At 34.7% G+C, this 63,147-nt stretch overlaps 1 protein-coding gene across 1 annotated transcript; it reads right to left on the reverse strand.

Annotated features, from left to right (window-relative positions):
* Positions 1-37,862: 37,862 nt before the first annotated feature.
* LOC127870438 (tachykinin-like peptides receptor 99D) lies at positions 37,863-59,429 on the reverse strand. The gene is made up of 5 exons (XM_052413029.1): positions 58,987-59,429; positions 42,041-42,223; positions 41,263-41,413; positions 40,577-40,773; positions 37,863-38,470 (listed from the first exon to the last, which is right to left on the reverse strand). Exons 1-5 carry the CDS (start codon positions 59,385-59,387, stop codon positions 38,206-38,208), a joined length of 1,197 nt encoding a protein of 398 aa, XP_052268989.1. The 5' UTR covers positions 59,388-59,429; the 3' UTR covers positions 37,863-38,205.
* Between the last annotated feature and the right edge of the window lie 3,718 nt (positions 59,430-63,147).

The raw sequence follows: 63,147 nt of genomic DNA on the forward strand, positions 1-63,147 counted from the left end.
ACCGTCCAATGATGGTGAACAAATGTGCCAAATGATTTTAAAATCTGACAATGAACGACATAGTTATGGCCCGGACAAGCTTATTCCGCCAGCCCGCCAGCCAGCCAGCCAGCCCGCCAGCCCGCCCGCATTCGCCAATCTAATAACCAGTTTTTTCCTTCGGAAAACCTGGTTAATAAAGTTACAATGATATGCCAGGGATTGAAACTAACTTTTTGCTATTGTGGGCAACCATCTTTAGTATTTTGGTTGCCCAGATAAAGAATAACGAGCCCAGAAATATGAACATGTGAATATTATTATACATTTTTTTAATAAAATAATAGATAATTATATACATTTGCTGACAATACACATGTTCAATGCATGATGTATTATTATGAGCCTGAATTGAGTCATGTCCTATTCCTAAATAATGAATGTTATTTAACTAGTATTGATCCATGGTGATCAATTGTTTTTCAATTTTTATTGCACTGAATTGTTTTAAGATTTAAAAAAAAGAAGTTTACCAACTTTTGAAATTGAGTTGCCCAGGCCAAAATCTACTTGCCCCGGGCTCACGGGAAACCACATATTTCCATCCCTGTATGCTCTTCATTTTCTGATCTTCCATCCCATTCTCAAAATTAATTTTAAAGCACAATATTTTTTAATAACATTTGTATGAATTACTAACCATTATCACCCAAAACACAATTTTACAACGCTGTAATCGTGTCGTAGAGATTTAGTTTACTATTATCAGTGTTCTCTTTAAATACCGTCAGCCAGCGATTCTGCCGGTTACATTTACTCTTACATTTACATGACGGCTTCTTTTCCCAAATATATCAAGTAAATGTCATAAATGCTTTTGTTTTACTGCATAGTTGCCGGCCATATAACTGGTACTCAATTTTCTGGAAAACACTGAATTATGCATGACAAACACACAATACTTAAAATCTTAGATTCGTTTTTAAAATAAATTGACACTTCCAGCTTGTCGCCATTAAAATCCAAAGATTCAAATAATTTTCCACGAGGTACGTCAACAATTGCGTAATCAAATGAATGAAAAATAAAAGTAAAGAAAGCCGGTGTTTACATAAATTCCAGGTTGATAAACACAACAAGGTAAATGTACCTTGTAGTCGGTGAGATATAATAATAATACAGTTAGTAAGGCTCGTACCCTGGGTACGGTAAATATACTAAAACGTACCCAGAAATTTTAACACTAAATCGGTTGTTGTCGGGTATTTTGTAAAAATTAATTATGTTTACATTTATGTCAATTTTCTGTTCAATGGCATTTATATTATCAAAACTCATTGTTAAAATCAATGATGTGATTTAATTTTAAATCTTAAATTGTTTAAAGTCGCGTCATTGTATGACGTCGTCAAGTATAATATTTTCCGCGACATCGCACGCTCACTTTTTACCGTCATAGATTTTTTTAAAGAAACATTATTTGGTTTGCAAGGTCCGTTAAATGGGGAACACCATATTCGGTATTTATATTATGTTTTAACAATTAATTCATGCTGTGTAATAAATATTGTATAAGATATTTCGATATTGATTGAAAATGTTTCAAATTGTTATTTATGAAACATCTTATTCTAATGAGTGTATGCTATTATATTATACTTTGAAAAGCATATCTGTTGTACTATAATCTTATTATTCATTTTTTATTGTTAATTTCATTTATTGTAGAGAATAGTCAATGTTACATCTAGGCGCCAATGCTTGTCGTCAGTGTTAGTCGTAAATGCTTGTGATCATTGTCGTCAATGTTAGTCGTCAATCCTTATCGTCATTATACATGAAGGAAATAAAAGCAGAAACAGAGACATATTCTTGATTACTTGCTTATTCCTACGGCGTCCTCTCAACACTCAAACTAAAAAGCATGTTGATGCAGATTTTTTAAAAGAGAAGGTTGTTTAAGGTAAACAAAATTGTTTTACGTTATCGGTAGCATGTTTAACGACATCAGATTTTTGGCGGATATACAACTCGGATACAATCTAATATTTGCGGGTATGTTTAAGTTTATTTACCGTACCCGGGGAACATGTAAGTAAAGTTAAGAGTACCCAGGGTACATGTACCGGTAAGTAGTACCCGAGCCGAGAATGACCAATCGAGCCTTAGTAAGTGATTGATGGTGTATGGGATAACATGCACTGAGGGTGTATATTTTTCATGGACAAGTCAATTGAAGGTGTTAGAGATGCATTGATCCATAACATTAAAAAGGGTAATTAACCAAGGGCTTATTAAAATTAAAACGATGATATTACATTGTACCAGCTGTTTATTGTTGAGTACTGTAAGCTTGCAATATTTTAAATAATGTAAACAACTTACCTTGTATTAAGTTGGCACATTGTTGTCAGGTGTAGAAACTTTTTATACTTATTTCTGTTAAGTTGCACTGGCTGAACCAAAAGAATTATGTAGTCGTTTCTAAATAATCACGAAACAACCTACTAATGCATATATGCTTGCCAGTTGCTGAGTTTGTGCATTTTCATTCATTATACTATCGGCCTTGGCAAACAGCGTAGACTCAGATTAGACGCCGCATGATGTCTGCTATTTGGTACGCAGAAGATTTGCATATCCACGGGTGTTTTATGTCAAATGTTATGGTTTTTCAATAGATCGTATACTTATCTACAAAACAGCGAATTAGCGTTCACTTGACATCATTTTTAATTGTTATTTTGTTAATACTTTCTCGCGTTCTTTTCGCCTTTGGTCGACGCCGTCTGCTATTTCGAACGATGAAGATTTCCATATCCACTGGCGTTTTTTTATGTCAAATGTTAGTGTTTTCCAATGGATCGTATACTTATCTACAAAACAGATAAGTAGCGTTCACTTTACATTGTTTGAGATGATGTTTTCGTTCATTCTGACGAAGTCGACCATTTTGACGGGTGTGAAGAAATACCGAATTTCCCGTAATTACCAAAATCCCAAGAAATCCACGAGATCCCACGAAATCCCCATTAATATTGATTATTTATCGAAAAACTGCGTATTTTAATATAGACTGTTGCGAAATACACGGAAATCACTAATGAAACATTGTTTTTATCAAAGTTTGATTTCGGGGATTTCGGTAGGGAATTCGGTATATCCACACCGCATTTTGTAATTCCGGTTTTGTCAAACTTGCGAAACGTTTTCGTGATTTAATCAAAAACTATATTTTTCCCAGGTATAACGCCTACGCCAACAGGTAGATCGCATTCTTCTCCATATACATGTCAAATTTCAGCAAAATTTACCGACCAGTTTTCAAGCGCCTCAAATCGCAGTGATTTGCCTCAGCTTAACGAAACTTAGCCCCCTTTATCATTCGTTCGATTGAACGTCATCAATGATGACGTCCAATACATCACTCATTCCATACTAGAGTTGCGACACCTTAAGGGTTTCGCGGGATGGAATGAGTGGAGAGTTCAAATCAAATTGAAAATCGATTATTTCAAAATAAAAAATTGGTACGAAAAAATATGTGGGCAGTGGGTACGAAAAAAAAAAATTTGGGTAAGAAAACAAATTTGAGTACGAAAAAAAAAGGGTACGAACAAAATAAAGGTACGAAAAACTATTTGGGTACGAAAAAAATGGGTACAAATAAAAAATTAGGTACGAACAAATTTGTGTACGAAAAAAATTTGAGTACGAACAAATGGGTACGAAAAAAATTTGGGTACAAACAAATTTGTGTACGAAGAAATAATGGTTACGAACATAATATGGGCAGGAAAAAAAACTAATTTGGTTACGAAAACAAATTAGAGTACGAAAAAATAAAGGAAACAAAAAAAATTAGGGTACGAAAACTATTTGGGTACGAAAAAAATGGGTACAAATAAAAATTTGGGTACGAAAAAATCTGGGTACGAAACAAATTTGGGTACTAAAAAAATGGGTACGAATTTTTTTATTTGGGTACGAAAAAAATGGGTATGAAAAAAAAATTGGGTACGAACAAATTTGGGTACGAAAAAGATTGGTTCGAAAAAATAAATGGGTACGAACAAATTTGGGTACGAAAAACATTTGGGTACGAAAAAAATGGGTACAAAAAAAAAATTGGGTACGAAAACAATTGGGAACAAAAAACATTTGGGTACGAAAAAAATGGGTACGAAAAAAAAAATTGTTACGAAAAAAAATTTGGTACGAACAAAAATTTAGGTACGAAAAAAATGGGTACGAAAAAAATTGGGCAGGAAAAAAAAGGGGTACGAAAAAAATTGGGTACCAAAAAATTGGGTACGAAAAATTTGGGTACGAAAAACATTTGGGTACGAAAATAATGGGTACGAATTTTTTTTTAGGTACGAACAAATTTGGGTACGAAAAACATTTGGGTACGACAAAAATGATTACGAAAATCGAAAAATTGGGGTATGAAAATCTAATTTTAATTGTCTAGCCCGTGAATTGTCTCCTGGGGGTGAATTGTCTTGGGGTTGCTATTAAGGCTACATGTACTTCCGGCCAAGCCACGTGTTTATAGCGATTGCGCAATAAAAAACACCACTTTTTCGTGATTTAATCAAAAACTAGATTTTTCACAGTAATAACGAATACGCCAACAGGTAGATCGCGTTATATGTACAGTTAATGGAAAATTTCATAGGGCCATACATTGTAACTCTGTGAAAAATCATCTGACCAGAACCGGCTGATAATAAGCATGTCTCCTCTTGGTAGTGAAGCTTCCCATTAAGTTTAATTGAATTCCAGTCATTAGTTGCTGAGAAATAGCCCGGACAAAAATTGTGCACGGACGGACAGACGAAGCGGCGACTATATGCTCCCCCCTTAAAAAATTTGGGGAGAGCATAATAAAAAAGTTGTGGCAATTTAAAGGTGGTACGCAAACTTTAAAATAGATTTATCAATTATATTGTTACGTACCTCTGCTTTGAGGTATACCGTTTTAATGACTTGATTACTTATAGCTTTCAAATAGTTGTTAATATAGTGTTACGCTTGTTCCATCCGTTTTGAAATATGACACAAGTCCATAGTAAACATTTAAACAATAATTTATTCGTGCGAAGACAATAATCGCAATAAACTTCGTGCGAAGACAACAATCGCAATAAACAACCCGTTAGACAGCAACACAATGTAAGTGATTCCTAACCGCCAGCTTCCCGGTAATTATACTAGGGTAGTATTTACAAAGTTAATGGCGTGTGACGCACAAGTCAGTTCTGCGTTCTTTCAGTGTTTATGTGTAAATAATACAATAAAAGTGTAAAAATGCTTCCAAAATCAGTGTTACTTAATGTAAACAAACTTCAATTTACTGGATTATTACTATAAAACATGTGATAACGACTAAAAGGTATTTACTTCGAAAAATGAATGACTCTTAACAAAAATTACGTCTATCCTAGATCTTGACTAAAACTCAACTGCTTTTACTTATTGCTTAATCTCATGACCAAAATTGGTCAGTGGCCAAGATTCTGGTCAATGACCAAGATTCTGGGCAATGACCAAGATTCTGGTCATTAATGACCCGAATTCTGGGCACCAGTGACCAAAACTGGTCAGTCACGTGACTGACCAAAAATAATGACCCAGAAATTCGAACGTTTCATGACGTCGTTTACAAAAAGTCATAACAATAAGACATATTGGCGCCTTATTTAGAAAAACAATGAAAATTACAAAGAATTAGACATGGAATTACTTTGATGTGATACATCTTCTTGCGACAACAAAGTTGAACTCTCAAACTGTCAAAGTGACATTCAGGAAAGGGAATTTCCCAGAATTCAGTAAAACAAATGGCTACCAACATTACAAGGTGCCACTTGAAGCAAATAGGTAAATAGGTACATGTAAGCTGGCAGAAATTGTAAAATATTGAAATGTACTACTAAGAAACAAAATTCTATAACATGGATGGCTTACAACTAGATGAAAGTTCTGGTGATGTTTAGATTATATACATTCACTTGAGAAAATATGCCAATTGATTTATATAGTCACATAATGTCACCAGTACGAACAACTTCACAGTCCATGAGAAAAGGTAAGTGTTACTGTCACACCTGGGGTGTATCATTACCCCCCTCTTAATAAGGCAAAGCTCCTGCTGCCTTTTACTTATCATAATACACCACATACATATCAATAATTGCTCATCAGCGTACTTCATTGCATTAAAAATAAACAACAATAACAGATCCAAGTATTAAACTAATAACTTTGTGTATAACTGTTTACTGTACGGACTGATCATAGTGTATGGCAGTCTATTTAAATAACAGTTACTGTTTAGTGTTCACTGTTTGTATGATCTTCTTAAACACACATTTAACTTCAATAAATATTTAACAGTAAATAACATAACATGTTTAATTGCAAACGCACTTATTACTCAAAAGTTAATGTCAGTGCCCAGCGTCTTTGTATGATTGGTATTTCCCGCTTGACTTTGACCGTCTCTCTTTCGCCAATGTTTCTTGGATGCCGCCCAGCTGCTTCGAGATTTTTGAGACCTCCTCCACCAGCGTTGCCATGGACCTCTGTGTGGACAGACCAACCTCCACAAGTTTTGCCACGGACCTCTGTGTGGACAGACTAACTTTCAGCTGCTCGTCCATTGCGCTTGATAAGGACCTCAAAACGTTCGCCGCGTTACACTGGCAAGTGGGACTGGGACTACCGGTACACTGGGTTGATGCCATAATTCGCTGGACCTTATGCCGGCTGCCTGAAGATTCTGCAAATGGCACTGGTAGTGGCCTTTTCAGAGCGACAGGGGTCATCGGTCTTGAGTCCCCTAGGAAATCCAGAAATGGACTTTCTTTCTCATCCAGCACAGGTGTGGACAGCGATGCAACGTACCTCGTTAGTGATCCAAAACCAGCTGATGGACACAATGGCTGGAAGGAGTTTTCTGCTGCTACTTCTGATGACATCATTTGGGCGTTAGTTGACTGCGCACTCAAAGTAGTTTGCAGACACGATGCTGGCCCTTCAGCTACCCCCTGTTCATAATTCACTGCAAACCATGAATCCGGGATGGCAGATGTGTTCAGGGGCGCTGACAATTGGGGAGTTGCAGCGATGCCGCATGCCTTTGCTGCCGTGTTGATCTGGCTGGCAGACGTGCCCAGTGGCGCCGACAATTGGGAAGTTACAGCAATGCCGCAAGACTTTGCTGCCGTGAAGATCTGGCTGGCAGGTGTATCCAGTGGCGCTGACAATCGAGGAGTTACAGCAATGCCGCAAGCCTTTGCTGCCGTGTAGATCTGGCCAGACCTCTCAAAGGGGGGCAATTCCTGATGGTGGGATTTTGTTGACACTGGAATCGGCTTAACCAACCACAGAGGCACCATTGACCCGTCTTCTGTAAATACCGTTTCATTGTCATCTTCCTCCATGTCCTCCATCTGGAACCTGTTTCTGTCACACCATTGCGCACTCTCTTCAGGCGATAATGCTACCATATCCCCCTCAGTAACATGATATGGGTCTTAAGCCCTTCGCAAAACTTTGGTATAGTCAGGTTTCCCTGACCTCTTCTCCTCAGTCACATGCCTAGTATATTGAGTTAAGTGTTTCAGAAAGGCTTGCTGGTCCTGGCACCTAAAACAACACAGGGTGCAGAAAAACGGCGCCCTGTCCATGGGAACGTGTTCCTTCAAAATATGGCCCTCTATGCGGCTCCTGCGATCAACTTTAGTGCAGTACTTACAGCGATACGCTCTACGCTTAAAGTTGCCGACACGGTTCATTGTTTCGTTTAGCTTCGCTTGATAAATGTTTCCGAGCCACCTCATGCGCTCTTCTCATAGTTTCTCTAAGGTTTAAGACATACGTGCAAGTGTCTTCTTGCTCAGAGCTGTTTGGGTTCAAGTCTGGGAACATCATATCAGCGGGAAGTCGAACTTCACGCCCCAGAGTCATCATGTTTGGGGATAACCTTGTTGCCTCATGTGGGGTTGCACGATAGGCGCCTGCCAAACATCCCAGGTGTTGATCCCAGTCGCTTTGTTCCCCTTTTAAAAATGCCTTGATCATCTTAAGAAGAGTGCGGTTGTTCCGTTCCACTTGCCCATTACCTTTAGGATTTCTTGCACTCGACCTAGTCTTCTTTATTTCTAGAGTTCTACATAGCTCCTGAAATACTCTGCTCTCAAATGCCGCCCCCTGGTCCGAGTGAAGTGACAATGGAGCACCCCACCTGGCTATTACATCATTCATCAATCTCTGCGCGCATTCTTCCGCCGTTTGATTTGGAACAGCCAACACCTCTGTGTACTTAGTAAAGTGGTCGGTCAGTACCAAAATATATCTATTTTGTGCTCTTGTTACTGGGAGTGGTCCCATAAAGTCTAGCGCCACTCTTTCCCATGGCCCGCCTGATTTCAAATGGCCCAAAGGAGCTCTCAGTTTCTTGTTCGGCTTCTTGTCAGCTTCACAAGTATCACATCGTTGGATGTACAGTCTGACATCTTCCTTCATGCGGAACCAGTAATAGCTTCGTGTCAAATTGGCTTTGGTTTTCTTAACACCCAGATGACCCGCCATACTAGTGTCATGTACAGCCTTCAACGCTCTAGATCTAATGTTAGCTGGAAGTATTATCTGGGTTGCTTCACCTGTACCATCCTTCTTTAGTTTTGTCCTACATAGTACACCATCTATGATCTTGAGATGATCCCAAATCAACCAGTAATGTCTGGTTTCCGGGCTCAGCTCTGCCACATCAGCCCATGGTGGTTTGGAAGCGGACATCAGTCCTTCATAGATTGGCTTAATATTGATATCAACAGCTTGAAGATTAGCCACTTCGGTAGGAGACATTTCACATGCCCACGAAAGGTTGTTATTCTGTTCTTTAGTCACTCGTACGTTATCGCTTATGCTGGCCACCTTTACACCTTCAACCTGCTTACTATTCCCAGCAGCTTCATCAATATTGGTGTCAACACTCAAAGATTGCTCTACATAAGTATCATTTTGATGGACCTCTGATGGCTCTCTACTTTCTACTAAAGTACCATGCGGCTGAAATGCCATAAGTTCTGCCTTATGCTTACATCGGCTGCATGGTCCGCATTTTAGGGGTTCACTCATATCGACCTCGTGACATGTACAACCCCTTGGCGTTTCACAGCGCGACAGGGCATCACAATGCGGTTGAAGCTTTCCTGCGCGATACTCAATCTGAAAATCGAACGGTGACAGGATTTCGATCCATCGGGCGATTTTGCCGTTAGGCTCTTTCAAAGAGAAAAGCCAAGTAAGGGCTTGATGGTCGCTTCTGACGATGAAACGTCTTCCCAGAAGGTACTGCCTGAAGTATTGTGTGAAATAGACCACTGCGAGTAGCTCTCGCTCTGTCACACAATAGTTACGCTCAGCTTTGTTAAGGGACCTACTCGCGTAACTGATCACCTTTTCGCGACCTTGCTGCTCCTGTGCCAGAACGCCACCTATTCCGCACCCAGACGCATCGACATCCAAATAGAAAATACCACCACCGTTCAATGGATAACCCATCACTTCAGGGCTAACCAATGCCTTCTTAATGGCTTCAAAGGATTTCTGACATTGTTCAGTCCAAAGAAAAGGTGCCTCTTTTTTTGTCAGGTCAATCATTGGTCTGGCTATTTTAGCAAAGTCCCTTACAAACCTTCTGTAGTAAGAGCCTGTAGCCACGAATTGCTTTACTTGTTTTGCAGTTTGTGGAATAGGCCAATTTATTATCTTTTCAACATTACTCGTGTCCGATTTGATCCCCTCTTTTGACACTATATGTCCAAGGAAGACAACTTCTGTTTGCAGTATGCGGCACTTCTCAGGCTTGAACTTTAGACCTGCGTCTTGAATACGCGCCAGCACCTCATCAACGCGGACAATGTGGTCAACGAAATTTTCACCAAACACAATAATATCGTCAATGTAGACGAGACACGTCTGCCACTGGAGACCTTGAAGTGCTAATTCCATGGTACGCTGAAAAGTGCTAGCAGCATTGTTAAGACCAAATGCCATCCGTGTCATTTCAAACTGTCCGAACTTACACACGAAAGCGCTTTTCGGTACATCTTCCTTTTTCAGAGGTATCTGGAAGTAGCCGGACGTCAAATCAAAGCTACTAAAATACTTGGACCCAGCCACGGCATCCAAGCAGTCCAGGACTCGCGGAAGCGGAAACCCGTCTGGCTTAACCAAAGCATTGACGCGCCGATAGTCGACGCACGGCCTAACCGCGCCTGATTTCTTTCGCACTAGCACTATCGGACTAGCCCAAGGCGAACTGCTCTTCTGGATCACCCCTTTCTTCATCAGATCTTCGATTGCGTTCCTTTCTTCGTCGACATAAGCTAACGGTACCCGACGAGGCCTTTGTTTCACTGGAGCGGCATCTCCGGTATTGATGCAATGCTCTGTTAAATGGGTTAGACCTATATCCCAGTCATCTTTAGAAAATGAATCGCTGTATTTGTGAAGCAAACCTGCAACAACGGCTTTCTCGTGTTCCGTTTTACCTACTGTAGAGCGCTCGTGAAGATCTTTAAGATGAGCTGGTAGTCCTTTTAAACCTGTTTGGGCAAGTGCTTCTACATTACCAGGCAATTTTTGATTCGGTCTTACAGCAATTCGTCTTATACTAATGTTATTCGCCACATCTTCGCTCTCTTTATCAACGACGACACTTACCACCCTATCAATGCGTTCTGCACGTGCTATTTCGGCATCCTGCTTCAGCATTGCTTCTTCAGGGAACGGATTCATAAGCCTCACCTTGCAAGTAGGGGCTGAGTTGATGTTAACTAATGTTGCAGCCAAAACTAGACCATACCGCTCTTGGAACATATCAGTGGCTTCAATGATAAAGTCAGGCTTCCCTCCGTCATCAGCCTCTTCTCTTTCCACATACACTTCTATCACAGCTTCTGAGTTCCCTGGAACTAGCACATCGTCTGCAACAGTTACCTTTCGCATTTGCCTCAGCCTTTTCTGTATACAAGGTATATCTTTGCCATCTAAAGAAATTATACTGCGACTCAAAATGATATCAGCTGGACTCTCAGCGTTCCCCAACACGTCATAGCCCAACAGCACGTCATCTTCTATGTCGGCTACTATACCTTCTTGAAGCCTTTTGACTGGTCCAAGCTGCATTCTGAAGGCTCCTCGACCCATTACCTTAATGGGCATACCCCCAGCTCCCCGCAAACCTATGGCACCAGTTAACTTTGGCTTCTCACTCTCTCTAAGCCGATTGAAGATCCTCGAAGACACAATAGTTTTCGAGGCACCAGTGTCAGTTGTAAAAACGACAGGGGTATCTTCCACTGTACCCTCAATGTACAGGCCATCCCCATAGTCCCTGTCGTTACAACTGCTCACTGGCTCTGTCGCTGTTGTGGTTTCCTTTTGGCCCTCCAATACTAGATCATTTACATGGACCTCCCTTTGGCCGCAAGGGCTGGTCCTTTCCCGTTTAAAGGCTTCTGTTTTTCATCAGCTGTTCTGTTAAAAGCGTTCTTTTGCTCTTGATTATGGCATTCCCTCGCATAGTGTCCCTTCTGTTGGCATCTGAAGCAAGTCACATCTTTCTTGAAGTTTCTTTTTTGAGGTGTGTTTCGCTCTGCCTCTAGTTTTTCGATCCTCGCCAATAGCTCTTTTATTGTAGATGCTTCGCTTTTGCTGTCATCTTCGTTTTTTACTCGCGAAGGATTTGTCTTTGCATCTGCCCCCTTAATTGCAAAAGCCTTTTCTTCCTCGTCTGCAACGGTACTATCATAATCGTCGTGTTCAGTTCTCCTGGCATTATAACGGTTTCGTCTTTCAGCTCTGTTTGAACCCCGGATTTCTATCAGGTTCACGGCAAAATAAACCGCCTCATCTATATTCCGCGGTTCTTTGTTAAACTCCACCTCGAATTTGACGTCGTCGTCATTTAGTCCATCTAGGAATCTTCGTACAAGATCTTCATCCCTAGTACGTCGATCTCTCCAGCCATGAGCCTTGTCATAGAGTTGCTTCAACTCCGCTGCATACTCTTCGAGAGTCTCGCCATGTCGTTGCGACCTTCGGCTGAACTTTGACGCAAAAGAGCGCGGCGTTTCGATGACACGGAAACGGCTGTCTAGTTCATCCACTAAAGATTGATAGTCATTTAGCAAATTTGGGGAGAGTTGCGAGAATGCAAACTGGGCTGCCAAACCTTCGAGTCTGGGTAGCAACTGGTCCAGCATTTCGTCTTGGCTCCAATTGTGCCTTTTTGCGATCGCTTCAAACTGCGATATCCAAGTCACCCAGTCCTCTTTTCCACTAAATGATTCCATCTTTACAGGTGGAAGTCTTCGCTGCTGATTTTGACGTTGACCATCCATGTAGGCAGGAGCTTGGTACTCGTATCTGCCACGGGCATTTTCGCACCTGGTATTTGAAACCCCAGGTTGCGCATGCGGCTGTCCATTGTCAGTTTGCCGTTCGTAATTACGGTCAATCACAAAGCCGTTGTTAAGAAACCGCGGCGCTTGCGGTTCCGGCTGCGACTCCCTCACGTCGGGCACTCTGTTGCCAACTCTAGAATCAACCCGGCTATCACCCGCACTACGTAGATCTTCATCTAGATCACCCACACGCCTGTGTACCGTCGCAACAAATGTGTTGTTGTTCGCGTTGTTAGCAGTTGAAGATGTAGTACCCCGCCCTGCTTCCTTCAGCTGCTTGAACTCCACAACGACATCACGCAAAACGGAAGCCATATTCGACATTTGATCGTGTAGCGCTCGTACCCCGTCGTCAAGTACATGTTGGCTTCCGTACGCGACCTCCGCGTCCGACTCAGGTGTGTCTTCATCGCCACGAGCCGACGAACCACTTCCGTCACGGAAGGTTACCTCACTGTCTACCGCCCTCGGATCACTCATATTTGACTTATACGATCGTAATAAATTATTGTATAAAATAACACTTTCAACCCACTGTTTGCACTTTGTTTTTTTTTTTTTAAATTACTAGTACGTTTATTTAAAACATATGCCTACATTCGTGTGAACGCGCATAACAACAGTCCGATGTTTGACCCGAAAAGTGACTATTGTATATGTCAAATGGTAGCGTAATAAAAAGTAACAATTTTCACTTTATACGTAGATAAGCGTCGGATTCATATCGCTGGATTGAGTTTAAAACTTCAATCCCACCGCTGCCACCAAAAATGTTACGTACCTCTGCTTTGAGGTATACCGTTTTAATGACTTGATTACTTATAGCTTTCAAATAGTTGTTAATATAGTGTTACGCTTGTTCCATCCGTTTTGAAATATGACACAAGTCCATAGTAAACATTTAAACAATAATTTATTCGTGCGAAGACAATAATCGCAATAAACTTCGTGCGAAGACAACAATCGCAATAAACAACCCGTTAGACAGCAACACAATGTAAGTGATTCCTAACCGCCAGCTTCCCGGTAATTATACTAGGGTAGTATTTACAAAGTTAATGGCGTGTGACGCACAAGTCAGTTCTGCGTTCTTTCAGTGTTTATGTGTAAATAATACAATAAAATTGTAAAAATGCTTCCAAAATCAGTGTTACTTAATGTAAACAAACTTCAATTTACTGGATTATTACTATAAAACATGTGATAACGGGTGGCAGACGTTTCTCCCCCAAGACGTTTCCTCCCCAGACGTTTCCTCCCCAGACGTTTCACCCCCAAAATGGGGGTGAAACGTCTGCATAATATGTAAATGTATATTAGCAACAGTTATTTGTAATAAAGTGAAAATAAAGTATTAGTATTTAAATTGAGTGCATTTTATGTGTAAAATAAATGATGTTAGTTGAGTCCTGACTAATTGAAATATTAATTAATGATTTTATATGGTTGTTTAGGGAAGCCTCTAACAAATTTAACAATTAAATAGATCTAATTATACTTGATTTTATAAGTGCCTTAAATTGTTCTTGCATTAATTAAGCTCATTGAAAAATTGAGTAAAATCAAAGCTTTGATGTTCTTTGATGGTCATTTTAAATGGAAAAGTATGTTACAAATTAAAATAATTATAACTATTGTATTAATCAATTGGGTAAAAGCACACCTTTGATGTTCTTTGATGGTCATTGATGGTCATTGTAAGTGGAATGGTATGCTACAAATTAAACAATTATAACTATTGTATAAATCAATTGAGTAAACAAACACCTTTTTTTTGATGATCATTTTAAGTGGAATGGTATGTTACAAAGTAAAGAATTACTATATTATTGAATTAATGAATTCATGTTGCTACAAACAAATCTATAATTTAAGTTTAATAAGATATTTTCCATTACTTGTTCATTAACAGTGATTGAATTTTTTTCATTTAAAGTGCATTTTTGCACGGCATGGACACAGTTTCATTTTATGAGGATTTTTTTGTTAATTAATAAAAATCCAGTTTTGAAGTAAAATCAATTTAAATAATGCTATTATAATCAGAAAATTTGAATACGGAAAAATGTTTATTATTTTAATAAAACATCTTTGTGCTTCTCGTGAAAATTCAACAAAATGTCACTTACGCTACTTTTTACATTCAGAAAATGACATGCGTTTGTTATGTCAATTACGAAAATTGGATAAAAACATTATTTTTACCAAAAAGGTTGACTTAATATTTTATCAGTTGATGTATGTCACCTTAAAAAACACAAAATTGGAAAAAAGTAAAAATGTATAAAAATGTCAGTTACATGACTTATTACATTCAGTAGGCGATATGTTTTAATTATAATTTGTAAAACTAGATAAATACAACATATATAACTGCATATTATGCACTTTTGATATAACACAATTTATTCCCAAATTGATGTCTTATTCCCAATTCACATAATGCAGTGTTATAATGAAAATAAGCCATAAGTTATGATTTTTAAGAATGAATAATAACTATAACATATTTTTATTTTTATTTTGAGTAAATAAAGTTGTTATATGACATTAAAATTATAATTTATTACAGCCAGTATTGAATTGTAGTTCTCAAAAATAATTTTGATAAATAACTATCAGTGTGTCATAGATCTTTATTAATACCATTTACCTTCCAATTTAAAAATTAATTTAATTTGAAGCAAAAAAAATGTGACAGCATTTTCATCATTTGGCTAATATTAAATAACAACCACACCTACCATTATACAAGATATTAGGCACTTAGGGTGCAATAAACAAGCATTGATTAGATTAGCAAGTGTAGTACACAAGATAACAGCTAGATTATGGGTGCAATATACAGGCCCTTTAATCAGCATTGATGAGATTAGGTGACAGGGGGATAAGATGAGATTAGCACATTATTATGCAAAAAAAAAAAACGTTTTTAAATAGTTTATCACTGTATTAAATATTATTAATGAATAGATTTGATTTGACTTAATTGATAGTTATATATATGTAACAGAACAGAACAGATAGTTTATTCATATAACTTGAACATTTACAGTTCATCGTTACATATACAAAAGTGACAATATAATAAGCAATAAGCACATGCATAGTAATGCGAAAGTGACCAAACTAGTACATTAAAAGGTGTTATATATAATATACAATTAGTTTGTTTAACAGTATACAATTTATGAAATATTTTATTATTCGTACATAGCGATTTATATATAATGGGTATCGCCCTAGTTCCCCGTATACAGCTGAATTAGCGGTACTCATTTTGACACCCAGTATTCGTTTCAAAAATCTTCTGTGAACTCTTCGCAATTAAAGAAATCCGACAACGTCCCCATATGTCTTACACATAATTTCACTTCATCATACATAGACCGAATAATTGTTAACAATCTACCGTTTATTTCGCTCTTAATAAGCTTGTACCATAGTCCGTTTCAATATATTGAATCATAACATTTCATAAGGTCGATATAGCAACAGTATAGTTTCTTTTTATAACTAAATGTTTATCTATAAAAGCCTTTAGTAGGAAAATAGCATCCACAGTGCTATAATTGGTTTTGAATCCAAACTATGGTAGTCATAGACGCATCTGTTGTATTTCACAGTGACATCCAATCATTTTATTATATACATACATATAAATGCATGAAAAAAATATAATTGTTGACAATTATATAGTTTATTTATTTATCATATTTAACTCACTGTTACAAGGAAAACAGTTTTGAAATTTATATAAATGTGATTTAACCATTTAATCAATTCACCAATTGACCCTATTTAATTGGATTAATTGGATTAAAAACAACAAACAACTACAGTTCCTCAACACTTATGATTTACATGCATTCCATTCACAGTTAAACCAAACAAATAATCAAACAAGCTGCTTCATAAATAAAGTTAATTGAAAACTTCATAAACAAAATAATTATTTTGATAATAAATCAAGAATAAACTTCAACCAAACAATCATACATTTATTGGGGGGGGGGGGGGGGGAAACGTCTGGGGAGGAAACGTCTTGGGGGAGAAACGTCTAGGGGAGGAAACGTCTTGGGGGTGAAACGTCCGGAAACCTGTGATAACGACTAAAAGGTATTTACTTCGAAAAATGAATGACTTAACAAAAATTACGTCTATCCTAGATCTTGACTAAAACTCAACTGCTTTTACTTATTGCTTAATCTCATGACCAAAATTGGTCAGTGGCCAAGATTCTGGTCAATGACCAAGATTCTGGGCAATGACCAAGATTCTGGTCATTAATGACCCGAATTCTGGGCACCAGTGACCAAAACTGGTCAGTCACGTGACTGACCAAAAATAATGACCCAGAAATTCGAACGTTTCATGACGTCGTTTACAAAAAGTCATAACAATAAGACATATTGGCGCCTTATTTAGAAAAACAATGAAAATTACAAAGAATTAGACATGGAATTACTTTGATGTGATACATCTTCTTGCGACAACAAAGTTGAACTCTCAAACTGTCAAAGTGACATTCAGGAAAGGGAATTTCCCAGAATTCAGTAAAACAAATGGCTACCAACATTACAAGGTGCCACTTGAAGCAAATAGGTAAATAGGTACATGTAAGCTGGCAGAAATTGTAAAATATTGAAATGTACTACTAAGAAACAAAATTCTATAACATGGATGGCTTACAACTAGATGAAAGTTCTGGTGATGTTTAGATTATATACATTCACTTGAGAAAATATGCCAATTGATTTATATAGTCACATAATGTCACCAGTACGAACAACTTCACAGTCCATGAGAAAAGGTAAGTGTTACTGTCACACCTGGGGTGTATCAATATGCTTATTCTTAGTGAAAAAAGGGCCATTATTGTTACAAAATGCTTGATACAGTTATCTGCTTTTGTTTATACATTGGGGTCATGTTGGTTAAGAAGCAAAATACATGTATGAAAGCAATATGTCAATGGACATAGGAAATATATTCGAGGTAGTACGCAAACATTCCAATGCGCGCACCTACGCCGGGGTGAGTAGGATAGGTCCACTATATATATTTCATATATAATAGTCGAGCTAAAAAGTAAATATACTATAAACAACAAGCTTACCTCAATCACAATTTTAATGCAATACAGTTAAACAACAAGGGACAAAATTGTCTCAAAACCAGGTTTTCATTGTGAAAAAAAAATCTGATAAAGGGAGAAAACTCAAACTGAACTTTTGAAATGACCAAAAAAAATTAACCCCCTTTGTAAGTGTTTTTTTTTTTTTTAAATCTATTTTTAGTCGTGGCGACCTTGACATTGGAGATATTGACGTGATTCTTTCGTGGGACACACCGTCCCATGATGGTGAACAAATGTGCCAAATGATTTTAAAATCTCACAATGAATGACATAGTTATGGCCAGGACAAGCTCATTTATGGCCATTTTTGACCTTTGAACTCAAAGTGTGACCTTGACCTTGGAGATATCAACGTAATTATTTCGCGCGACACACCGTCCAATGATGGTGAACAAATGTGCCAAATGATTTTAAAATCTGACAATGAATGACATAGTTATGGCCTGGACAAGCTTATTCCGCCAGCCCGCCAGCCAGCCAGCCAGCCCGCTAGCCCGCCCGCATTCGCCAATCTAATAACCAGTTTTTTCCTTCGGAAAACCTGGTTAATAAAGTTACAATGATATGCCAGGGATTGAAACTAACTTTTTGCTATTGTGGGCAACCATCTTTAGTATTTTGGTTGCCCAGATAAAGAATAACGAGCCCAGAAATATGAACATGTGAATATTATTATACATTTTTTTAATAAAATAATAGATAATTATATACATTTGCTGACAATACACATGTTCAATGCATGATGTATTATTATGAGCCTGAATTGAGTCATGTCCTATTCCTAAATAATGAATGTTATTTAACTAGTATTGATCCATGGTGATCAATTGTTTTTCAATTTTTATTGCACTGAATTGTTTTAAGATTTAAAAAAAAGAAGTTTACCAACTTTTGAAATTGAGTTGCCCAGGCCAAAATCTACTTGCTCCGGGCTCACGGGAAACCACATATTTCCATCCCTGTATGCTCTTCATTTTCTGATCTTCCATCCCATTCTCAAAATTAATTTTAAAGCACAATATTTTTTAATAACATTTGTATGAATTACTAACCATTATCACCCAAAACACAATTTTACAACGCTGTAATCGTGTCGTAGAGATTTAGTTTACTATTATCAGTGTTCTCTTTAAATACCGTCAGCCAGCGTTCTGCCGGTTACATTTACTCTTACATTTACATGACGGCTTCTTTTCCCAAATATATCAAGTAAATGTCATAAATGCTTTTGTTTTACTGCATAGTTGCCGGCCATATAACTGGTACTCAATTTTCTGGAAAACACTGAATTATGCATGAAAAACACACAATACTTAAAATCTTAGATTCGTTTTTAAAATAAATTGACACTTCCAGCTTGTCGCCATTAAAATCCAAAGATTCAAATAATTTTCCACGAGGTACGTCAACAATTGCGTAATCAAATGAATGAAAAATAAAAGTAAAGAAAGCCGTTGTTTACATAAATTCCAGGTTGATAAACACAACAAGGTAAATGTACCTTGTAGTCGGTGAGATATAATAATAATACAGTTAGTAAGGCTCGTACCCTGGGTACGGTAAATATACTAAAACGTACCCAGAAATTTTAACACTAAATCGGTTGTTGTCGGGTATTTTGTAAAAATTAATTATGTTTACATTTATGTCAATTTTCTGTTCAATGGCATTTATATTATCAAAACTCATTGTTAAAATCAATGATGTGATTTAATTTTAAATCTTAAATTGTTTAAAGTCGCGTCATTGTATGACGTCGTCAAGTATAATATTTTCCGCGACATCGCACGCTCACTTTTTACCGTCATAGATTTTTTTAAAGAAACATTATTTGGTTTGCAAGGTCCGTTAAATGGGGAACACCATATTCGGTATTTATATTATGTTTTAACAATTAATTCATGCTGTGTAATAAATATTGTATAAGATATTTCGATATTGATTGAAAATGTTTCAAATTGTTATTTATGAAACCTCTTATTCTAATGAGTGTATGCTATTATATTATACTTTGAAAAGCATATCTGTTGTACTATAATCTTATTATTCATTTTTTATTGTTAATTTCATTTATTGTAGAGAATCGTCAATGTTACATCTAGGCGCCAATGCTTGTCGTCAGTGTTAGTCGTAAATGCTTGTGATCATTGTCGTCAATGTTAGTCGTCAATCCTTATCGTCATTATACATGAAGGAAATAAAAGCAGAAACAGAGACATATTCTTGATTACTTGCTTATTCCTACGGCGTCCTCTCAACACTCAAACTAAAAAGCATGTTGATGCAGATTTTTTAAAAGAGAAGGTTGTTTAAGGTAAACAAAATTGTTTTACGTTATCGGTAGCATGTTTAAGGACATCAGATTTTTGGCGGATATACAACTCGGATACAATCTAATATTTGCGGGTATGTTTAAGTTTATTTACCGTACCCGGGGAACATGTAAGTAAAGTTAAGAGTACCCAGGGTACATGTACCGGTAAGTAGTACCCGAGCCGAGAATGACCAATCGAGCCTTAGTAAGTGATTGATGGTGTATGGGATAACATGCACTGAGGGTGTATATTTTTCATGGACAAGTCAATTGAAGGTGTTAGAGATGCATTGATCCATAACATTAAAAAGTGTAATTAACCAAGGGCTTATTAAAATTAAAACGATGATATTACATTGTACCAGCTGTTTATTGTTGAGTACTGTAAGCTTGCAATATTTTAAATAATGTAAACAACTTACCTTGTATTAAGTTGGCACATTGTTGTCAGGTGTAGAAACTTTTTATACTTATTTCTGTTAAGTTGCACTGGCTGAACCAAAAGAATTATGTAGTCGTTTCTAAATAATCACGAAACAACCTACTAATGCATATATGCTTGCCAGTTGCTGAGTTTGTGCATTTCCATTCATTATACTATCGGCCTTGGCAAACAGCGTAGACTCAGATTAGACGCCGCATGATGTCTGCTATTTGGTACGCAGAAGATTTGCATATCCACGGGTGTTTTATGTCAAATGTTATGGTTTTTCAATAGATCGTATACTTATCTACAAAACAGCGAATTAGCGTTCACTTGACATCATTTTAAATTGTGTTATTTTGTTAATACTTTCTCGCGTTCTTTTCGCCTTTGGTCGACGCCGTCTGCTATTTCGAACGATGAAGATTTCCATATCCACTCGCGTTTTTTTATGTCAAATGTTAGTGTTTTCCAATGGATCGTATACTTATCTACAAAACAGATAAGTAGCGTTCACTTTACATTGTTTGAGATGATGTTTTTTTGTAAATACTTTCTAAGCGTTCATTCTGACGAAGTCGACCATTTTGACGGGTGTGAAGAAATACCGAATTTCCCGTAATTACCAAAATCCCCAGAAATCCACGAGATCCCACGAAATCCCCATTAATATTGATTATTTATCAAAAATCTGCGTATTTTAATATAGACTGTTGCGAAATACACGGAAATCACTAATGAAACATTGTTTTTATCAAAGTTTGATTTCGGGGATTTCGGTAGGGAATTCGGTATATCCACACCGCATTTTGTAATTCCGGTTTTGTCAAACTTGCGAAACGTTTTCGTGATTTAATCAAAAACTATATTTTTCCCAGGTATAACGCCTACGCCAACAGGTAGATCGCATTCTTCTCCATATACATGTCAAATTTCAGCAAAATTTACCGACCAGTTTTCAAGCGCCTCAAATCGCAGTGATTTGCCTCAGCTTAACGAAACTTAGCCCCCTTTATCATTCGTTCGATTGAACGTCATCAATGATGACGTCCAATACATCACTCATTCCATACTAGAGTTGCGACACCTTAAGGGTTTCGCGGGATGGAATGAGTGGGGAGATCAAATCAAATTGAAAGCCGATTATTTCGACAAAAATTTGGGTACGAAACAATTTAGGTACAAAAAATTTTTTGGGTACGAACAAATTTGGGTACGAAAAATATTTGGTACGAACAAAATGGGTTCGAAAAAAAAATTGGGTACAAACAAATTTGGGTACGAAAAACATTTCGGTACGAAAAAAATGGGTACGAATAAAATTTGGGTACGAAAAAAATTGGTTACGAAAAAAATTTGGGTACGAAAAAAAAATTTGGTTACAAAAACAAATTAGAGTACGAAAAAATATAGGGAACAAAAAAAATGAAGGTACGAAAACTATTTTGGTACGAAAACATTTAACATTTGTAAAGACATAAAACAAACTAATAAGATTTTATTTCATGTTTGGGTGGTGTCCATTGTGGTATGTCAGGTTAGTGTTGTTTTGTCAAAGCATGAATCAAATTTGATGATAAACAAGAAACAATCGGTGACGGGTGATGCTCCCCAAAGGTTTTTTGGTTACAATATTGCACTATATATTCAAATAAAAGGAAACGTCTTGAGGGGCATAACTTTGGACAAAATAATACAATGGATGGTTAAGTAACTTAAAAATTTCAAAGGGCCATAACTCTCTAAATAAATCATCTAACCCGAACCCACTTATAACATGCGCATCTCCTAGAGGTAGTTAAGCTTCCCATAAAGCTTCATTGTATTCCAGTCAGTAGTTGGGGAGAAATAGCCCGAACAAGAATTGCACTACATAAATATGTACAGTTTATAGAAAATTTTAAAGGGCCATTACTCTGTGAAAAATCAACCGACCATAACCAGCTGATAATATGCACATCTCCTGTTGGTAGTGAAGCTTCCCATGAAGTTTCAGTGAATTCCCATAATCAGTTGCTGAGAAATAGCTCGGACAAGAATTGCACTATATGTTCAATGGAAAATTTCAAAGGGCCATAACCCTATGAAAAATCATCCGACGAGAACCGGCTGATAATATGCACATGTCCTCTTGGTAGTGAAGTTTCCCATAAATTTCATTGAATGCCGGTCATTGGTTGCTGAGAAATAGCCCGGACAAGAATTGCACTTTATGTACAGTTAATGGAAAATTTCAAAGGGCCATACATTGTAACTTTGTGAAAAATCATCCGACCAGAACCGGCTGATAACATGCATGTCTCCTCTTGGTAGTGAAGCTTCCCATTAAGTTTAATTGAATTCCAGTCATTAGTTGCTGAGAAACAGCCCGGACAAAAATTGTGCACGGAAGGACAGACGAAGCGGCGACTATATGCTCCCCCTAAAAAATTTGGGGGGGGAAGCATAATAAACAAGTTATGGCAATTTAAAGGTGGTACGCAAACTTTAAAATAGATTTATCAATTATATGCTTATTCTAAGTGAAAAAAAGGCCATAATTGTTACAAAATGCTTGATACAGTTATCTGCTCTTGTTTATACATTGGGGTCATGTTGGTTAATAAGCAAAATACATGGTGTATGAACGCAATATGTCAAGGGACATAAAAAATATTTGAGGTCATATGCAAACTTTAACATAGATTTATCAATAATATGCATATTCTAAGTGAAAAAGGGCCTAATTCTGTTAAAATGCTTGATACAGTTAATGAGTTGTCTGCTCTTGTTTATAGATTGGGGTTATGTCGGTTATGAAGTATGCAAAATATAAAAGCAATATGTCAATGGACATAGGAAATATATTTGAGGCAATGAGGTGGTACGCAAACATTCCAACGCGCACGCCGACGCCGGGTTGAGTAGGATAGCTCGACTATATATATTTCATATATAACAGTCAAGCTAAAATGTAAATATACTATAAACAACAAGCTAACCTCAATCACAACTTTAATGCAATGCTTATAACAATAGAGATACAATGATATGCCAGGGATTGAAACTAACTGTTTACTATTGTGGGCAACCATCTTTAGTATTTTGGTTGCCCAGATAAAGAATAACGAGCCCAGAAATATGAACGTGTGAATATTATACATTCTTTTAATAAAATAATAGATAATTAAATACATTTGCTGACAACACATGTTCAATGCATGATGTTTTATTATGAGCCTGAATTGAATCATGTCCTATTCCTAAATAATGAATGTTATTTAACTAGTATTGATCCATGGTGATCAATTGTTTTTCAATTTTTATTGCAGTGAATTGTTTTAAGCTTTAAAAAAAAGAAGTTTACCAACTTTTGAAATTGAGTTGCCCAGGCCAAAATATACTTGCCCCGGGCTCACAGTAAATCACTTATTTCCATTCCTGTATGCTCTTCATTTTCTGTTCTTCCATCCCATTCTCAAAATTAAATTTAAAGCACAATATTTTTTAATAACATTAGTATGAATTACTAACCATTATCACCCAAAAAACAATTTTACAAAGCTGTAATCCCGTCGTAGAGATTTAGTTTACTATTATCAGTGTTCTCTTTAAATACCGGCAGCTAGCGATTTTGCCGGTTACATTAACTCTTGATGCCGGCTACTTTTCCCAAATATATCAAGTTAATGTCATAAATGCTTTGGTTTTACTGCATAGTTGCCGGCCATATAACTGGCTACTCAAATTTTTCTGGAAAACACTGAACTATGCATGACAAACACACAAAAATTAAATACATCTAAGATTCATTTTTAAAATAAATTCACACTTCCAGCTTGTCGTCACTAAAATTCAAAGATTCAAATATTTTTCCACGAGATACGTCAACTATTGCGTAATCAAATGAATGAAAAATAAAAGTAAAGAAAGCCGGATTTTACATAAATTTCAGGTTGAAACACAACAAGGTAAAGGTAGTCGGTGAGATATAATAATAATACAGTTAGTAAGGCTCGTACCCTGGGTACGGTAAATATACTAAAACGTACCCGAGAATTTAAACACTAAATCGGTTGTTGTCGGCTATTTTGTAAAAATTAATTATGTTTACATTTATGTCAATTTTCTGTTAAATGGCATTTAAACAATGTATTTTCAAAACTCATTTTTAAAATCATCAATGTGATTCAATTTAAAATCTTAAATTGTTTAAAGTCGCGTCATTGTATGACGTTGTCAAGTATATTTTCCGCGACTCGCACGTTCACTTTTTACCGTCATAGATTTTTTTAAAGAAACATTTTTTGGTTTGCGAGGTCCGTTAAATGGGGAACACCATATTTGGTATTTATATTATGTTTTAACAATTAATTCATGCTGTGTAATAAATATTGTATAAGATATTTCGATATTTATTGAAAATGTTTCAAATTGTTATTTATGAAACCTTTTATTCTTATGAGTGTATGCTATCATATTATACTTCGAATAGCAGATCTGTTGTACTATAATCTTATTATTCATTCTTTATTGTTAATTTCATTTTTTGTAGAGAATCGTCAATGTTACATCTAGTCGCCAATGCTTGTCGTTAGTGTTAGTTTTCAATGCTTGTTATCATTGTTGTCAATGTTAGTCGTCAATCCTTATCGTCATTATACATGAAGGAAATAAAAGCAGAAACAGAGACGTATTCTTGATTACTTGATTATTCCTACCGCGTCCTCTCAACACTCATACTAAAAAGCATGTTGATGCAGATTTTTTAAAAGAGAAGTTTGTTTAAGGTAAACAATATTGTTTTACGTTAATTGGTAGCATGTTTAACGATATCGGGTTTTGGGCGGATATACAACTCGGATACAATCTAATATTTGCGGGTATGTTTAAGTTTATTTACCGTACCAGGGGTACATGTAAGTAAAGTTAAGAGTACCCGGGGTACATGTACTTGTAAGTAGTACCCGAGCCAAGAATGACCAATCGAGCCTTAGTAAGTGAGTGATGGTGTATGGGATAACATGCACTGAGGGTGTATATTTTTCATGAACAAGTCAATTGAAGGTGTTAGAGATGCATTGATCCATAAGATAAAAAAGGGTAATTAACCACGGGCTTATTAAAATTAAAACGATGACATTACATTGTACCAGCTGTTTATTGTTGTATACTGTAAGCTTGCAATATAAATAATGTAAACAACTTACCTTGTATAAGTTGGCACATTGTTGTCAGGTGTAGAAACTATTATACTTATTTCTGTTAAGTTGCACTGGCTGAACCAAAAGAATTATGCAGTTGTTTCTAAATAATCATGAAACAACCTACTAATGCATATAATCTTGCCAGTTACTGAGTTTGTGCATTTCCATTCATTATATTATCGGCCTTGGCAAACAGCGTAAAATCAGATGAGACGCCGTGTGATGTCTGCTATTTCCATATCCACGGGTGTTTTTATGTCAAATGTTACGGTTTTTCAATAGATCGTATACTTATCTACAAAACAGCGAATTAGCGTTCACTTTACATCATTTTTAATTATGTTATTTTGTTAATACTTTCTCGCGTTTTTTTCGAACCTGTATTGGCAGCAATCGGTCGACGCCGTCTGCTATTTCGACCGCTGAAGATTTCCATATCCACTGGCGGTTTTTTATGTCAAATGTTAGTGTTTTCCAATGGATCGTATACTTATCTACAAAACAGATAAGTAGCGTTCACTTTACATCGTTTGAGATGATTTTTTTTGTAAATACTTTCTAAGCGTTCATTCTGACGAAGTCGACCATTTTGACGGGTGTGAAGAAATACCGAATTTCCCGTAATTACCAAAATCCGCAGAAAACCACGAGATCCGACGAAATCCCCATTAATATTGATTGTGTATTGAAAAACTGCGTATTTTAATATAGATCGTTGCGAAATACACTGAAATCACTAATGAAACATTGTTTTATCAAAGTTTGATTTCGGGGATTTCGGTAGGGTTTCGGTATATCCACATACCGCATTTTGTAAATCCGGTTTTGTCAAACTTGCGAAACTTTTTCGTGATTTAATCAAAAAACTAGATTTTTCCCAGGTATAACGCCTACGCCAACAGGTAGATCGCATTCTTCTCCATATACATGCAAAATTTCAGCAAAAGTAACTGACCAGTTTTCAAGGCGCTCAAATCGCAGTGATTTGCCTCAGCTTAACGAAACTTAGCCCCCTTTATCATTCGTTCGAATGAACGTCATCAATGATGACGTCCAATACATCACTCATTCCATACTAGAGTTGCGACACCTTAAGGGTTTCGCGGGATGGAATGAGTGGAGAGTTCAAATCAAATTGAAAATTGATTATTTCAAAATAAAAAATTGGTACGAAAAAATATGTGGGCAGTGGGTACAAAAAAAATAATAATTTGGGTACGAAAACAAATTTGAGTACAAAAAAAAAGGGTAAACAACAAAATAAAGGTACGAAAAACTATTTGGGTACGAAAAAAATGGGTACGAATAAAAAATTAGGTACGAACAAATTTGTGTACGAAAAAAATTTTAGTACGACATATGGGTACGAAGCAATTTGGGTATGAACAAATTTGTGTACGTAGAAATAATGGGTACGAACATAATATGGGCAGGAAAAAAAACTAATTTGGTTACGAAAACAAATTAGAGTACGAAAAAATAAAGGAAACAAAAAAAATTAGGGTACGAAAACTATTTGGGTACGAAAAAAATGTGTTCAAATAAAAATTTGGGTACGAAACAAATTTGGGTACTAAAAAAATGGGTACGATTTTTTTTATTTGGGTACGAAAAAAATGGGTATGAAAAAAAAATGGGTACGAACAAATTTGGGTACGAAAAAGATTGGTACGAAAAAAAAAATGGGTACGAACAAATTTGGGTACGAAAAACATACGGGTACGAAAAAAAATGGGTACGAAAAAAAAATTGGGTACGAAAACAATTGGGAACAAAAAACATTTGGGTACGAAAAAAATGGGTACGAAAAAAAAAATTGTTACAAAAAAAATTGGTACGAACAAAAATTTAGGTACGAAAAAAATGGGTACGAAAAAAATTGGGCACGAAAAAAAAGGGGTACGAAAAAAATTGGGTACGAAAAATTTGGATACGAAAAACATTTGGGTACGAAAATAATGGGTACGAATTTTTTTTTAGGTACGAACAAATTTGGGTACGAAAAACATTTGGGTACGACAAAAATGATTACGAAAATCGAAAAATTGGGGTATGAAAAATCTAATTTGAATTGTCTAGCCCGTGAATTGTCTCCTGGGGGTGAATTGTCTTGGGGTTGCTATTAAGGCTACATGTACTTCCGGCCAAGCCACGTGTTTATAGCGATTGCGCAATAAAAAACACCACTTTTTCGTGATTTAATCAAAAACTAGATTTTTCCCAGTAATAACGAATACGCCAACAGGTAGATCGCGTTATATGTACAGTTAATGGAAAATTTCATAGGGCCATACATTGTAACTCTGTGAAAAATCATCTGACCAGAACCGGCTGATAATATGCATGTCTCCTCTTGGTAGTGAAGCTTCCCATTAAGTTAAATTGAATTCCAGTCATTAGTTGCTGAGAAATAGCCCGGACAAAAATTGTGCACGGACGGACAGACGCAGCGGCGACTATATGCTCCCCCCTTAAAAAATTTGGGGAGAGCATAATAAAAAAGTTGTGGCAATTTAAAGGTGGTACGCAAACTTTAAAATAGATTTATCAATTATATGCTTATTGTTAGTGAAAAAAAGGCCATAATTGTTACAAAATGCTTGATACAGTTATCTGCTTTTGTTTATACATTGGGGTGATGTTGGTTAAGAAGCAAAATACATGTATGAAAGCAATATGTCAATGGACATAGGAAATATATTCGAGGTGGTACGCAAACATTCCAATGCGCGCACCTACGCCGGGGTGAGTAGGATAGGTCCACTATATATATTTCATATATAATAGTCGAGCTTAAAAGTAAATATACTATAAACAACAAGCTTACCTCAATCACAATTTTAATGCAATGCAGTTAAACAATAAAGTTACAATGATATGCCAGGGATTGAAACTAACTTTTTACTATTGTGGGCAACCATCTTTAGTATTTTGGTTGCCCAGATAAAGAATAATGAGCCCAGAAATATGAACATGTGAATATTATTATACATTTTTTTAATAAAATAATAAATAATTATATACATTTGCTGACAATACACATGTTCAATGCATGATGTATTATTATGAGCCTGAATTGAATCATGTCCTATTCCTAAATAATGAATGTTATTTAACTAGTATTGATCCATGGTGATCAATTGTTTTTCAATTTTTATTGCACTGAATTGTTTTAAGATTTAAAAAAAAAAAGTTTACCAACTTTTGAAATCGAGTTGCCCAGGCCAAAATCTACTTGCCCCGGGCTCATGGGAAACCACTTATTTCCATCCCTGTATGCTCTTCATTTTCTGTTCTTCCATCCCATTCTCAAAATTAATTTTAAAGCACAATATTTTTTAATAACATTTGTATGAATTACTAACCATTATCACCCAAAACACAATTTTACAACGCTGTAATCGTGTCGTAGAGATTTAGTTTACTATAATCAGTGTTCTCTTTAAATACTGGCAGCCAGCGATTCTGCCGGTTACATTTACTCTTACATTTACATGACGGCTTCTTTTCCCAATATATATCAAGTAAATGTCATAAATGCTTGTGTTTTACTGCATAGTTGCCGGCCATATAACTGGCTACTCAATTTTTTCTGGAAAACACTGAATTATGCATGACAAACACACAATACTTAAAATCTTAGATTCGTTTTTAAAATAAATTGACACTTTCAGCTTGTCGCCATTGAAATCCAAAGATTCAAATAATTTCCCACGAGGTACGTCAACAATTGCGTAATCAAATGAATGAAAAATAAAAGTAAAGAAAGCCAGATTTTACATAAATTCCAGGTTGATAAACACAACAAGGTAAAGGTACCTTGTAATTGGTGAGATATAATAATAATACAGTTAGTAAGGCTCGTACCCTGGGTGCGGTAAATATACTAAATCGTACCCGGGAATTTTAACACTAAATCGGTTGTTGTCGGGTATTTTGTAAAAATTAATTATGTTTACATTTATGTCAATTTTCTGTTCAATGGCATTTATATTATCAAAACTCATTGTTAAAATCAATAATGTGATTTAATTTTAAATCTTAAATTGTTTAAAGTCGCGTCATTGTATGACGTCGTTAAGTATAATATTTTCCGCGACATCGCACGTTCACTTTTTACCGTCATAGATTGTTTAAAAGAAACATTATTTGGTTTGCAAGGTCCGTTAAATGGGGAACACCATATTCGGTATTTATATTATGTTTTAACAATTAATTCATGCTGTGTAATAAATATTGTATAAGATATTTCGATATTGATTGAAAATGTTTCAAATTGTTATTTATGAAACCTCTTATTCTAATGAGTGTATGCTATTATATTATACTTTGAAAAGCATATCTGTTGTACTATAATCTTATTATTCATTTTTTATTGTTAATTTCATTTATTGTAGAGAATCGTCAATGTTACATCTAGTCACTTGTCGTCAGTGTTAGTCGTAAATGCTTGTGATCATTGTCGTCAATGTTAGTCGTCAATCCTTATCGTCATTATACATGAAGGAAATAAAAGCAGAAACAGAGACGTATTCTTGATTACTTGATTATTCCTACGGCGTCCTCTCAACACTCATACTAAAAAGCATGTTGATGCAGATTTTTCAAAACAGAAGTTTGTTAAGGTAAACAATATTGTTTTACGTTAATCGGTAGCATGTTTAACGATATCGGGTTTTGGGCGGATATACAACTCGGATACAATCTAATATTTGCGGGTATGTTTAAGTTTATTTACCGTACCCGGGGTACATGTAAGTAAAGTTAAGAGTACCCGGGGTACATGTACTTGTAAGTAGTACCCGAGCCGAGAATGACCAATCGAGCCTTAGTAAGTGAGTGATGGTGTATGGGATAACATGCACTGAGGGTGTATATTTTTCATGAACAAGTCAATTGAAGGTGTTAGAGATGCATTGATCCATAAGATAAAAAAGGGTAATTAACCACGGGCTTATTAAAATTAAAACGATGACATTACAATGTACCAGCTGTTAATTGTTGTATACTGTAAGCTTGTAATATTTTAAATAATGTAAACAACTTACCTTGTATAAGTTGGCACATTGTTGTCAGGTGTAGAAACTATTATACTTATTTCTGTTAAGTTGCACTGGCTGAACCAAAAGAATTATGTAGTCGTTTCTAAATAATCACGAAACAACCTACTAATGCATATATGCTTGCCAGTTACTGAGTTTGTGCATTTCCATTCACTATATTATCGGCCTTGGCAAACAGCGTAGAATCAGATGAGACGCCGTGTGATGTCTGCTATTTCCATATCCACGGGTGTTTTTATGTCAAATGTTATGGTTTTTCAATAGATCGTATACTTATCTACAAAACAGCGAATTAGCGTTCACTTTACATCATTTTTAATTATGTTATTTTGTTAATACTTTCTCGCGTTTTTTTCGAACCTGTATTGGCAGCCATTGGTCGACGCCGTCTGCTATTCCGAACGATGAAGATTTCCATATCCACTGGCGTTTTTTTTATGTCAAATGTTAGTGTTTTCCAATGGATCGTATACTTATATACAAAACAGATAAGTAGCGTTCACTTTACATCGTTTGTGATGATGTTATTTTGTAAATACTTTTCTTAGCGTTCATTCTGGCGAATTCAGCCATTTTGACGGGTGAGAAGAAATACCGAAATTCCCGTAATTACCAAAATCCCCAGGAATCCCCGAGATCCCACGAAATCTCCATTAATATTGATTATTTATCGAAAAACTGCGTATTTTAATACAGATTGTTGCAAAATACACTGAAATAACTAAAGAAACATTGTTTTTATCAAAGTTTGATTTCGGAGATTTCGGTAGGGTTTTCGGTATATCCACATACCGCATTTTGTAATTCCGGTTATGTAAAACTTGCGAAACTTTTTCGTGATTTAATCAAAAACTATATTTTTCCCAGGTATAACGCCTACGCCAACAGGTAGATCGCATTCTTGTCCATATACATGTCAAATTTCAGCAAAAGTAGCCGACCAGTATTCAAGACTCCCAAATCGCGACTATATGCACCAACTTAACGAAACTTAGCCCCCTTTATCATTCGTTCGAATGAACGTCATCAATGATGACGTCCAATACATCACTCATTCCATAAAAAACGAATCAATAACATAGTCGTTAACTGAAATTTTGATGATTACTAGAGTTGCGACACCTTAAGGGTTTCGCGGGATGGAATAAGTGGGGAGATCAAATCAAATTGAAAGCCGATTATTTCGACAAAAATTTGGGTACGAAAAAATATGTGGGCAGTGGGTACGAAAAAAAAATAATTTGGGTACGAAAACAAATTTGAGTACGAAAAAAAAAGGGTACGAACAAAATAAAGGTACGAAAAACTATTTGGGTACGAAAAAAATGGGTACGAATAAAAAATTAGGTACGAACAAATTTGTGTACGAAAAAAATTTGAGTACGACATATGGGTACGAAAAAATTTGGGTACGAACAAATTTGTGTACGAAGAAATAATGGGTACGAACATAATATGGGCAGGAAAAAAAACTAATTTGCTTACGAAAACAAATTAGAGCACAAAAAAATAAAGGAAACAAAAAAAAATAGGGTACGAAAACTATTTGGGTACGAAAAAAATGTGTACAAATAAAAATTTGGGTACGAAACATATTTGGGTACTAAAAAAATGGGTACGATTTTTTTATTTGGGTACGAAAAAAATGTGTATGAAAAAAAATTGGGTACGAACAAATTTGGGTACGAAAAAGATTGGTACGAAAAAAAAATGGGTACGAACAAATTTGGGTACGAAAAATATTTCGGTACGAAAAAAATGGGTACGAAAAAAAAATTGGGTACGAAAACAATTAGGAACAAAAAACATTTGGGTACGAAAAAAATGGGTACGAAAAACAAAAAATTGTTACGGAAAAAATTTGGTACGAACAAAAATTTAGGTACGAAAAAATTGCGTACGAAAAAAATTGGGCACGAAAAAAAAGGGGTACAAAAAAAATTGGGTACGTAAAATTTGGGTACGAAAAACATTTGGGTACGAAAATAATGGGCACGATTTTTTTTTTAGGTACGAACAAATTTGGGTACGAAAAACATTTGGGTACGACAAAAATGATTACGAAAATCGAAAAATTGGGGTATGAAAAATCTAATTTGAATTGTCTAGCCCGTCAATTGTCTCCTGGGGGTGAATTGTCTTGGGGTTGCTATTAAGGCTACATGTACTTCCGGCCAAGCCACATGTTTATAGCGATTGCGCAATAAAAAACACCACTTTTTCGTGATTTAATAAAAAACTAGATTTTTCCCAGTAATAGCGAATACGCCAACAAGTAGATCGCATTATATGTACAGTTAATGGAAAATTTCATAGGGCCATACATTGTAACTCGGTGAAAAATCATCTGACCAGAACCGGCTGATAATAATTATGCATGTCTCCTCTTGGTAGTGAAGCTTCCCATTAAGTTAAATTGAATTCCAGTCATTAGTTGCTGAGAAATAGCCCGGACAAAAATTGTGCATGGACGGACAGACGAAGCGGCGACTATATGCTCCCCCCTTAAAAAATTTGTGGAGAGCATAATAAAAAAGTTGTGGCAATTTAAAGGTGGTACGCAAACTTTAAAATAGATTTATCAATTATATGCTTATTCTTAGTGAAAAAAAGGCCATAATTGTTACAAAATGCTTGATACAGTTATCTGCTTTTGTTTATACATTGGGGTCATGTTGGTTAAGAAGCAAAATACATGTATGAAAGCAATATGTCAATGGACATAGGAAATATATTCGAGGTGGTACGCAAACATTCCAATGCGCGCACCTACGCCGGGGTGAGTAGGATAGCTACACTATATATATTTCATATATAATAGTCGAGCTCAAAAGTAAATATACTATAAACAACAAGCTTACCTCAATCACAATTTTAATGCAATGCAGTTAAACAATAAAGTTACAATGATATGCCAGGGATTGAAACTAACTTTTTACTATTGTGGGCAACCATCTTTAGTATTTTGGTTGCCCAGATAAAGAATAACGAGCCCAGAAATATGAACATGTGAATATTATTATATTTTTTTAATAAAATAATAGATAATTATATACATTTGCTGACAATACACATGTTCAATGCATGATGTATTATTATGAGCCTGAATTGAATCATGTCCTATTCCTATATAATGAATTTTATTTAACTAGTATTGATCCATGGTGATCAATTGTTTTTCAATTTTTATTGCACTTAATTGTTTTAAGATTAAAAAAAAAACAAGTTTACCAACTTTTGAAATTGAGTTGCCCAGGCCAAAATCTACTTGCCCCGGGCTCATGGGAAACCACTTATTTCCATCCCTGTATGCTCTTCATTTTCTGTTCTTCCATCCCATTCTCAAAATTAATTTTAAAGCACAATATTTTTTAATAACATTTGTATGAATTACTAACCATTATCACCCAAAACACAATTTTACAACGCTGTAATCGTGTCGTAGAGATTTAGTTTACAGGCTTTTTCCGCCCTATGCCACGGGTCCGAAATTCGGCCCCATTCCCAATGCAAATCTGGTTGTTTTTTTCCCAATTGAAAAAAAAATTCCCAATTCAAAAAAAAAAAAAAATTTTTTTTTTTTTTTTTTTACCCTTTAAATATACAAGTTGACCTGATCTGGTGTAGAAAATAGAAAGTATTGCATAATTAAATTATCTGTTGCCTTGAATTTGTTTTAAGAACTGTAAAATATGTTAATGATTATTTAAGACTTTCCTTTTCTTCCTTAAAATCCGGCGCTTCCCGCGATTTTTTTCACCTCAAAAAGGCCAAGCCTTTGCCCCAAATTCAGATTAAAAAACCTGCACTAATCACACATGTTCATAATATTTTGTAAAATTTTAATAAGTTATCAAAATAGTCGTTATTTACCAGTTAACGGCTTCTTTGAAATATAAGAAACACTGTTTTAAATAATTTACATGCGATAATTTTTCCCAATTGAGCCAATTTTGCGATTAATTTTTTTCCCAAAACGGGGGTTTTCACGACGCGAAATTCCCAAAATTCCAGTGTGGCGTTTTCCCAAAATGGAGCGGAAAAAGCCTGGTTTACTATTATCAGTGTTCTCTTTAAATACCGGCAGCCAGCGATTCTGCCGGTTACATTTACTCTTACATTTACATGACTGCTTCTTTTCCCAAATATATCAAGTAAATGTCATAAATGCTTTTCTTTTACTGCATTGTTGCCGGCCATATAACTGGTACTCAATTTTCTGGAAAACACTGAATTATGCATGAAAAACACACAATACTTAAAATCTTAGATTCGTTTTTAAAATAAATTGACACTTCCAGCTTGTCGCCATTAAAATCCAAAGATTCAAATAATTTTCCACGAGGTACGTCAACAATTGCGTAATCAAATGAATGAAAAAAAAAACTAAAGAAAGCCGGACTTTACATAAATGCCAGGTTGATAAACACAACAAGGTAAAGGTACCTTGTAGTCGGTGAGATATAATAATAATACAGTTAGTAAGGCTCGTACCCTGGGTACAGTAAATATACTAAAACGTACCCGGGAATTTTAACACTAAATCGGTTGTTGTCGGGTATTTTGTAAAAATTAATTATGTTTACATTTATGTCAATTTTCTGTTCAATGGCATTTATATTATCAAAACTCATTGTTAAAATCAATGATGTGATTTAATTTTAAATCTTAAATTGTTTAAAGTCGCGTCATTGTATGACGTCGTCAAGTATAATATTTTCCGCGACATTGCACGCTCACTTTTTACCGTCATAGATTTTTTTTAAAGAAACATTTTTTGGTTTGCAAGGTCCGTTAAATGGGGAACACCATATTCAGTATTTATATTATGTTTTAACAATTAATTCATGCTGTGTAATAAATATTGAATAAGATATTTCGATATTGATTGAAAATGTTTCATATGTTATTTATGAAACCTCTTATTCTAATGAGTGTATGCTATTATATTATACTTTGAAAAGCATATCTGTTGTACTATAATCTTATTATTCAAATTAAATCGTTAATTTAACAATGCTTGTCGTCAGTGTTAATAGTCGTAAATGCTTGTGATCATTGTCGTCAATGTTAGTCGTCAATCCTTATCGTCATTATACATGAAGGAAATAAAAGCAGAAACAGAGACGTATTCTTGATTACTTGCTTATTCCTACGACGTCCTCTCAACACTCAAACTAAAAAGCATGTTGATGCAGATTTTTTAAAAGAGAAGGTTGTTTAAGGTTAACAATATTGTTTTACGTTATCGGTAGCATGTTTAACGACATCGGATTTTTGGCGGATATACAACTCGGATACAATCTAATATTTGCGGGTATGTTTAAGTTTATTTACCGTACCCAGGGAACATGTAAGTAAAGTTAAGAGTACCCGGGGTACATGTACCGGTAAGTAGTACCCGAGCCGAGAATGACCAATCGAGCCTTAGTAAGTGATTGATGGTGTATGGGATAACATGCACTGAGGGTGTATATTTTTCATGAACAAGTCAATTGAAGGTGTTAAGAGATGCATTGATCCATAACATTAAAAAGGGTAATTAACCAAGGGCTTATTAAAATTAAAACGATGATATTACATTGTACCAGCTGTTTATTGTTGAGTACTGTAAGCTTGCAATATTTTAAATAATGTAAAAAACTTACCTTGTATTAAGTTGGCACATTGTTGTCAGATGTAGAAACTTTTTATACTTATTTCTGTTAAGTTGCACTGGCTGAACCAAAAGAATTATGTAGTCGTTTCTGAATAATCACGAAACAACCTACTAATGCATATGTGCTTGCCAGTTACTGAGTTTGTGCATTTCCATTCATTATATTATCGGCCTTGGCAAACAGCGTAGACCCAGATGAGACGCCGTGCGATGTCTGCTATTTCGTTACGCTGAAGATTTCCATATCCACGGGTGTTTTTGTGTCAAATGTTATGGTTTTTCAATAGATCGTATACTTATCTACAAAACAGCGAATTAGCGTTCACTTTACATCATCTATGTTATTTTGTTAATACTTTCTCGCGTTCTTTTCGAACTTGTATTGACAGCCATTGGTCGACGCCGTCTGCTATTTCCAACGATGAAGATTTCCATATCCACTGGCGTTTTTTATGTCAAATGTTAGTGTTTTCCAATGGATCGTATACTTATCTACAAAACGGATGAGTAGCGTTCACTTTACATCGTTTTGTGATGATGTTATTTTGTAAATACTTTTAAAGCGTTCTTTCGAGATGACGAAGTCGGCCATGATTTTTGACGGGTGTGAAAAAATACCGACATTCCCGCAATTACCAAAATCCCCAGGTATCCCCGAGATCCCACGAAATCCCCATTCATATTGATTATTTATCGAAAAACTGCGTATTTTAATTTTATAGATTGTTGCGAAATACACTGAAATCACTAATGAAACATTGTTTTTATCAAAGTTTGATTTCGGGAATTTCGGTAGGGATTCGGTATATCCACATACCGCATTTTGTATTTCCGGTTTTGTCAAACTTGCGAAACTTTTTCGTGATTTAATCAAAAACTTGATTTTTTCCAGGTATATAGCCTACGCCAACAGGTAGATCGCATTCTTCTTCGTGTACATGTCAAATTTCAGCAAAAGTTGCCGACCAGTTTTCAAGCGCCTCAAATCGCGGCTATATGCACCAACTTAATGAAACTTAGCCCCCTTTATCATTCGTTCGAATGAACGTCATCAATGATGACGTCCAATACATCACTCATTCCATACGGAAAATAACAACAGCAACACTAATAAGTATTATGCACAGTACCTGACATCGGACGGATCTGTATTTTGATATCAATTACGTTTTTTTCTGTGAAAATTGGGCAAAATGCATGTGCTTAAAGTGTCGTCCCATATTGGCCTCTGCAGTCCGTTCACGCTTATCAGTGACGTCATTTTCCGCCTGTATGGTATTTTTCGTTCAAAGGAAGTCCCTTTTTACCAAACATCTTATAAAAGCGGAAAGTGTCGTCCCTGATTAGCCTGTGTGGACTGCATAGGCTAATCTGGGACGACACTTTACGCACTTGCATTATGCCCAGTTTTCTCACAACAAGACACAATTATATTTGTTTCCCAATCTGCACACGTACGAATTTTAATGTTTACTACATATAAGAAATAAATAACAATACAATCACAATAAATTTAGATGAAACAAACACAAACTGTACTTCAAACTATTGTCACCTTTGTTGTCAGAGTGACATATGTTTTAAATTCGCATGTCACATTTTGCAAGCACGTTTAAGTATTACAACAGTAACATGATGTATATGAGTGCATCTTACATATTAACACACGTTTATAACCAAGTTTTTATCACACATAAAATTATCACTAGTTTCATTTCGGATTATTTTTCAAATATTAAGCTCTGGTCATATTAAAAAGTAATCAATTTAATGAACAACAAATTGAATGAATGTACAACCTTTTAGGATGTGTATTCAGAATATTCAGTTCCTTCGTATGAGGCTTTTCAACGCATGATCCTTAGTGGAGCTCACCAACACGAACCTGTTTATGTTATCGAGCAATACATCATATTAGTTTTATATCAAAATGTTCACTTTTGTGGCCTGGTTTTTCACAACACATAATCTGTCCGTCTAGGTGATCCTCGGCGAACGGTGCTTTGGCTTTGATTGCTGCGTCGTGTGCCGTAGGATTCCGTGTCCACGTATTCCGTCAACGTGTGCATCGTTGAACCGTTTCGATCGGGGCCATACTTCTCGGACATAGCCCTCGTCGCGCTTGGAAAGAGCGTTCGACGCAAGCGAAGCTGGGTCCTCGACCTCTTGCAACGGCGACACGGGCAACAGCAGAACACGTGAATGAACCCCTCCCGGAATCTGAAAGCAGATATACACTGGGTTTTATTATCTATCATATATCGCCACGGATATAAAATGTCAAATTTCGCTGTGTTTATATATACCAAAGACAATAACGATGAATTGCCGAATAAGATAAGCTTGTTATTGAACATTTTATTACTTTGAGGTCAACAAACAGACAGTTTGGCGAATATTCGATAAACACAGTTTCAGTAAGAGAACGCAAATTTCGAATTTGACTCTTTTATAAAGGGCAATAACAATAAAGTCCCATTAGCGAATTGGTTTGTTATCAACAGTTTAAGTCTTGTTATCTGAAATAATGATGTTCATGAAATATGTGTGAAGATTCGATGATGTCTGTATGAGTGAGTGAGCGCAAAGAGAAAATTTTGCTTTTGTATTTACAATACAAGATCAATAATTCTGAAATGTCCGTTGCCGATATCCTGGCTGTCAATGTTTGCCACCATTTAATGTACACATTTTGATTTAGACAGTTTGGTCAAAGTTCAATAAACACTGAGTAATGTAGCATAACGCCGCCAATCAATCCGATCGCAAACGTTGTTCCCATTATATGCTTCGTCAAAAGACGTAAACAATATCTGCTCATTTACAATGTTAAAATTTATTTCATATAAATTGTATTTATTTTCAAGCACATGACTTAACAGTTGATCATACACAATATTTTAGATTTAATAGTCATACTAATTCGTAGAAAGGATCACGTATATTGAAAGCCAAACATTAATTTGATATACTGTGATTTCAGTGTAGTTTTCGTGTTGCCATTGGTACTATTAAATAAATCACAGACCTTGAAGCAATAATGGATGTTGAATCAACAAAATTGAAAGGCTAAGGCTGTAGCAACACATTAATTTGAGGCCAATTAGTCCATTGTCAAGAGGACGGAAGTCGCAAAGTGCTGTTCAGAACTATGCAAATGTTAGATTGTTAATTTATTGGTAAAACCTATGTTCAAGGTTTGTAGTTAATATTTACATTTTTATTTGTTGACGATCAGTATATGTTTGTTAATTTTTGTATAAATTCGCGATTTGTATAAATACCTGAATATCATAAGCTCCTGGTATAAAATTGAGAAATTGATTTTGAACTTAAAAGTCGAAATATACAAAGAACATATATGTTAAAACAATAATGTTAAGTTTCCAATTTTAAAGCTTTCAACATAATTTGACATACAATATTACATTTATTTTGTTCAGACATGTTCTGACATTGTCCTTGTAGAATACAGTACAAACGTACAGGCATGCACGCCCGATGCAATGTATAGAAGACGCAACGTGCTGTGATAGACTCTTTCTAGGAATTGGAACAGCAATTGGAGACAAAGAAAAAAGTCTCTACTTGACTAAATGAAAGCCATAACAGCTATTAATGTTTATATATATTTTAAAGCTTATACATATTTTATAATCGAGCTGATGTTAATGGAAGAAGTGCAGCGCTTTGTTTCTAATATAAACACCTCCAACACTTGGGTAGATATTTTGGCCAATATTGTTGCTCACTTATTTATACGAAGCGCGAGAATCTTCTAATTTAATAAAAAAACAAACATGGCAGAATTCTACCGAATCTCCATGAAGATAATCTCGCTTTTTATTTTAACGTGTATTTAACTCTTAGGATTCAATATTGCGAAATAGATCGAAAGTTATACCTTGATAATACAGATTAGACTCAAATCCAATAAATACTTTTATATTTCAGAATTTGAATACATACATACAACATATGGTGTTTCAGCAAATAATACATTGTTAAAAATGAAGGGAAATGTAATTTTATACGTAAACTATCATTTAAGACATAACTGTCGAGGCGCCTTTGCTTATTACAGCTTTACGATTCATTTCATAATAGTCTAAAAATCGTTTCAAATTGGTTAATTCGGACACCGAAACACTTCAACAGTTGACAATTAAGGTCGGTGAGGTTAGTGATAAATGTTGGCGCCTTATGGTTATTTAATCAAACAATCCTAAATATGCTGCAATATGTAACTAGATTAATAATACCTGAAACGCTCGCTCCAGACTATGTGTACTTATTGGGCATGTATTGTTAATAGGTAGCTATTACCTAGAATTCATCCACCCATAGATTATCGGGTTATACATGGAGTTACTCATGGCCATCAGATAGATGATTATGTAGATCTGTTGGATGTATTTGTATTCGGTTATAGATCTGTAGTGGCTGGTCAGCAGATAGTATGCGTGCATTGGTAGCCAGCATATACCAAATATCAGAACCACCACGATCATCATTTTAACCACCTACAAATATAAAATACAACGCTATGAAGCATTTATTATTAAACATCATGTATATAACATGTACATGTTATATTAAATCATAAGTGAAAACAAACAGCGTCGTTAACTTTAAAACGTAAATTTGTAACTACATGTATTAAAAATGACAGCTCTTTGTGTCCCTTACCTTTTTTAAACTTGACAATAATGTGAATCTATTATACAGACTTTAACATGTCTTTTCTTTAGATAAAGTTCCTACTTATTCTTAACTTTAATATTTTAAATAATAACACAAATACACTTTCAATCGTACAATACTTTTCGTTTCGACATATTGTATTTCCGAAAGCTTTAGTTCTTCACATAAAAGTTTCGGCCTTGCTCTTATCTGTTCTATAAGTACAGTGCACTATAACTGGTATCTATCTTTTGGACATACCCTAATCGGATCTAATGATTAAAAATGTACTATATGTCAATTCAGTTGTCTAATAATTAGAATAATACCTTTCGTTTCGACTTGACCCTATCTGTCTGGATTGACGTCTCCTCCCCAATAGCCCTGCTTCCCCATAGCTCCATCCCAACGCGCGAGTAGGCGGAGACAAGGGTGAGCAACGGTAACAGGTAGTTCAGTACAAGAAGAAGGTAGTTATACCTGAAACGTGTGTGGTAAATGTAGGGTCATTAAACTACATCAGAAGAAAACACATAAACGGTATAAAGGGAAGATTTGCTTAAAGCAGTGTCTAATCCTTATTCTTATTGTATATAACGAGAGTGTTATTATAACATATAGCATATTTCGACATAGTAGTTGTCAATGTATTTTTAACAGAATGCCATTATTTATTTTTAATTTCTTATAAAATGGGAAACAAAAAAGACCATGCTTACATTACGAACATCGCGGAAAATATGTTAATATTATTATATTACGTGCCGAATGAAATCTAAATAAATTCGTTTGCTTTTGTCACAATTACAGAGTAACACGGTAACATTGAATACATTTAAACGCAATTTTAGATTATACCCATATGAAGTTTTAGACTGTGGAATATGAAGCAATTGACAATACCAGTTTTTATAATTTTCCATAAAGCAATAAATTAACCTGAATTAAGATTCACATAGAAATACATAAACGTCGTTCTACATTTTAAGCAGCGCTTTTAGAAGAACGGCACAGATCTTGATTCACGTGAACGATTGACCTCAACTCACAAAGTTAACAATTGGGATTGTATATGCTAATACAGACGCAAACCTGCAATATACTTACGCTAGATCCGTTTCTATTGGCCACGTGATAAAGCAGATCGTACCGGCAAGATTAGTTGCCGTTTCAAAGTAAATTAGATTAGGTAATGCCAATGCTATGGAGAAGAGCCAGATGAAAATTATGGCCAAAATCACGTGACGTTTTGGCATGCGTGGTCGCAGCGGATACAGAATGGCGATGTATCTGAAATGACAGTAACAAATCTTTAATCCATTTTCAACTTACTAAAAAAATTCAAAACTACTTGATGTGGTTAACAATGAGTTGAGTTCACAATTTATTGAGCGTGATCATTATAATATATTTTCAGATTGTTAATCGCTCTGGTTTCGATATATGTTCATAAACACATGAAACTACATTTGAAAATGCTGCCTAATAAAGACGGAAATATTAATAATAAAAATAATGTCATAATATACTTAATGACAATTAGCTGCTGTTAGCGATTTGATGTATAACATCAATTATGTTGTGTAATTCCGTTTAACGTAAACGATATTAAAGATATAATATTTTGACATGCATATAAGTTACGTCACTTGCATTTTTACAAATTATGTTTTACAAAATATAACATTTTGTGCGCTTCAATGGCGAGATGTGTATATGTTTATTTAAAGTTCAATTGTGTTCGCAGGCAAGATTGGAATGGCAAAATATCTTCAGTGCTAAGTCAATATATCATGAGCTAGTATATACTATAAGTTATTAATCTATACCGTGAGGTATTACACACCATACGCTATTATAAGCAAACATACTTACAAAAATACACAGGTTTATTGCAAATCAAGTCATTAGAAAATGAGAATATATCAAGTATGCTTATATGTATCTATTGAATATAATCTAATCAACAGCAAAAGTGTTAATTCAAGTGTGAGTTTACATGTGTCGATGTCGACATTATTTTAAATATGATTGATGCAAAACTATAAGAATGATAGACGAAACCATTGTTATATTAAGATAACATTATTATCATAGAATTAATAAAATTCCTAGCATAATAGTCTATACATATAGAATAATAGGAACATTATTGAGCGAAAGTCGCGACGTCTGTATTGTTTTGTTACTTATAAGCGACATGCGTACTTATGAACATCGCACGTACATACACATTTCTGATGCAAATAACGTGATCACATAGTTGCGGTACACATAATACATCAAATACTGTGAAATTACATAACATGCATTGCGTCATTAGTGTTGTTTTTTATCATATTGCATCTAGCGTCAAATTAGTTTTCGCGCGTCTTACCTTTATCACAACAAAGGTGCCTAGCATCCATACCAAGTGCATAGTAGACCAGTATTGGTTTGTTCTGTCTGGATTAACAACTATTTTACTGAATGCGACCATAACGTTTTATTTAAGATTTGTATTCTAATACATGTATACCGGGTATAGGCGGCATCTGTAACCTGTATTCAATTTCCCAGCTACATTGTCAACATCAAACATATGTTCTTTTTAAAATAACTTATAAATGATATACATGATTGTAAAAAACAATTGACCTAAATGTTTTAAGAAAAACTCCGGGAAACGTTCGTATGTAGCAATTTATTGACATTAGAAGGTCAGTGTCTACACATTCGTCTGCTTATTGTTATATCAAGGATGAATTTTTGTTTTGCAATATTCATAAAAGTAACAATAAAACAATATTTCGTTATTTAATTTTTTATAATTAAAAGCGATCTTATAGAACGTAACACAATATACCATGAGATTTCCGATCACGCATTATTTCGTTCTATAAACAATAATTAATTAAGAAACTTATTTTGTTTAAATGTGTTTTTTTATAAAATGATTTGATTGTGTGTGTTGCATAGGCATCGAATTTGTGTTTCCCGGATCGCTACATCGATAATTCATATTATATATCTAAAAAGGGCATTTAGTAATATTAGTAGCTATTAATTAAGAACACATGAATGCAAATTATGTATGTGCATGAGACTAAATGATCTTATAATCTACATCGTGAACTAAATACAAAAACTAAACAGGAATGAAAGTCAAGAATAACTTTGCTTTTACACGCACATAAGGCTATGCTTTTATTAATTGGTATAAATGGAAACTGGAAGACATCCACACACGCTTAATTGACGGTGAATTTAAAGCGACACCGCACTTCCAAAAATGTACATCGACATTCAATCGTGTTGACTTGTACCGAATAGAAGTTACTTTTGTTTTATTGCCATTTACATTGAATATTTAAATTAAATTTAATTTGAAAACACATACACACATTTTTTTTAAAGATTATGATCATTATTTACATATAACGATTAGACAAAAATATGTTAAATCTCAATTAAAAATAGTAAAGTTAGATTTACTGGGGTTGATATAGGGCCTCAAGATGTACTGACACAATTTCAGTGTCGATTCGTAAAACATGGTCATTTAACCAAGGGACATGGAATGGACAGACGAATGCGTAGCCGAGGTATTGTAATGCAAATTAGACGAATGTTTAACGCACAATCAAACGATGTTGTGTTTTTTAATTCATTTGTGTTAACGTTATACAAGCTGGTTTAAAAATTCATTAGATATGAAACTTACAGTAAAATAAACAAACTTCACCGCTCTATCAAGAAATACTTTACATTAAGGCTACGCTTAGCCGACAACTTTTAGTGAGTTGCCTGAAGAATTGAGAAAAACTCGTCACAAGAGTTAATAATATATTTTGTAGTATTTTGAAGGCGTGCAAACATCTACATTGATTAAATAAACCTTCATTGTTTTTCGCAAAATGAATGAACGAACTCAAAATATTGGGCGTCGTGGGCGAGCTAAGAACGGAAGTATGTTTGTCCATTAGTAAACGAAAATCATTATGATAGCATTTATATTAACGTCGTTTGCTAATTCATCGGATTACCATGGTACGCAATCCATCTTGATATGATATATTATATAAAATGATGTAAAATGATATAGTAACTATAGTTTATGTTCTGTATTAAATTATAAATGCAATACTTTACATATTGGTAACTAGCCAAACAAGACCTTCCGTATGTTCGCAATTATTGAAAGGTTTATAATACACATGTTTATCAAAAGGGGTGCACACAGTCAATATCAAAATCAAAGTTAACTGATACAAAATACTTACAGAGATTCTGTTTCGCACTTTTAATTTTAAATACAGGATTTCAGAAGATGTTTATAGACACATTGATATATGAATTAAATGTTAAGCAATTAATAAATCGGTTACTTCAATATTAGATATTATATACATTAGATGGATTTCATAACGAGAATGTTGATCAGATTGCACATACCATTATGCACAGAAGATGCTATTGTATTAGGGCAGTAGTACTGCTTATAAATACTGATGGACCATGTGGCAGATTAACCAAACATGATGAAGCTATTGATTTGCGTCACAATTGATTCAATGTTAGATGCAATAGATTTTCAGTGAATTTGTCTACCGACTGCAAAAGCGAGATATTCCTGACACTCGATTTTTGTGTCATGTGTACTTATGTTTGTTGTACTCTATGACGGACACATGACACATGGATTGTGTTCGATGTTTGCATAAGCCAAATAAATGCAAATGTCAAGTATATATATTTGATATCATTTGGGTTTTTTTCTACGTATTTACCTATTAACAAATCATAGCACGTCACATATTTATATTTAGCAGGGCTATGTAAATGCTTGATGATTGGCTGTGTTCTTAATTCATATAATACATCAAGTGTAAGTGAATAACGTATGTATTGAACGTAGTAAATGTAGTCACATTTAGAATTGTCGTAAGCAGTATTACTCAATGACGGACAAATTATACATGGTTTATGTAAGTTATATAGATTAGCGAAAATAATTAAAACATTAATTTAATATATTTTGCAATTCTGTTTATATACCTTTTATTCATGCGTGTGAACTATGCAATTCGCACCATATACTGTTTTCCGGACAAAGTATGCGTCTATTTCCTGATGGTTTCAATACTTGTTTGATTTCAACTGCAAATATTTACAATAAGCATTTTTGGTGTTTCGCCTATATGACGATGTAAACTAAACATATGTCAATAGCGCGCATGTGCATCAAAGAGGCTCCGAAAGGTTTGCACACAACAGCTTCTTTTCACGTTGAAATTAGTTTTTTTTGCGGATTTATAACTCAAAACAAATAAAGGTATCCTTTGTAGATTGTATATTTGCAATAATCAGACAGTTTAATTATTAACGTACGCTGCTTATAAATTTGATTTGGGATTTTGGTGTGGATGTGTACTTCATTTATTTTCCCCAGAAAGCAATCGCATGTGTTTTGGACTTTCAATATAAAAATATTATTTTTCTGTATTATATCCTCTTTTTAAACACCATTCAAACCGTCCTTATAATGAAAACGCTTTTTTAATGCGAACATTAGTGACAAATACACATAGTTTATAACGTCCGGAAAATACTACTGTCCGGTAAACACTTGCCAATCAGTATTTAAATACAACTGTGCAAACTAAAAGATCAAAGATCGGCCAAGTTACTTATTCACATGTCTGCTTCAAACGGGTTACTTTGGGAGTTTTAGTCTGTTGGCGATATGTATTATTTTGCCAATGCTCTAAAAAAAAAAAAAGATTGAGGGGAGCAATTTGAAATTCAGCAAATCGAATTTGAACTATAGGAATTTAATTGTGTCGTGTTTCATTGAGTTTCTTTGTAATTATGCAGTATTGTTTAACATATTGAGGTATGTAAAATGTTAATTTGTTTACTGTTCTACATTTAAAAAAAAATCCTCTTTAGTTATATCTGTGGCATATAAGCATGTTTGTATATTCATTTTTACATATTGCCAATGTACTTAAGGCGTGTTATAGTAATTGTATATATCATTTATTGTAATATGAGTTAATTTGTTTACATGAGGCAACACTTAACTAATACATTTTACATATTTACACTCAGATTTATGTTGATTATATACGTTTGGGATTGTTCAGGAATAAATTTAGCATTGTTCAAACATACAAACGATATAGTAAACACATTATACTACACAGATGCACCACTGATATAGATATAAGTAGAACAATACAGTAGTGTTTCAATATGCTTAATATGCAGCTCCATGTGGAAAATACTCACAAAATACAGCGAACAAAACATAAGCAAACGCAACACAAAATTGCTTTCTATATGACGCTTTTTCCAATTTTACGGTCTGTGTCAGGAGCTATTTAAATTATTGTGATACTTTTAAATAAAATTATTCCGGCATTCTATACCGTTGATGTCAGTACATAAATCCATCAGAAAACACCACAGGTCGGTTACATCTCCAATTAACAACCCTTTAGTAACAATGGAGACGCATGTCGCCATAAAACAGTTGTGAACTTTTAACAGAAAACTTTATACTGATAGCACATGCAGTTTTATGACGTAAAGACGAAGTTAATGGGGAGATACCTATGAAACATGCATATTTGATGAATGATACCTATGAAACATGCATATTTGATGAATGATACCTATGAAACATGCATATTTGATGAATGATACCTATGAAACATGCATATTTGATGAATGACGTTAAGAGGATACAGAAACACACATGTAGAGTGTTTATTATTTTATGTTGCAAGACGAGAAATATCTGTGATTAACAACTCTTATTAACTGTGTCACTGCAACGGCTCACATCACAAGCGATACTATACCGAAACAAATACATATCATATCCATACGTGGTTATTGCTTCTGCATACTATATTTAAATGCACCTAGTAAATTCAAGTAAAATACATGGTCGTTTTAATGGGTCGTGTTTGGTAACAAATAAGGGCTGAGATACAGTTAAAACACACTTGTGTTAAAATGACAGAAAAAAAATTAACGAAGTTAAAAGGTAGTGAATATACATATATACATATTATTATAACAAATGTGCAACGTGCGAATCCTAAAATCATCAATTGACCTTTCGACAGCCGATTGATTGACAGGCTTATTAACCAATCAGATTACTGCATAGATTAGGCCCGTTTCTATCGGCCATTTTGTCCGTCAAACTCGCCGTTGTTCGTCACATAAGCTTATACGTAATGTTGTGTTTTAAAAAAAGAAAATGGTTAAAAGGTGCTGTTATGGCACTTGTTATTCAGACACAATGTATCCAGAACGGTTAAAAGATGGAACTACGTTTTTTCCGTTCCATTAACCGGGTACTAATCTTAAAAAATGCAAACGTTGGATTCGTCTTTGTAGTCGTCTCAACGAACAGCTTAATCTCAACATATTAAGCTATCGCCCGAAAGCAAAACACCTCGACGTTTGTTCTAAGGTCGCCATAATAAGATACTACGCGAAAATAGAATATGTAAGTTTTGCACCGGACACGCTATAGAAAACGAGTATCACTTTTTACTTGTTTTTCCTCTATATAGAGAAATTAGAAAGGAACATTTAAAACCATATTTTCAAAGGTGGCTAACGTTAAATAAATTTGACATTCTAATGCAGTCGGCTAATAAAAAAATATTCTAAACTTTGCTAACTAGATTATTAATGCTAATGAAATGCGTAATAATAAAGACAATCAGTTATAATTTTTAATAATATCACATAAAATAGAGCATTTTTATTTCTTTCGGTTTAAATCTTTCGAATTTAATGTAGCTAGTTGTATATCGTTAAAAGTTAAGAAACTATTTTAAAATGCGCATGTAATTATCAATAGTTGCCAATAAATGTCATTTTACACCATATGTGGGCTTTCTACTAATCCGTTATCAAAACAGATGCCGCAAACTGTGAATGACCCTTGACACTTTGATAGCCAGTCTGATTAGCGAGTTTTTTTTTGTACATGAAAATTCTTTCAACTTCTTATATTTTAAACATTGCAAAAAATAGTTTAAGAGGAAATTAATAATATATTGTGTATGTTACTTTTTTGACGACATTGACTATGTTACACGATTATAACAATGCTCATGGGTCATTTTGACCAAACGCATTATAGATATGTGTTATATCGGATTTCAATATAACGTTCTTTGTCTTCTTATATAATAAATTTACTTACCTTTGCCACATTTGCAATATTGCCATCGGTTGCAAAATTAACGGCTTTTAATTAAAAAACTGAAACATCTATTACTCAATGAAAAGTATTGTGACAAACGACAATGCATACTGTATGTGATAATTTGCGATAATTGGCCGACTTTGACTATAGATTAACGACTTTTAAGTAGACTTATAAAAAAGTTATGACTATTTCATAGATATGATAATTATATTCAGCATAACTATTCAATGATATTAAAAATATTGTATGGCCTTTCTGGTATACCATGAGGCGTTTTTGGTTCACTGATGCGGACTTTTTGGGAAGCCTTTTTGGTAAACGGCCTTTCTGGTACTATATCTTTGAGGGGAGCTAAGCACCTATTTAATACATTACATTTAACACATTTTAAATAAAACATGATAGCAATAGAAACATTTCATGTAATTTGGACCGAAATCTTTGTGAATATCTTCCAACGTACCGATTCGCGTAGCCAGTTTTATGACGGACTTCGGCGGAGTGACCTCCCTTGAAATCGGGGGGCGTGGCTTCACTCTCGCTGTCGAAAGGTCAATTGTATAAACCAATTAACCATTACCTTTGTGGTAATTACAAAGACACTTTAACTACTTTATGTCACCGTGTAGACATTAAGTTATACTTCTAGTCGACAAATGTTTTTTCAAATAGCAAAGCCGTAAACAATATAAAAAAATTGTACCGATTTGTGTCCGAGATTCCATTCTCATTTGTCAACCAAATTGATGGCAACGCATTCTTCATCCAAATAACACCAATAGTTGTTTTAATAAATAAAAGAAATGTAGTACAATTAAAATAACGTGAAGCTTTTTGAAGTTGTAGAACAAAACAGTGCACAACGATTACACAAACAATATTTAAAAAAGCTGTTGTCGTTCTCTTCAAAGCAGTGTGTTAAAACCGGCTTTAATTAGCTCCAATAATGGTATATAGTTATTTATTTAACATTTAAGTAAGAATGATAATTTATATCGATTCAAATTGTAAAGCAGAAATATACATACGTTTCAATTGATAATCATTTAACTACTCATTGATAACAGAGAGACCAGAGCACCAAAATTTTCTTATATTTCTATGCAGTTTAACATCAGCGCTTGTGAAAATATGGAATATAGTATTGTGATTTGTGTATGTCGTTAATAATGGTTAATTAAACTAGAATAAATAAACATCCCTCGAATGTGTATTATGTGCGTGATGTCAGTAATTGGAAAGTGTTATATGACAAATAAACAACAAAAGCTATATATGGTACTAATATCATATTAAGGTTTCCTGGCTGTGGTACGTAATGACAAACCACACCCTAATGTTTTTACTATTTCCAAGTACGTTTTATAATAGCAAATATACCTAGAGTCCTAACATTAAGTACGAACGAGATAACTTATTATACATGAGGATAAGCATTGTTTACCAGATGCAACACTTAATCAAGAACGTATGCAGACAATACGCCCTTCGAAAAAATAATGCAGCCAAATGTAATAGCAGAACACGTTAACAATTTGATTCAACAAAACTATGCCTGCATGCAGGGTGAGGATAGTCAATCTGCATACTGTCAGTTTGAAAATGAAATCGCAACCAACCAACATAACATAGTAATAAAACCAGAAATAAGGTTAACGATATCGTTTAAATATTTGTGAAGAATATTTTAACAAAATGTATTATCATTGAACAGCACGTTATCTGTCAACCGTATCTTATAAAACGACAAAAAACAAATGTACGAGTAAATAAGCAACATATTTCAACAAGAAAATATATTGGTCAAACATTTTGTTTCTTACAATATTAAATTAATAAGTAATTCCAGTACTTGGTGTTTTGCCAGCAATTAACTAACTTATCATGGTTCTTAAAATAAAACTAAAATAAAGATAAAATGTGTAAATGTTTTAAAATGATTATGCTACATATAATAACATTTTAGATTAAATAACTATAGCGCTTCAATCTTATTAATTGTATTAGTAAGGACTTAACAGTATATAACGTATTTGCATCAACGAATGTAGTTTAGGTCATAAATATGTTATACCATCTAAAATCTTAAAAAAGACGAGGCATATCCTGGTACGAACAAAATGCCCAATATTGTAGTAGCTGCATCCTACAATGTGCACTTGTGAATGCCTTAATTAATTGTTATAATAGTTTAATAAGTAAAGCTATGTGTAAATATTCTTTTGAGCAATTACGAAATGGCTAAACTGTCGAAAAAAACGATTGAATTGCATACATACTACCTTTACGTCTTTTCAACGAGATAATGTATTACTTTGTTAATGGTTCATCAAGAAAAACTCCGAACTTCTTTAGCACTCGGATTAGCATATAAGAATTTGCAAATAATCGACATCTACTTTAAGAAGTTGAAAGCTCATTTATTATGAGAATGTGAACAAACAGTTAAATACCAAAAATCAGAAACTGTAAATATATATTGCTATAACATGCTGCACCATTACCCGAAAACATAATATGTTATATTTGCATTAGAATCATGGGAACATAGCCCTTTCTCCTTAAATACGATAAATATATGTGATATGTGTGTAAGTATTCATTAATTAGCATGTGCATGCCCTGTCGTATATGTACTGATAAGTTAAAACTTTAAATGAACTACAATACGGTGTTTTATAGAAATGTTGTTTATATGGAATGATACGCTTAACAAATTCATATTTCTAAAATCATAGCATTGTAATACTTATTTATTGTTGTGGTAACTTGCTATGTTCTTTTGTGTTTACCTTTAATTTTTACATGATACGAATTAACTTACTACTCGAATATTCTAAATTTCAGTAATATAATACATTTAAAATATCCATATAAATCGTAACACAGAGAGGTTCATAACCTCTGGAAGTTGATTTGACGCCAGTTAGATCCGCAGGTTTCGAAAACGTAATTACTTTGCATAATATCGACATTTGTTTAATCGATAGGGTTGCATTTGATATGCGGTCACGCATGCTGAAATTAAAATTAAAACTGTTATCTCTGACGTTCATTCGACATTTGGCACCATACATCACTTCCAACCTGATACAACGTTGTATAAAGAACAATGCGTTTGGAAATAATAACATCATTATTACATGAATAGCGCCACTTCTTGCCGTTGTTAAGGAACCAATACACCAAGCACGTTCCTAGACAGTTCGACCACGTTCTGAAGAAAATGCAGGCCGGGATGTGAACTTGCTTGAACGTGTAGTTTTGGTCAGAAAGAAAATCTACAATATGATTGAATGACGTTCATACACAGTTTGCGCTACGTGATGCTCTTTGCTATCCGGTCCTATCCCGTTGCCAGTCCGTCTTTATCCAGTTCAAATCGAGTCACTTTTCCCATTGTCCCCGTTGGTACATCGTTTCCAGTCAGACCGAGCACGTCCTCAGCCAGTTCGATCACGTTCGTACGCAGTTCTTCTTTATTCGTTGTGCAGTGGTAACTCGTTTAAAGGAAGTTCTCACTCCGTCCTACTACGTTCTTAGTACGTTTGGGACGTAGTTGCAGCCACGTTCCGCACGGCGATTATTAAACCGACTACGTTCCTGCCAGTTTTCATTTAGTTTCACGCTTTGAGGCGACCAGACGTACATTTGTAATGAAATAAGAACGATTGAGAAAAGCCATTGTATTTATGGTACATCGTCCCCGTCTTTGGATGCTTTCTGATGGCAACATGGTTCCCTTCCAGAGCTCTACTTGCATGTGGAACATTCCATGGCGTCTTGAACTCCTCGGCAACGCGTTCCCAAGCGTCACTATCAACAGGACAATCAATAATAATCATGTTTCAGCTCCATCACCAGTGCATCGCTTACTTCTCTCACTACTAAGCCTATTGTGGTTCTGGCTACCCGGAAATCATATTGAAGGGTGACATAGCTATCTCCTGTTGCCAGATGACGGAGAGTGATAGCGAGCTTCATTCCTGGTTCCAAAGCCTTTCTGTAATTGGTGTCACTTTTCTCTATAGTGGGGTGATGCGTTCCGAAAGCTCATCAATAATTGGCAGAGTGAATTTCACGAAGTTTTCAAAGGACTCGTGGTCGTTCAAGCGGAGCTCTGCAAATCAGCTGATGATTATGAACAACGGCTATTCTTCCCCTTGGTTTTAACCAATTTCTCACTCAACAAGTTCTGTGTCGTCTCCGCCTTCATTCTCGGCCGAGCAAAAAATTATATTGCTGCCCTGTTTCTAACATAAAATGTACGAAGCCAACAGCTCCAAGATTGTCCATGTTTCAACTTAATATCATAAATGATGATTTTTGAGACAATTATCTCTATTTAAATGCACATTGTCTGAGCGTATTGTATTTACGGTTTGAACGTTGTAACAACTGCATTGAACGAGTACAACGTACTTGGAACCTACTGCGAACTCCTTAAAACGAGTACAACGTACTAAGAACTTACTGAGAACTTATAGAACGTGTTGCAAACGTTGTAAGAACGTATCTTACAGTTTCTATGTATTTACAATAAACAATATTGTACTTGAGACGTAGTACGGACGGGATCGGTCTGTCTGAGAACGGATTGGACGGACTAGAAACGGACTCGATCTGTGTGGCATCTTACAGGTAATTTCGGTCCGATCGCACTACGTTCTGGCACGTTCCTAACCCGAACTTAGTACGACCTTTCCGTTACGTTCTTAGTACGTCCATTCCGTTTCCAGTACGTTGTTACTACGTTTATTATACAACGGGATGATCGGAAGAAAATTTTGACTAGCCTCAAAGTTCTGAAACACCTCTCCCGTTCAACCCCGTTCCATGCCGTCAACAAAGTTCGAAGACAGTTTGTAACAGGTTGCTTCTACGATCACTTCGTTCTCACACAGTTCGAGCCCGTTTAGTCACATTTTTTAGAACGTACTTCGAACGGAGTCAGTGTATCGGGGGTATTAATCGCGCACTGTGTCCGTATAGAAAAGTATTATCGGACATATATGCTAATGAACAGCACCTTAACGGTACGGGAATTACCTAGAGCTCTCCGATTGTAATAAATTAAAATAAATATAATTGATTTAAATACGACACCAATACATAAATATGATAACTCGCGAATCCACCGATTACTCGCTGGAATTTAATTATGTTCAGAAAAATGATCTCCGACCCATTGCACATATCCTGCAGCTGTTAACCACAGTACTAATTCGACACCCCATACCTTAAATATAAGTAGGTGCAACGTTTAACAGCAGTGCACTTAGAATAAATACCAATCGTGTGAGAGGAACGTTGCCTCCTTTTTGATTCTAACAGCATACCACAATTTATTTCAGAAACAGAGTTATCGAACTTAATTTCAAAGATGCATTTAAGTTAGTGAAGTTGAATCAAAGCATTACTAACGGTGGTATAACTCATCAACGCATGATCTTTACCTTTTCATATAATTTAACAGTTGATAGTTTACCGTTAAAGCAGGACTAATTTGCATACATAATTATTTACTGAACAATTAAAAAAATAGCACAACACTATAACTTTTTTATATTTCTTTAAAAAAATCAATCGGTTGAAACCACCATTTTTTTCCTTCTTTGACCGTTCACAGGCGGTAACCCTAAACGTAATCACTTACTGTGCATTTGTGTCTGTTATGTATTTATATCTTTTTTGTGTATGCTTACTTTTTCCTGAACATTGCTGGGTAAATGCGAGGTATGAGAGAATCTTAAACAGGTTTACGTGTCAAAGCTTTTTAATTAACACTTACAAGGAGCCGACACCAACTTTATTTTTGATTGTATTTTTTTTATTTTAATGTCATATTGTTTATTTTTCCCCGGCGTGTATGGGCATTATTATGATTTTGCCTTATATTTAACGCTATTTTATGTTCACAAAAAGTATTTACTGCTAAATTATCTGTGAAATATTTTATTTAAATATCCATTGGTATTTATATATACATTTTACATCTTAGTAATATATTAATCACTTAATTTATTTCGGTCATCTAAGGGATACACAGGTTATGGTTTCATAATTGAGACTTACTGCATTGTTTCTGTCTAGGTTTTAATCATAATTGACAAATAACGCAGCTGGAACTGTTGGTAAACATGTTGCTGTATTATATGATCGAATCGTACAAAACATACATTGAAGAGGCAATTTATCTCGAAAATGGCTTCCTCATTCAGAAAGTCAAAAGTTATTATCTTTAACAAGAAACATTTGTGAGTGAACGGCATTCTGTGATAAATGCTATGCGAAGGTAATAGATTTTAATATTGCGTTAAAAATGTTTTCAATCTCAATCGACCAAAGAAGGTGGAATCTGTTTATTGCCATCATTTATAGACGAAATGGATGCCGTTTAAGTTAACGCCATGCAAAACATACGCGACAAGACATCTTTAGAACGATATCCGAACATAATGCACGTACTGCTTACTTTGCCTGGGCATTTACCTATTCGTAGCACTGCCGCTTGATAAGTGTTTCTTACGATTAAATATAAGACCGATCTGCTATTGAGAATGTATTGACCTTAACCCGAGCGAAGGTAACGTTATCGAGGAATAATGAACCAATTACATTCCTCTAATTGGCCGATAAAGTATGCGAAATGTACCGTAAGTTTGGGGAAATATACTACATATACGCCGTGCACTATTCAAAGATGTAATCTAATCACATAATAATGAAAGTAATGATTGTTTCGTATTAGATTCCAGCATTTTATGTATAGATGTGACTTTACTGCTTTCGTCTGACCTCTATTAAAGTATCGACCCACGCTCTCATTTGTAGCTAAATGTTCATACAATTAGATAAAATACGTTTAAAATGTACAACACCAAATGTTAAATATATTTGCATCATGTTCAAGTATGTCTTATCAATATCAGATCAGTAAATCGATAACGAATTGTTATCAATTATTGACAATTAATTTTACTGAACAACGCCGCCTGGCGCATTTGCCTCTTACCTAAACATGTGTGCATTTTCACTGCGCAAAACTACACAGTTTATTTAAGAAGCGACACCTGTGGACACAATGCGATTCTAGTTTAACATACACTTTTTCGAGCCATGCAATTCTTTCTTGTATACATGTAAATGTACCATCTTCACTATTAGCGTTAAAAAAATTAAAATGAAAATGTAATACCATCTAGGTGATTATGTTAAATTCGAATATAGTATTTAATTAATTTAAGGACTCGTGAAATGATTCTCACTTGAAAACACGTACATAATTAAATCACTATATACTCATTAGAAGGTATAAAAAAGTTCGATTTACAATTTGTTGATGTTTTCGTCATATAAAAAAGTCGTATTGTTATCTCTACTAGTATGACTTCGAAGCTGGTTGGGAAACATTACAGTTAACATATGGGAAAAATTAAACTTCACTTTAAGTTATAAATTGAAATGTATTCATATTTGTGCTTAATTTTATATATATATTAAACAATCGTACTGCGTGTGAACTGATTTCGGTTTAAAACAAATGTTCTGTAATTTAATGCGTTTTTTTTAAATTCTAATATATAGTAATTTTACAAGGTTATTGCGTTCCAGAAACTTCATAAGTTGGATTACATGTTACCAATTTTGCATACAGAATAGACTGAGAAATGGGCGCTGGCAAACAGAAAAAGTCTGAACACTTATATTGTTATTTATTATACAGATAAATACACGGGTATTAATAGCTGCGAAAAAAAGTTTACATGCCTACTTGTAGTGAATGCAAAGTGGGTCCAATAAATACCTTAAGATAATTAAGCCAAGAGAAGTCCTATCTTGAAATATTGCATTGGTTAGTAGACGAGCTAGTATATAAATAAAACCAAATCAATAATAAATTAAATACATGCTTTATGTGCAACGTATAACTAATCATACGGTATCCTTTTAACTTTCCGCGATACAATACAATATGTTCGATATTATAATGTATATTTCGTTAATATCAATCAATTAATGAAAGGTTGAGGTATATTTTTTGCAACGTTTGCTTTGCAGGACGTGATTAATAAAATGACTTCCGGGGTATGACACATGTTATGTTTAGGTTATTGTATTTCTTTATTTTTCTTTGCAGTACCAATTTTATGAAATGGTCATCAATGTGTATGTTATTATGTCCCCCCAGTCTATTCTAGGGGAAATATTGTTTTTGCCCTGTCTGTTTGTTTGTTTGTTGGTTTGTTTGCGTCAAACTTTAACATTGGCCATAACTTTTGCAATATTGAAGATAACAACTTGATATTGATATGGCATGCATGTGTATCTCATGGAGCTGCACATTTTGAGTGGTGAATGGTCAAGGTCAAGGTAATCCGTCAAGGTCAATTGTCAAATATATGTGGGCGACATAGTGTTTCATAAACACGTCTTGTTTTTAATTTACTATTCCTCATTCTTCAAGCATTACGTAAAGATTTCGATCTAGCGTTATGTTTTTCTTACCAATTCGTCAATTTTGTAACAAATGAAATAGCGAACATGATTAAAAGCCCATAGACACGCAAAATCAAGGAATATGTCGTACAATATGTTGAAAAATAAAGTTCACACATAACAAATCAATGTCCCTTAAAGCAGTAGCCAATATTCCAGCGCTGAATGTGATCGGGTTTTAAAGATCTAACAAGATACCAAATGCTCTTCTTTGTTTTTGTGGGACAATATATTCAACACATGTTCATGTACCATATTAGTGTTCGTGTGCCGTATGAATAGCTATCGTTGCGGGAAATAAAAATGAATAAATTGTTCCGCACAAAAATATAAATGGCTGTTGCTATAAGAGACATACAAATTAATCAGACGACTTGTAGCGTATGCTTGTTAACTTGATTTATTACAACCACGGTCCTTGCGTGAAAAACACTCATGAGAATAGCCTTTTTAAATCAACGTAACTTTATAATTGTTAGTACAGTACACAAGTTTTTTATTAATATCAATCGTCAAAAGTCTTACACAAAACAAAAAGAATCGGTTATGAGAAAATACGAAGATGACGAATAGTATAATTGCAACATGTTTCATTGCATAATTTATTAACACATTTTAAAAGACATTACCGGAGACGTGTTTCATTTGCCTACAATATCAATCAAAGATTAAAGTTTAAGTAATGTAGCGGTTGACATAGAGCGTGGATATATAATTATATGTTCCAGTAATAAAATGGCAAAGTGAAATGTTATTACATGGGTAATTAACATTTACTCTTGAAAAACTATCATGAAAACGTCGATTTCTTAGGAAAATAAACCATCGGTCGAAATAGAAATATCATGGTGGAATTATTATAATAAACAACCACCATGTCTTAAAGTTATAAACCTTGTTCATATGCCAATGTTTGCAAGCATATGTAAAACAGCACGGTATATGAAGAGGGAAAATCAAACATATTGTACTCAATTGCACTGTAACAAGAATGTGCAATGTCCACTGTTACTCTATTCAAAGCCTTCAGATAAATGGGCAGTTGTGCATGGAATGTCTTAATTGATTTTCCACAATTAATCTCGTCAGGTTAATTTAAACAAATGCTATGAAAAACGTCGGCACACACGCGAATCTAACTGCAATTAACGTTTGAGCAATGATTTCGTTTGATATAAAATATGTTCAATATTATTGCTAATATCAAGTAAGCCATTTTTCAAAAATCAATTTTCAGTTTGCGATAAGGTGCGAACAGACAAACAGATCAATAATTCAAACCTTATAATAAAACATTCGTAGATGATTTACAAATTCAAACTGTCGCACTTACCTGTCAACGGAAATGGCCATAAAGGTAAGAACACTTGCAGAGATAGTACACGGGGATATAAAACACGATAGTTTGCAGAAGAACGTTCCGAACCACCAGTCTTGATACAACAAGTATAGAAACGTAAACGGAAGATTTAATTGAGAGATGAGGAAATCCGCCAGAGCCAGGTTGACAAGGAAATAGTTGGTGACCGTTCGCATTCGTTTGTGGGCTAAAACTATCCAGATGACGACAAGGTTGCCGCCGGCAGAAATCAGCAGAATCGCAGCGAATGCAAAGTAGAATATCGTCTGTTGCCACCATGGTAATAAGAACTGGTATGGGTCTTCTGGTTCGCGTGTCATCTCTGTAACGTTCATCGTCGTTGACAAGGTATAAGTGGCGTTCGAGGCAGACATCTTTCAGTCCCAGAGATGAGCAAAGGGCACTAGCTTTAAAGTTCGCCGTACTCACGCTTAAACATATTGTGCCAGCGTTGGTCTGTAAAGTCGGGATTATAGTTATTTCAGAAATTAGAATAAGCTAAGTGTTAAATGTTTATAATAATTGATTTTCGTTTCAGATAAGTACAAACTCTTCATTTATACTGTAGAAGCATCACGTTTAAATGGATACATAAAGTAAAGAAATCATTATGAAAAAAAACATAGAAATAAATATATCTTAAATCACGGTCAACTATGATACATTTTGATACAAGTAAAAACCTTTCATCTTATTCTAAATGAAGAAATAGAGCTGCATTGGTTTTATAATGTGATATTTTCAATATGAAGTGAACTGAAAAATTGCACTTAAATCTGGATACTGAAGATAAACGTAGGTCACACAAAAACGATTTTAGTCTTTATAAATGTATCCTTAGTTATGTCCTCCTTAAATTGAGGCTTTAATGCTTATTTTAATATTAAAATTCCTTTTTATTGATATGCATGTTTATCTATAATATGAATTTTTCAGAAATATTGGATTAATTATTCAATGTTATACGGTCAATTTATGAACAAATCATTGTTAACAGCTATATAAATTATTTTTATTTGTATTACTTTCAATAATTGTGTCTTCATACATAATTACCTTTTATGTATAAACGTATTCCCGTCATTCCAAACACACTCTGAATGAGAAAACTCCACGAAAAAGATAAACGTCCAAAATTTATTCCCTCACACGTAAAGGTATTTTATGCGTAAATGCAAAGATTGTGCGTTTATCTTAATTTATGCAAACGCAAATCTGAACTTTGCACTTTATTTCCAGTAAAACGAAACTCACAAATAAATATATGTACATTATGTATTTCATTCCATTGTGAACATTCAAGATATTTTGAAATTCGTAACTGTAAATGTGTTTCATGTTTCTAAGTAAATAACAATCTTTTAAATAATTAATAGATTTTACCGTAAGTTATGAAGCAACTTTTTAAAAACTGCTTTCAAACGACACACACTAAATAGTATACAGCTACAAAGGAAACAACCTTTTCGCTGTGCAATGAAAAACTTAACGTAAGATAACTATTATTCCTGTACAATCAAATCCAGTTGTTATACAGTAAGCGCATACGACGAGAGTGTAGCCGCGCCAGCTAGACTGTTCAGTAGCAGTAGCGAACATCATTTGCGTCTCGATTAACGTGGTTTTTTGTTCATGTAAAATTAACTCCCACATCGGCAGTAAGGCTATATGTGCTGTGAAATACGGAAAGACACCGGTTCTATGTTCATTAAATATGAATCCCAAACGTCCACTGAAGTTTAATGATGTAGCTGTTTTACTTTAATGAGGTTAGATTTAAAATGTTTTCCTTATTTAGACGGACTGTGGGTTGATGTGCGCCTTCGCTGTACTTTTGCGTGTCCTGATAAATGACAGAAATGAATAAAATACATATAGATTGAATATCAAGGAAAACATAACCGGATATACTGGTATAACGTTAACGAATAGAGTCGGTCTTCAAGTTCATTTCATGATCGTTTACTGAATTACGATGTATCAATATGGAACGTTTAATTTAAGTTTGTGAGGCGTATATTCTATAAGTTGACATAGCTGCACCAGGATATATACTTTCAAAACTGCAGGACGGCGCAGTAAATATTTAATGTAGCATTCATACATCTTATACTGATCTAACAGCACTAAAAGTTTGATTTCTTGCACCAACATAGCACAATTAATAATATCATCAATTTTATTGGTGTACAATTAATCGCTAGATTTAATTATATATACTACAATGTGAAAATCAGCCATCCAACATCAGCCGTATGATATAAACAGATGAAAACGTCTGGATTGCGTGAACGACCCAATTCTGCAAAAAGGTTAATTATTCAGTATTTTTTATATTACTGTCAATATAAATCTTTTACGTCTTTGCTTTTTTAAATTCATTTTGAATAACAACCATTGGTTCTGTGGCTAAATGTCTTTCTGCATGGATTGACTTCTAATACTTTCTTAACGTAATCAGTGATACTTTCTTAACGTAATCAATTACGAGCATTGCTGTATGGTTTAAATTATATATTTGTATATATAAATAAAAACGGATATTCCCATGTGCAATAAATGAAATGTTAATTCTTTATATTCCATTCTATCCCACTTTTACAGCGTTTCGGTTGATTAAATATTTGATTAAATTTCTGCTATAAACCACGGCACGAAATGACGTCAATTTTTCGACAAAATAACTGTATATTAAGTATGCCAAATGATCTTGAAATATAATTGACATTTTAACTCGTTTACGTGGAATTTATCAGAATTGTTTAAACTCAAACACGTAACACTAGTTCAAATAAATATTTGTATTTCGTTTGCAAATCAAGGAAGAGATCTTAAGTTCATATTTTAAAACATTCAACCGACTTTAAAGCAACTTTAGTATTCCTGTATTTACTTGTCCAAAAATCAGCTTAAGGTCGAAGGTAAATCGTGTGGTCATACTTCATTTAACCATAATTCGATTTTTGACTTGTCCGGGTGATAAAAAACAGGATTGTTTTCTTTTTTCAATCGAATTAATTATTAAGCGCGTCGGTTAAGACGTTACTAAAATTAAATCTGAGTTCTCTGTGCGTAAGTCTGTTTTACAACGCAGTCCTATGAGTGCGTGCTATTTTGTAAATTGCCTTATCTGACATTTAAAGAAAACAATGGAATTTCAGAAACTATTATAAATAAGTAATATTGTTCAGACGCATTCGTGTATTATTTGGAAAACACTATAGGGCGTTGTCGATAAACAGTGCGATATACATGCATTTGTAAACAGCCAGTTCTTCTCAAAAGACATATCTGTCTGAACTGTTGCATAGTTGTTTTAACAGGTAAACATTCTTAGGCGGTGCCTTTTATTCAATATAACGTGTCAAAAATATAAACCTTAGTGGTGACTTTTCGTGATTAAGCATATGTTTCATTATTGTTTATTATGTTTTAATAAAAAAAGTTCATAACTTGTTCGTTTACTTATTGTCATCTTACGGATATTTAGCGATATATGCAATATATATTTAATTCCGTGCTATTTTCCACCTACACTACGTCTAGCGCGATTTCTGCCATCCACCTCACTCCCACCGTGGACAAGTTTTCGTGAGCGTGGAAAATCACCGCGATCGAAAGGTGTTTCCATCATGATAGATCGCGTCGACAGTGGCTGAACACCGCCGGCGTTATCGGGAAATCGATCTCACGGTGGACCACCATGATCGCGGTGGACCACCGCGGCCTCGGTGATTCGCTGGGAAATACAGGTAAATGTGAAGGAACAAGTATATTTCGATATTGCAGATCGTATAATTTTTGCAAAGCTCTAGAATGTTTTGTTACATTTGTATGTACATTTGTATACATTGTAACTTGATTGTTAACAATCGTCATTATTTTCTATTGTTTACCCTCTTTCCAGAATCATTTGACATATCGTACATCGAGCGTGATGTGCTTTATTTTTTGTTTCTACAGTTTCTGCTTGAAGATTTACTTGTTGTTTATTAAAATAATTGTTTGTTTTTGTTAAAATTTCGGAAATGCTTTCTCGTTTGTACACGTATAGCTTGCGGTATCCGGACAAACGGCACCCGAAAAATCGGCACCCTATTGAAAGTACCCGGTCATAGCTATACATATGGACAG

Source organism: Dreissena polymorpha, chromosome 2, assembly GCF_020536995.1.
Source record: "Dreissena polymorpha isolate Duluth1 chromosome 2, UMN_Dpol_1.0, whole genome shotgun sequence".
Taxonomy (NCBI): domain Eukaryota; kingdom Metazoa; phylum Mollusca; class Bivalvia; order Myida; family Dreissenidae; genus Dreissena; species Dreissena polymorpha.

Bases quoted from the DNA above. Each gene is read 5' to 3' on its own strand.
- LOC127870438 (XM_052413029.1), bottom strand. From the start codon at position 59,387: ATGTCTGCCTCGAACGCCACTTATACCTTGTCAACGACGATGAACGTT. The intron at 40,774-41,262 runs GTATTATTCTAA...TTATATTTGTAG, and splicing joins GGGTCAAGTCGAAACGAAAG to GTGGTTAAAATGATGATCGT. The intron at 38,471-40,576 runs GTAATAGCTACC...ATCTGCTTTCAG, and splicing joins TATGGGTGGATGAATTCTAG to ATTCCGGGAGGGGTTCATTC.